The following is a 60,948-nucleotide window of genomic DNA, read 5'->3' on the forward strand; positions in this document are numbered from 1 at the left end:
GAGTTGGAGTTTGGTGCAGCCCCGTTGGGTTCTGCAGGCGGCGCCAGGGGGTGCTGCAGCAGGAGCTGCTTGCCACTTTTGGGCACTGGTTTCACCACAGCCAGAGGTGCAGCTGGATGTTGGCAATCAAGCACCTGGAGCTCTTCTGGGTGCCTAATAAAAGGAGCCAGCAACCACCATTAATTGGCCAGAGTCAGGAGGAGGAAGACATAACGCTTGGAGGAGTGGTGGTGGTGGAAGAGAAAGGAGAAGAAAGTGTGTGGTGTGTTGGTGGTGCTTGCACACTTGGTGACTGTGTTGTGCCTGTGGGGATTACAGGGAAGACATGCCCCACAGGTGAAGAAAAATCAAAGTATTTATTTTATGCATGCCTCCAGTGTGAATCTGTGTCGGGTCGGGCACTTATATAGCGCCTCTATTACAGTATATATATATATATATATATATATATATATATATATATATTTGTAGCTAGAGATCCACAACTTAAAATAGTTTTTTATTCCTCAGCTTTCGACAACTTGCCAGGTGTCCTCATCAGAGGAGAGTGATTAGACAAACAGGAATCAAAGTCAGTATGTAGCATGTGAAGGGTGGGGATGGATGGGGGAGGCTGTATGGGGGGGTTCAGAAGGTGTTGGTCATAAAGTCTTTTTCATTATTTAGATGTTCTTCTTTTTAAGTCTGTATATAAGCTGAGTTCAAGTCCAAGTGTGTGTTGATGGTGTTTTCATTAGAGAGACATGATTCAGTGGATTCAGAAAGTTTTCAGGCCCCTTCACTTTCTTGCCAACTTTACTGTGTTTTCGATGTAATGTTAAATATGTACCTTTGCCATTTTTGCCCATCATCCTACTCTCAATAACCCATAATGTCCAAGTGAAAACAAATGTTCACAAACAGTTGAAAGTTTATTAAAGCTCAAAAGCTGAATTCTCCCATTCAAGAACACATTCTGACCTTTAATTCAGTACTTATGGAAGCTCCTCCAGTCTTCTTTAAGTCTCTACAAGCTTTGCACACCTGAACTTGGGCAGTTGATCTCATTCTACCTGGAAAATCCTCTCATGCTTCATTAGGTTGAATCAGAAGTGTCTTTAAACTGCTATCTCCAGGTCTTTCCACAGGCGTTCTATGGGGTTTAAGTCTCGGCTTTGGCTGGGCCAGTCAAGGACACTTGCAGACTTGTCCTGAAGCCACTCCAGCATTGTTCTGGCCGTATGCTTCAGGTCATTGATGTGCTGAAAGGTGAACCATCATGCCAGTCTGAGGTGGTGCACACTCTGAAGCAGGTTTTCAATATTTGGCTGCATTCTTTCGTCTTGCAGTTCTGACCCATCTCACTGTTCCTTCACTCCCTTAGCATGATGCTGCCTCCATCATGCTTCATGGCAAGGATGGTACTAGGCAGGTGATGAGCAGCACATGGTCTTCTCCAGACATAGCACATGGAGTTTTGCCCAAAGTTTTCAGTTTTTGCCTCATCAGACCATAAGAGTCTTTTTCCTTAATCTGTCAGAGTCCTGCCAAGAGAGGCTTCCATCTAAACACTCTACAATAAATGCCTGATTGATGGAGTTCTGCTGAGATGGTCATCCTTGCGAAAGGTTCTCCCATCTCATCAGAGGTTCTCCTGAAGCTCCGTTAGAGTAACCATTTGGTTTTTGGTTACCTCCCTGTGTAGGGTCTGCATGTTCTCCTCATGTCTGCATGGGTTTCTTCCCACAGTTCAAAACCATGCAGGTTAGGTGGATTGGCCCCTTATGTGTGTGTCCACCCAGTGATGGGCCAGCACCCTGTCCAGGTGTTGTTCCTGCCTTGTGCCTTTTGCTTTCTGGGATGGAAGATGGATGGATGGGTACACACGACAATAAACCTGAACTGTTATGACTTGTAGAATACAATAGAATAGAAGAGAATGCCTGTTATTGTCACTATGCACATGTACAATGAAATTAAAAGCAGCTCCTTCAGTGCAGACATATGTGTAGAACGCAACAAGTAAATAAACAAATAAACAAATGGTGCAAAAAGTTGCAAAAAAGTTCTGTGACACTATATACATATGGAAAGAATAAATAACTATTGCACTGTTGGGTTATTACACATAATTTAAATATTGCACAATAGTGATGATCATGTGCAGTGAGTAGTGGATGTTGGACCCTGAGAGTAATGATATTGTACAGTATACAGACATTGCACAGTTATTATCAGTACCATTTAGATATTGGATATTGCACAGTTGATGGACAGAAGGAAGTCCAGGGGTTGGGGGGTTAGACTGTGTAGTCAGTGCACGTGTGAGTTTAGAATGGTTATGGCTTTTGGGAAAAAACTGTTCTTGAGTCTGTTTGTCCTTGTTGTGATGCACCTGTAGCGCCTCCCTGAGGGCAACAGGTCAAACAGATCAGAGCCAGGGTGGCAGCTGTCCTTGATGATGTTTTTTGCTCTGCTGAGGTGTAAATGTCCATCAAGGACGGGAGACGGCCGCCGATGATCTTCTATGCTGCCTTTACTACTCTCTGAAGCCTCTCCCTGTCTGCCATGGTGCAGCTGCCGTACCATACTGTGATACAATATGTCAGCAGGCTCTCGATGGACGAGCGGTAGAAGGTCAGTAGCAGGTTGGAGTCCAGGTTGTGCTTTCTGAGGACCCTCAGGAAGTGTAACTGCTGCTGAGCCTTCTTGATGACTGCTGTGATGTTGTCTGTCCAGGAGATGTCAGCAGAGATAAGGACGCAGAGAAACCGGAAGGTATGGACCCTCTCCACACACTCACCGTTGATGTAAAGGGGGGGCTAAGTGCTGTCCTTCGTGAAGTCAACCATGATCTCCTTGGTTTTCCTGGTGTTCAGAGCCAGATTGTTCTTTGAACACCAGGCAGCCAACTTCAGGACCTCCTCTCTGTAAGCTGCCTCGTCTCCCTTTGAGATGAGTCCGACCACTGTGGTGTCGTCAGCAAACTTGACGATGAGGTTGTTGTTGTGGGCCGGACTGCAGTCGTGGGTGTAGAGACAGTACAGGAGGGGGCTCAGCACGCAGCCTTGTGGGGTACCGGTGTTCAGTGTGCGAATGGAGGAGTTGTGGGGGCCGAGTCTCACAGTCTGGAGCTGGTTGGTAAGAAAGTCATTTATCCAGACACATGTGGGTTGGGGGGCCAAGAGTGACCAGTTAGGTGATGAGAATGTCAGGAATGATTGTATTAAAAGCGGAGCTTTAATCCACAAAGAGCGTCCGGACGTAGCTCTGCTGCTGCTCTAGATGGCTCAGCACAGAGTGGAGAGCTACGGCGATGGTGTCTTCTGTGGAGCTGTTCGTGCGATATGCAAATTGGTAGGGATCACAGTCTTGGGGGAGATAGTCCTTGATGTGCTGGAGAACCAGTCTGTCCCAAAGCAACTTCCAAGAGATATTATGCCTCCCAACCCTTCACAGGTATTTCTTTATAGCCGGAGCACAGGTGGGTTACATGGCTCATTCAGGGTCATACATTGAGTCGGAGGCAGGAACTGAGCCAGCAGTCTGTGGTTCAAAGACCTTAGCCACTTCACCACACTGTAGGTTGGAAGATTTCAGAGATGCAGGTAGGACTTTGTTATTTTGCAACAAAAACAGTTCATTATTTCCTATTTGTCTATCTGTCCATCTGTCCATCCATCCATGTGCTTTACCTTGTGCTCCAATTCAAGGCGACAGGGACAGGAGCTGTGGGTTCATCAAGGGCCTCTTTTCTCACTGAATTAACCGAGGGGTGCCGGCCGAGCAGGCAGCCCATCTCCGCACAGTTTCTGGTCAACCGTAGCCCATGGCTGACTCAGGGTTAGGCTTAGGGTGAAGACTTGGCTTGGCATTAACAATGGAATCTTACTTATAACTGCTTCTTCTTCTTCTTCTTCTAAGTGTATGTAGAGCTCATCCTGCCCATATTATGTATATTCATCTTGGGTGCCAGGGTGGGCTCCCCTATTGCTCTTGCCCAAATTATGGCATTAATGAGGGTCAACAAGGGTGGGCAGGGAGACCGAGTACTTTCTTCACATCTTCATTCACCCCGAAATGGTTGTGCTGGTCTAGAATGAGATGACTGCATACACCCGCTTTGACATTTTTTTATTACATATTATGAGAAAGCTGGCAAGCTGCTGGGCGACAGCCCTTTATGAAGGAAATCATTGAAATGCATCTGGCAGAAAGTGCTTAGCGCTTTGTTGCTGGATAAACAGCGCGGGTCCAGATCCGTTGCAGTAATAAAGTCGGCCTCTCTGGGGTAATGCCTTGCTTCCACATTAAAGAGACAGCTACACCGAGCCCTGCATATACTAATGGCTGCAAACAGCCTCGTCTCAAGACGTGCAGATGAGACCCTCCACAAATAATGCAAAATAAACGGAAACACGAATTAACAGGGCCGACATTTTTTTTTTACATCAGAGCTCAGGATTTGCCTACAGCTGAAGTCTGAGGTGCGGCACGGTGGCACAGTGGCAGCCTCGCAGTATGGAGACCTGGCTTCGCTTCCCGGGTCCTCCCTGCGTGGAGTCTGCATGTTCTCCCCGTGTCTGCGTGGATTTCCTCCCACAGTCCAAAGACATGCAGGTTAGGTGCATTGGCAGTCCGAAATTGGCCCTAGTGTGGGCTTGGTGTGTGGGTGGGTGTGTTTGTGTGTGTCCTGCGGTGGGTTGGCACCCTGCCCAGGATTTGTTCCTGCCTTGTGCCCTGTGTTGGCTGGGATTGGCTCCAGCAGACCCCCGTGACCCTGTGTTCGGATTCAGTGGGTTGGAAAATGGATGGATGGATGGTTACAAATATTTTTTGCCCTGCTCTGCCTACGATTTATAATTTTTATTCTGGTCACAGGTTTATTTTTATTTTTTGGTTACCAAACCAATTCTTGAAACACACCCTGAGCTTATCTGCTAAACTATAAGTTTTTTGTATATATTCAAAAAGTTTTTTTAAGTTGGGTCTTAAAACCTTAAAAATCGATCATAAAATAAGACCCTGACTTATACACCCGTTCAAAAACACGACACTTACATTTTTTTTTATTATCTTCTTGCCTCCTCCAATCTTGCGCCAGTTTCTCAGACACAACGAACTTTGTTGCAGCAGCACAGTTACCAATTTCTTTTGCCACTTGAATGACGTTTAATTTAAAACCACCTTCATATTTTCTTCTGATTGAACGCTCCATCATAGATAAGGGATGCTCTTACGATAAAGATGTATGAGGGTGTGAGATACAAAAAACACAAAGCAGTGCAAACGTCGCTTTGGAATAGTTTGGGTATTACTGTGTGATCACGTGGGCACAATAGAGAGAGAGAGAGTGAGAGGTTAGGAGCACCCGCTGGCACAGCGCATTGCCGCACCCACATAGAAAAAAAGGCTGTGTGCTCCATGGTTACTCTCTCAGGTGGGCGTTAGCATATCATAATCCCTTGGACCAATAGCGTGAGTTTTCCGCATTTGATTTATACAAACAACTCTATAAGATACCAGAAATCATACAGTAAAATCAAGTCCTGACTTATCCGTGAGTATATACGGTATCTGACTTAGCAACATCTCCTGATTCCTCTTCCTCTCAATGCTGCAGTCAATACAGGAGGTGACCAGGTCAGAAAAAATGTCAGAAAATCAAGCCAAATAATTTGTTAACTGGTGGTTCGTCATCCATCTTTTTTTTCATTCCGTCTATTGTTGGATTTATGGTCTGCTTCCACCTCACATTGTTCTTCCTCTTTCTGACTCTTTACTTTTCTTAATGGTGATCACATTTAATGAAAAATGGAAGATGAGATGTCAGAGACAAAAACTCCACCACTTTGAAACCTGGCTATCAAAATGACCATTTAATGATAATTAGGAGCGTCGTTCACATGACAGTCTTTTTTGTTATTATTAATTTTGGCACTTTTGAATTGAAGACATGACTTTTGACCAATGAATGAGAGAGAAGCAGGTTTTCACTTCAAAAGTGTGACCCCCCTTGTGAATGGACTTCCAGATTGTGGATTACTTTCATTTTCTGGAGGTACTTGTTTAGCACAATTTCACCAAAAAAATGCATGCGTATTACAAGTTGTAAGCCTGCGACTGGATGACTTGTCAAGTGGATTATGTGACACGAGGAGCACGTGATTATTTCATGGACGTTTTGATACCACTTGCTGTTGTCAAGTGTTGGTCACCATTGGGTCACATTCTTTCAGAAAGTTTGTTATATCTGATCTCGAAGAAAATACGAGATTAAACATTTTTTTTGACCATCATCACTACAAACCACATGGGGTAAGTAATATATAAAAAAATATTTTTAGATGGAGTGTTCCTTTAATTTCATGTGCATTATATGTGTAAAATACTTTTTAAAAAAATGTTGTTTCTTTATTAACGTATATATGTGTCTAGGAAGCGGACATCGTGCTGAGAATGTGCCGTGTCTGTCCAGTCTGAATGTCCTTAGCAACTCCTTCAGCGTCTTTTCTGCACACCATACTACACTGGAACTTTCTGCTGCCATCTACTGACCACTGTGGGTATTACAGGCTTGTAGCATTTTGTAGACATTTACTTTTTGTGACTGATCTTGGATGTTATTTAATATACTTTTTCTGTTTAAGACAACACACTAATAAAATTTTAACTTCAAAAGGCCATTCAAACAAATCCTCCATTTGAACATGTCCAGCAATTCAATAACTCATTCAAGCTCTGGTCTACATCATCTGTCTCATTAAGGATTAGGATCCGTTACCACCTTCACACCAGACTGACACACACAGTGTGGATGAGGGCGCAGTGTTCATTTGCCAGGCCTCTACTGTGCCCACCTGTCGTGATGTTGCCTCTCACTCCCCACGGCCATCTACCTGCACTCAGCACCACTGTAGCCACAGAACCTCACAGGTCACTCCAGTCATCACCTTAAGACAGGGTGATGTAGCCCACTACAGACTCACAAGATATCAAAGGCCTTGAGCGACTGTTTCAACAGATCATCCTTGATGGAGTTGAACACATGGGTGATGTTCTCAGTGTCGGTGGCACAGGTGAAGTGGGAGTAAATGTCTTTTTTGCTGATATCCACCTCTTCTTCCTCCTTCACCTGTCTGTGTCTCGCAGTCTGGTTGGCTTCCACTCTTCTGGGCTTCAGACGCAGGAGGTCCTTGTACATATTGCAGATAAAGTGTTTGGCTTCTTCTGCATTTTGCTTTTCACCTTAGGAAGGAAAAAGAAAATGCAAAAGATGGTTTTGTGGCGTGAAATGTTGCATATAAGTTGATAAATATTTTGCATGTCTTTATTTGTATGGTTAAGTACCCCTACCCCCCTTTTAGGACTTTTAGTCTCTTTGTAATTTTACGACGGGGTTGGGGGAAGTGCCTCAAACAAGTTTGGCAAGTGATTCTCTGCTGGACTCTCTCAGTCAACCCTCGCATGGAGGCCAGCTATTCAGCTGGCAAGCTTAACCTTAACACCTGGTTTTGGGGGCAGGTGTGAAGGTCTTCTGTGCCCCATTTTTCTGAAGTATGGCTGTTTGGAATTGGCTGTAGCATGTGGACAGAGAATCTGTAAATTTCCTTGCTTTACCCCTCTATCTCTCTCTTACCAACTGATGAAGGAACATCTCACACACCATGAACTGAAAAGGACAACACAATGAAGAGCACAGCTCGGCAGCCATATTGAGATAGGCAGGCGGCCTGTTCTGAAGAAAGCTGACCACAAAATGAGGACTTAACTGGAGACATTTTAAATAACTAACAAGCCTATGTGCTGCCTGAAACTACACATCAGCATTTATCAGGTCATATGGCTGCCAATATTCACATGTTCTTTGCATATTGTTATTATTTATGAATATTATTAATAATACATTATTTAAATTGTAACTTAAATCCTGCTTGTCTTTTACTACACATAATTGCCTGAGGTTATAAATGTACAAGGCAAGGTGGGGAGAAGTTATATGGTACAATACCTTATAAACAGTGGTAAGTCTGGGAGATTTGAGGCATTCTGACAAAGACTACATATTAATAATACAAAAGGAGACAGTAGAGTAATATATTACTCTACCAAGACAAAACAGATGGGCTTAAGTTAGGGAGATGGGTGAGGGAGAGATCAGAAAGAGGAAGAGCAGTGTTGGGTGGTAGCAGACCATAAAGCCTACAATAGACGGAATGAAAAAAAAGATGGATGAAGAACCACTAGAGAGGCAATGGGAAGTGAAAAGGGACAAACTGAGGAAACGTAGCAAAAAGATAGGAGGCAATCGATGGAGGAAGAGCAGGATGAGAGGGGAGAAACTACAGTTAGATTTAAGATGAAGTAAGAGAAACGATGTGGGGAAGTTCATCCAATAATTTCAGAAACATGTTTTTACAATTGCATTGTCATGAAGGACGGAGACATTCCTCCGCTGAATGGCACTTATGATGGTTTATGCTTGGTTCACTGCCTGTGCTCCTGATTTAAAATCTGTTCTGGCCATCACATGCATAGGTTCTGGTGAAGACAGATGTCGATAAATTCTTGCAGCTTATGGCCCATCTCTACATTCAACTTCCACATAGCAGTATGGACTCTATATTGGTGGTAGCTAAGATTCTTGTTTGACCGTACTGAATTCAGGAGTGTGAAGGTTTGTCCCGATTGGGTGATTCTGATCAACACATCTTTGTCTGTCCCTCTTGTTTTGCTCTCTCTACTGCCAAGTTAGGTGAAACATCCGACATCTTCTACGAGTTCTCTGTCAAAAGTAATGAGAGATTGTCTGGGAGGCTTTAAAGTGTAAGATCTTTGTCTTGAAGACATGGATCTCTGGCCCCATAGTCCTAACAATTCTGTGGAGCATGTACCTCTTCTTTCAGGTGGCATACCCCTTAGTTGGTCTATAGCCGCCTTCACCTCCCAGTGGGTTACTAGTGAGAAGACAATTGGCAACAGCAGACCTCCTTCTCTGACTCCAATATTAATGGAGAATGACACTCACAGGTTTGTGTTGCGGATCACTCTTCAGATATATGCTCTGGATTACATTTACAGTCTTTTTGGAATAATGTAGTGCCTCAGAAGTTTCCATATTGTTCTTCAGTCCACCATGTCAAACACCTTCTTGAAGTCAACAAAGCAGACTTACAATGGGGAATTACCACTCCAATGACTCCATGATGATGTGGAGCATCTCTGTCTGATCAGACTGTGATCTTTCTATGCCCTTTAGATTTGCCTTGGGTACTGCCATTCTGGGATAGTTTTGTCAACAGTTGTTCTGCTGTAGCGAGGCTCGATGACTGGAAGTGTGTGACACGTAACATCGTTACTGCAATGGTATGAAAGTCAGTGTCTTACACTTCCTAGTTATCCAAGATTAGGATGGATGAAAAATAATGTCTGTCTATCTATCTATCTATCTATCTATCTATCTATCTATCTATCTATCTATCTATCTATCTATCTATCTATCTATCTATCTATCTATCTATCTATCTATCTATCTATCTGTAACACTTCCAAGTTATGACTCCTGCTTGAATTCTGACCTTTCTGTGCCATCTCCTCACTCCATTCTCTCTCGCAAAATTGCTGTCACCCTGCACAAGCAGGGCAAGATAAAAGCGCTGCTCCACTAACCAGTGTGACACCAAGTCACACCAAGTGAGAAGGTGATGCAGGAAAAAAAATAGGAAAAAGATTAATAGAGGAAAAGACTGAGTATAAGACCAAGAAAAGTGTAGAGTGATGGTGGATCTGGTGCCAGTTTCATACCATATCAGCCTGGATGGTGATGCCAGATCAGACAATAATCCCTTCCTTACCTTTGAAATTTGGGAAATAGGAACATAAATGGGAAGTGTGAATCTTCTCCTGAAGAATGTCCTCCTTGTTGAGGAAGAGGATTATAGAAGCACGGATGAACCATGTAGAATGTATGACACTGTAAAACAATGCAAGACTCTCCTTCATTCGATTCTGTGAAAAGCAATGTGAAAAAATAGAAAGCATTCAGAATACTTGTGTCAAGTCAAATATCCTCCCACCCAGCTCAAGGTCATAGGGGTGTGACGGTGCAGGTTGGCTCCATGTGCCCACTTCTGTCTGGGGAGCCTGTTGAACTCAATACCATCGATAGTAGTCATGACCGGGACGAGCTACGTAGATGAGGACACTCATAAAGCACAAGGTGGGTGTAACAGGTGTTCAGTGCTTTTATTAAGTGACAGCCAAAATGAAACCATGCTCAAATTAATAATAATAATAATAATAATTCTTTGCATTTATATAGCGCTTTTCTCACTACTCAAAGCGCTCAATTAAATTAAAGTGCAGTGCTCTCTTCAAGAAGTAAATTATCCTAAAATACCGCGTCAGTATGTGAAGTTGAAATCCACACTAAAACGAGAGTAAAACGCAACACCCTCTTCATCACCCAGCTCACCCATTGCTCGCTCAGCTGGCGGAGACACTTGCAGCCGCAGTCTCACCTCCCGACACCCATCTTAGCTGCTTCGAGCGGCTAAGTCAGAGTGCTCGGGGTCAGTTGTCCTCCAGTTTTCTTTCTTATTTCCTCAGCATACCTCAGATCCCTGGGGAGGATGACACCTCGATCGCACCCACTTCTCCTCAACAAATCAGTGGGAATGTTACACCCCATAGGGCACCAATCCTTCCCTCCATCGCCGGGACATCTGCCATGCTGTCTTTCCCACACTCGCTGGCTGGCTGGCTGGCTGGCTATCTCCTTCCTCGCTACCCCAATGCTGTTTTTATGGCTTGATTTCTGTTCTCTCTCTTTTTTCCTCTCTCCCTTTCTAACACTCACTCTTTCCTTTTAAAGTGGTGGTGAGGCACAGCTGCAGAACCCACAGCCCCAGCACTAACTGTGGTCACGGGCGGTCCTGCACATGTACACAAAACGCAGGGCCATACTGCTCCCACATCCCATGCTGGTTCCCAAAGATGCAAGTGTAAATGATTACTTATTTAAAATGGGCTCCTGATTCTTAAGCCATGGACCTGCCCATCCACAAGGGGTTGGAGGTGACCCCAGAGGCACTGAGAACTTGGCAGGAACCGACCCTGGAGAGGCTGCTGGTCCACTGCAAGACACAATTACACACACGCCACACCAACTTGGAGTCAACGGGAGCAGAACATCTATGGGAAATCTGAGGTACCCAGAGGAAAAAAAAATCAATACGGACTCGGGGTGATGTGTAAACTCCACACACTCTTGACTAATTACTTTAAGATGTACATCTTCGAAATTACAAGCAGAAACAAGATTACAGGAATGAATTTGATTAACATATGGGGAGAACACCAAAAGGCTAACGGAACTACTTCAAACTCAGTCTCCTGGAGAGATGTGGCAGCCACTCACAACTCAAATCTATAAAGCGTAAAAGTCAGATAAATGCACACCCACTTCTACATAAGAAGATAGCCAGTGAACAAAACAACACCTTCTGAGTGAGAAGAGAAACCAGGCCATCCCCAATCCCTGATAAATAAGAGTGAAACTAGAAAGTCCTATAAATTGTAACACTCCACCATACTCCACATTCCTGTGACCTCTCATTGCTAGAGATACTCAGTGGACACAACCTCTTTATAATCTCTTCCATCCAGAGCTCACTCCACAGTACCATCTACATAAAGCAGTAGACCATCAAGCACTATACTGCTTGGACCTGAGAGATGTAGAAACATTAAAATAGACATGCTGCTTTGCTTCCAGATCACTGTGCTGTAGGTCCACCTACCTCCCGATTGTTTTCCTCGAGGACTTGGTCATACTCGCTTAGTGAGGCAAGAAAAATGAGGGACGTTACATTCTCAAAGCAGTGGATCCACTTCTTTCGTTCAGACTTTTGACCACCGACGTCAACAATCCTGTAGAAAATAAAAGAAAATATTTATTATAGACTTTCACTAGGGGCTACGGTCAACACACTCACCATTGCACCACCATACTGGCCATCAACTCACTCCAGTCCTGTTGAAGGTAACAGTGGCACCATACTTAGAGAAAGACAAGACCATCCCATGCTTAGCAAGAGATTACCAAACTCAGAAACTGAATCCCTCCAGTGCTCCCTGGACCTTCCACTGTGTCCCCTCCAATTTAGCCATGTGTCGTGTGAAAGGCACAGGACAGAGTCTTCTGATGGTTCTACCCTGAGGTCCACGTGTGAGCTCCACATACAACCATTGAGCAACAAATGATCAGCGAAACAATTTATTTGAAATTGAATTTACAGTGAAACACAAAGCAGCGCTGAATTTGTAGTAAAACTCAGTGCTTCACTTCACAAAAATAATTTGTTTAATACAAATGCCGTTTCATTCCTAGTGACATTTGTGACATTAATACATGAGGAAAAAGTGTTTATTTCCTATCTGGAAACATTTTCATAGACTAGTTCTGCATGTGTCCGTCTGTCATTTACTATTTAAATAAAGATCTCTAGTAAATAAATAAATAAATAAAAATCACCGGACTCACATCCACTTGGCCAATTATGAGGGGAATCTTGGCGATTACAATAATAAAGATGCATTAGAGATGGAAATGAAACTTTGGGCCCCATGGCGCATGGACAACTGCAGGGGTCAAGAAACAGGAAAAGGGTGGTTGCTAGGCAACAGGAGAGGGGGTGTCTTTCCATGCAGTGAGTTTTCCCATGGAGAAAAATCAGTAATGCACACCACCATTTTGAGGTGCTTTCATGAGGAAAATAGGTAGCATGCACCATCTTTAAAAAGTGCAATTCACCTGTGCAGTGAACTGAACGAGAGGCTTAAATAGAAATGATTTGACTGGTACGCCTTGGTGGAAAAAAACATAAACACATAAGTGTAAGTGAAGCTTTAAAGAGTGTTACTTCCTATCTTCCACACCAAAAAAACTTTAAATCATCCTAAAAACTCCTTTTACTGAGCTTTGCATTTCTCAATTGCAAAAACCCAAGCAAATGAATTCGATAGTCAGTTTCACAAAACTGTATGTGAATCGAAACTGCCCTGCTGCACCTGTCACTACCATCAACCCTGCACAGGAAGTTCATTTCATTCATCAAGTTGAGCCTGTGATCATAGGCAAGGATGAGGATGTAGTCTGGCCAGGAAATTCAAACTTTTGTCCTAGAGCTAGGCTTCAGCTAAATCCACTTTGTTCAAAAAGACATTCCTAAAGGTGTTCCTTGGTTAATGCCACAATCTGTTCTAATCTCACTAGTGAACAAGACCCCAATGTGCTTGAACCCTTCCACTTGATGTACCTTCAAGTAATTGATCTGGCCTCTGATTTGTAGACATTGATTCTCATCTTTGCTTGCACACCTGTCCAGTGCATGATTGAGATCACAGTCGAAGGGATCCAAGAGGATATCATCATCATCATCATCTGTAAAACCACAGACCTGCAACCATTTTTTGCCCTCACCTGGTGGTAGCAGCAATGTCATCTCTGCACACTGAGTGTCTGATTTACATACACACATGTATTCAGGTAAAGATGAATAACCCAGTTAAGGCAGAAACCTGGCTTCTTAATAATCCACGTTTACATGCACAAGTACACTTCTGGGGCCTCATGTATAGATGGTGTGTACACACAAAAATGTTGCGTACGCCTGTTTCCAAGCTCACATCGCGATGTATAAAAACTAAACTTGGCATAAAGCCACGCACATTTCCACGCCAGCTCAATCCCTGGCATATGCAAGTTCTCCACTCAGTTTTGCAAACTGGCGGCACCCAGCGTCAAAGCAGTGCTACTGTTCCAGTGTGGTTTCCCTTTCTTTTTTAGATCCACATCCCTGACGTGGCTTTATCAAATACACTGAAATTAACCGCATTTTGTTTATTAGTTTAAGGCATCTGATTGTAATTAACCCGTAACAATATAATGGTCCACAGAATGGCCAAACTATTCCAAATACCATAACTACTTTAGCATTGTTACTCTCACTGCACCACTCAGAGTATTTATCTCACTGTATCTGAGTCTGGAATCACAGCTCTACAGCAGCTGATCAGAAAGAGAATTATCAGGATACAGCATCAAGCACACACTGCCTCAGCCATGCGCACAGTCTATTTGAACTTTGCCCATACAGCAAACACTTCAGAGCCTTTCCTGCACGAACCTCGAGGTTCACAAACAGTTTCATCCCAAGAACTATAAACATCTGCGGTGGGTTGGCACCCTGCCCGGGATTGGTTCCTGCCTTGTACCCTGTGTTGGCTGGGATTGGCTCCAGCAGACCCCTGTGACCCTGTGTTCGGATTCAGCGGGTTGGAAAATGGATGGATGGATGGAACTATAAACATACTCAATCAGTCCATCAATTGTTCCTGGTAGAACTGTTTGTACGTATAAGTACAATTATCTTACTGTATACTTGTGATACAGTTATAATATTGCACAACCTGAGCCACTTTATAAAGCATGTCTTTACATATGATGACGACTGGCTTCTAAGTCGATTTAGATTTCCATGTGTTATCTTCTTGGAGCTGTTGATATCATTTTTAAGATGAAATGCAGTAAAGTATGTTTATTACATTATACAGATAAAATTTTAACATCATTTAAATAATCTATATTGTTAATAATTAAACATGTGCGAACACAGTGGACAGCGGAAGTGACAAGCAGGTGCCCATTCAGGGATTATTGCTGCCTCGTGCTGTATGCTTGCTGGGACTGGCGCGACCCTGGATGGATAGATGGATAGAATACATGTACTATGAAGATATTTCAATGTTACTTAAAAGTTCTGAAGAATCGGCGTTCTCAGCTTACAGATGGCTTAACAACTATTACAGAGCTGATCGTGTGGCAATTGGTTACTTGGAGAAAGAAAAGGAAGGACAGGAATTGGGGGTTAGTATGTTTAAGAGAGACAGTACTGCTGCAGTATATTATTTAATCGAAGGTGGAGCATGGTACAGCAAGCATCTTGCGGGAGGCAGGAACAATCTGTGGACGGGGCTCCAGCTCATCGCTAATACTGTGCCACTGTGTCCCCTATGTTTAATACATGCTTTAACTCCTATCATCATGAAAATGATATACAGTATACATCTTAGTATTTAAATTGTTCAGCAAACTGTGATGTCATCAATGTAATGGATTCTGTGTCCTGTCATCAGAAGAGAAAGCCCGTTTAAGAAGCACGTAGTGATTCAAGCACATAGAGCACATAGAAGAACATAGAAGAATACAAAGTATTTAACGTGTAACTTTAGTTACAATGGTATTTGAGAAACAAGTAAATTAAACAATTTTAAGATGAAGTTTATGATGTTCAACTTTAATGAAAAAATAAACTACGTGATTAAAATGGAAATTTCAAGATTAAAGTTGACATTTCGAGCTTTTCTTCCCACTGTGTCCCTATTTTTTTTCTTTTCTCTGTACCCTAATAAGCTTTCATATGACACTCAGACGGTGGGCTATGACTCGCATTTTCATGGCGACTTTGACATCCGACAATTTCTTTTTTAATTTGGGCACTTTGCAACTTTCTGAACTTGAACTTTCGAGTTTCTCAGCCACTGTGTTACTCAATCAACTTCCTTTTGTTGATTATACCACTGTTTAAAACAACAAATAGTACGTTTTTCCTTGCCTCCACTTGGTATTCACTGAAATTCTTCTATTTCCCCCATGCTTTTGCCACTGTCTTTTCACAGAACACTGAACTTAAGGGCTATTTATATTTATTTGCATATTCAAAGAGGCGTAATTCTGGGAGGATACGGGGTGGGATGGCAGGCGTGTGCATGTGTGTTGCTTTCACGCTGACCAGGATTTATGGAGCGGAAGAACGTAGAAGTTGGCGTTTGCACAGATTTATGCATCTGGATTTTTTTGTGTATACACCATGTTTTAGTGTGAATTCCATGCACAGCGTTATGCATGAGGCCCCTGGAGTTCTCCTTTGTCAAAACGCTGCGACATCACTAAACTGCAAACACAAAAAAAAAATGAGTTAAACGTCATCATTGGACTCTAAATCCAAAAATAAGCACAAGGTCTGTGATAATTTTCTTGTGTTTTTTTAAATATGTTTAGTCAAATTGATGGCTTATTTGTAGGTTTCTGTTACCGGACTGCACCAGCACACTCCTTTCTACTTGGCTATGTGACTGAGACCCGCAAAGGACCAGCGTACCCGTGTGCTTCTCTTCTTAACACTCCGTGCTGCTGGAGTAATAACACACATATTTTAACTTCAATAAGATATGTGTTAACTTCTCTGCTCTGCTCTGCTCTTCTCTGTAACTGCTTCTACTCGTAACTGATGAAAGCAAGTGCAACGGACATGTGTAGACTGTAAAATCCTTAACAGTAACCTGGTTATGACTACAGGCTTGCTGTCTGTCTTTCCAGGTTAACAAGCATGCTATTACTTTTTGCTGTTTAAAACTCCACCCCTACTCAGAGCTCCGCCTCTGTGCAGAGTTGGATGGCTCAGAAATTTTCAAACTGATTAAACAGCCTAAGGGCCAGTTTATACTTCACACTCAGAATGTGTGCGTGTATGCATCATGGCTTCCACGCTTTCCCAGCATTCATATGACGCATCCTCTGAGCACATCCACAGAAATTAACACAACGCGTATGTGGGTATACCACCAAAAACTCGGGGGGGGTGGGGGGGGGGCACAGTGTGATCGAGTCAGAATGTGACGTCAGAGTCTCTGTTTACTATCAACGTGTGACAGAAAGCCACTTTGTGGATCCTACAGGATTAATGTGCCTGCTTCGATGTTTGATGAATGATTCAATGTGGTGAAGCAAAATGCCAACATACATTTGTAGTGCTTTTATATTCAAGCATTGCATATTCCCCAACATAATGGCGCGATACATTTTAAAGGTCTCACATACCATCTTCTGTGCCTTCTTTTTTTTTTTGCACCTTCACAACAGCATCAGAATGTACGGCGACACAGTGAAAAGGTGTATTTTGTGATTAAAGTCGAAATTTCAGCTTTAATGTCAAAATGTCCACTTTAATCTCATAGTTTACTTTATCATTAAAAGTAAATGACCGTTGTAAATGTCATCTTAAAACCAACCCAGTTGTTAATTGTTACCTGCTTCTGGTACTTCCTCCTGAATGGACAGCAGCAATCGCCACACAGAACACATCACATTTATGATATTCCAGCTCTCTGCACATTTAGAATCCTTAGATTTATACTTGATATCACTTTCATGATGAAATGCATTAAAGTATGTATGTTACATTTCACAGCTAAATAGTTAACTTCATTTAAATAATGAACACTGTTAATAATTACACATGTAGGGGTGGCATGGTGGCAGAGCGGTAGCACTGCTGTCTCACAGGGACTCACGTCTCTGGTGTTCCCTGCCTGGAGTTTGCATGTTTCCCTGGAGGATTTCCACCGTGTGCTCCTGTTTCCTTCCAAAGACACGAAGGTTTAGGGATCTGATGACGCTAAAATGACGGCAACGTATGTGTGTGCTTGTGCTCACCCTGTGATGAGCTGATGCCCTGTCCAGGGATTGTTTCCGCCTCGTGCCCAGTGTTAGCTGGAATGGGCACATCCCTGGAGTGATGGATGTAATCATTAAACATCCTTTTCAGAGATATTGTGGCAAGGTGTCCTCAGAATTTAATGGATGTTTCAGGTAATTCACAACACAGCAAAGCTGAACGTTTTCTCACCGTGATGATATCTCGCACTGCCACTTGGTGAAATATTCCAGATTTATGTAAAGTACGAGCACAAGTATGAACAGTACAACGCTTGAGTAGCAGTAGCATCCGCCGGAGCACATGTCACGTCGCGTGAAGTATAAACCCAGCCTAATCGTTCCCACCCAATTTTAGGCCAAATCCACTCTTGGTTGCCCCCAGATGTATGTTTTATATGTCTGGCTCTGTGAGACTAGCTAAGAAACAGATGCCTGTCAGCAGGTAAGGAGGGCGATGGAACAGGAACTTGTACATTTCTGGGACATACATATTGCTTGAAACAGGAGGAAGATAAAATTCCATTTTTGATATTCCAGCACTCTGCACATTTGGAATTGTTAGATTTATACTTGATATCACTTTCATGATGAAATGCATTAAAGTATGTATATTACATTTTATAGATAAATCGTTAACTTCATTTACATAATGAATACTGTTAATAATTATACATTGTGACAGATAGAGGCACTCTCGTCCCCTTGAACCCTCGGACAATATGCCAGACACCAGGTAAAAGTCCAATAGTTGACTTTATTATTAATAAACAGTGCACAAAGCACCCTCCTCTCCACAATACTCATAAACCAATTAATAATAATACACAATCAAAAAACAATCCTCCACACTCCCAGACGCGTTGTCACCCTTCCACCCAGCTCAGCTCAACGTCTGGGATCTCCCACAGTCCTTTTATAGTCCTTGACCCGGAAGTGTTTCTCTCTCTGTCCATGTGACTGTTAACACTTCCGGGTCAGATAAAAACTCCTTTTCTTCATCAGCCCGGATGCACTTTATTTCTTCCAACCATGTGACTGGGATCTACTTCCGGGCTGTATGGAAAATAAACGTCTCTGCGTCTCCCTGCAGCGGCCCCTGGCGGCCCCGACGCTATCCAGCAGGGCTGTGTATTAAAACTCCATAGTCCATGATGCCCTGCCGGAATTCGGGGCATCTCCGCGTTGCAAGGAGGGCTCCATCTAGCGGCCTGGGGGTATTGGCCAGGATGAACGGCCAGCCATATTCCACAACATGTAGGGGTGGCACGGTGGCAGAGTGGTAGCACTGCTGTCTCACAGGGAGTCACGTCTCTGGTGTTCCCTACCTGGAGTTTGCATGTTTCCCTGGAGGATTCTTGGTGAAGCACATACTGATAAATGAGATGTACAATGGGAGAGGTGATCTTCTTTGTTAGACAAAGAGCTTCGCCTGGAAACTAACTAAAATCACTCATGAAAATGCACCAATTATCATGTTTCATCACTACAGTAGATTTTATAAAAACACAAACTATCCATTGCAAGCGTGAAGCTCTGTTAAACTTTGAATGTCTCGTCTTCAGGAGTTAAGCATTGCAGTGGTCTGACTTTGAGCGTCAATGTCAATGCCACATAACCCATTCCCCCCCCCCCCATGCCCCCCTGCCCCCCCCCCACCGAAACGCAATGACAGCAAACTGTGGTGCCAGAATTGCAGGCTATTCCTGTGTCTGACTGAGTGGCATAACAAGCTATTTGCCAGTGGAGCAGAGTAGAAGCAGTAGCAGCAGGCAACAGTGTGAGAAAGGATGACAGGAATGTCCCCCGAAACACAAAACGCAGTCAAACAGCTGCTGCACAGAAGCACCAGGGGCTGAGGTTTCCTCAACAGCAGACGGAAAAAGGCTCCTGATGGAATATAAGTGATTGTTTGCTGCCTAAAATGAAACTTACATGATTTAACACTCCATTGAAATGAACAGCGGTCACTTTAACCCGACGTGAAGGGAGCTGCCGCAGAAAGAAAAGCTAAATGAAATGGCAGCTGCTGAAATGATTGAGACATCCAACAGTTCTTTGTTAGTCGCGTGAAGACAAAAACATGGTGTTGAACAAGATCTTGAATGATTTGATCTAAAAGTACTGAAATTCCTGTCCTTGAAACTGACGACATGCTCTATCTGCTACATATCCAGGGTGCACTCAGCCTTTGCCAGTCCTAAAATAGCATGCTAGGTAATCTATTTTGTTGCAAAGCCATTTGAATTGAGCAACGCTCCTGCCACATTCAGCTCATGATGTGTTTCCTGGCCATGAACCACCATGCTAGTTGTCGCATATTCAGACCATCTTCTTTGGCATTTATGTTTAAGTCCTTTTTGGAGTTTTTGGTGGTGCTGTAATGAATCTAACAAGCTCACCCCCAGCTGCGACAACTGCAGTCCATCCCATGTCCTCTGCAGACCATTCCCCCTCTACAATGTTTGACTGGTCGTGTTCTGATGTGAGGTCAAAATGGCAGAGAAAAATATTTAGATGGGCCAGGAGATGGGAGAGACAAACAAAAAAATCAAAATCAAAAGTCAGGAGATCAAAATGAAAGTGAAATGGACAAACCCAAAACAGTAACAGAATCAAATGTGCGTGCAAGGATTCAGCTTCCCTAAAAGCCATTCATTAATCACACTCCTAACACTGGAAATAGGACAACGTGCAATTTCCTGGATTGATGGCATTTGCAAATGAAATTCTCACTGCAAAGAATACGAGATGCTGAAAAGGATGTAAAAGGTCTGCATTAGAAAGCCTGTGCTGTGTACGTTCTGTTAATTTATTTGAATTACAAAGACGTTTTAGATGCATAAACTGTGTAATTCATGGGGAGCTGAAAATCAGTACAACAAGAAATGAATGTTACTGCATTCCTAGCACTGCCAAGTATTCCCCTGCTTTGTGATGGTCAGCCACAGCCATTATCCAGGCAGGATGTCAGCAGGATAGAAGGACCGGGGGATGAGAGCATCTACAAGACAATAACTCATCCAGCAAGGGTGGCCCTCCTGGGTGGCTCTAGCACCATGGATTCCTGCAAGGCATGCTGGGAGTTGGAGTTTGGCACATCTCATGGAACCCAACAGGCCTGTGACAAATTCCAACTCCAAACGTGCCCTGCAGGACTCTATGGTGCTATAGCCGACCAGGAGGGCTTCCCTCTAGTGTCCCAGGGGAGGTAGTGTCTTATAGATGCTCTCTCCCATGGTACTTTCATCCAGTTAGCATCCCAGTTGGATAATGGCCGTGGCCACCCGTCACAGCTTCAATGCTGCATGATCATGCCGCTGCTTTGGCCAATGGAAAAGCAGACAGCGCATGGCTACGTCTACTGGTAATCTGACTCTACGATTATCTCCTTGGCTTGGATGGAGATAAACTTCTATAGTATAGAATCCATCCAAATTCATAAAACCTTTCAAATGGTATCTTGTCTAATGACTTTTCAAATCACTTTAGAATATAAATCAACTTCTATGGAATAATCTAGGTAGCCATTTTAGTATCTTACAATTGGTTTCTTCACATATAGTATCCTCTATAAAGTTTGGGACAAATACACATTTTTCCTTGATGTACACCTCTGCTGCACAGTTTAAATTACAAATCAAAACAATTCATTCACGACTAAGGTGCACACTGCAGACTTTCATTTAAGGGTACTTTTATACATTTCAGACACACCACACTTTTTCTACATGGCTACCCATTTCTGGGCACCATAATGTTTGGATACAGCAATGGCAGGTCTATTAAAGCAGTTGTCATCTTTATATATACTACGCTACCGTGGCTGTTCGTTTGTCTGTCCAGGATTTTAAATCACTTGTACCTCACAAACCGTTTGAACTATTGACCTGAAATTTGGTTCACATATACTACGTGACATCTACTATCCACTCTGGTGATGATTGACCTCCAAGGTTATTCCTCTTTTTATTTTTACTTTATTTTATTGTACAATCAACTCTAGGCAGCGGCCAGCAGGGTGGGCGTGCGGTGCATGCATACGGGTGCCATTCTCATTCCCTAGCACCTTCGCCACCACTTCCCCTACCTCTTTATATCTTAAATCATTCTTGAGGCAGATTGAAGACTTAAGTGCCAGCTTAAGTGAAATATTAAAGAAAACGTATTAAGTAATTGCAACACAAACATTGACTTAATCAGTTTTAACATGAAAAGATGCCGACGAAAGAAGAGAAGAAGCAGGCCACTAGGGTGGAGAAAAGGAGAGCTACTCAGGAAGCAGCAAGCACATCAACCTCTGAGCCAACAAATGATAAACGTACAGAGAAAGAGGATGAAAACTAGGAATGCTCAAGTCAAGTGTATTCACTGCACGTTATCGTGCAGTGCGCTGTTACTGGTATTTAATATTTTGTCACATATCCCTTGAATGCAATGACTGCCTGAAGTTTGCAATTCACAGACATCATCAGATGCTGAGGGTTTTCTCTGGTGATGCTCTGCCAAGCCTCCAATGCAGCCATCTTCAGCTCCTGCTTGTTTCAGGGGCTTGTCCCCTTAAGTCTTCTCTTAGGCATATAGACGTCCTGCTGAATTGGATTTAAATCGGGTGACTGGCTTGGCATTCAAGAATTTTCCATTTTTTGGATTTGATAAACTCCTGTGTCACCTCAGCAGTATGTTTGGATGAAGTGCCAATGAGTTTGGAGGCATTTACTGGACTTTGAGCAGATCAGATGTTTCTCAGAATTCCCTGTGCCACAGCTGTCAGCAGTTCCATCATCAATGAAGAGAAGTGTACCAGGACCTGTGCCAGCCAGACATGCCCAAGCCATAATACCCCCAGCACCATGTGTAACAGATGAGATGGTCTGCTTTGGATCTCAAACAGGTCCTTTTGGTCTCCACACTTTGCTCTTGCCGTCACTCTGATCAGGTTCATCTTTGTCTCGTCTCTCCACAAGACATTTTCCCGAAATTCTACAGGTTCTTTTAAGTCCCTTTTCTTAAATTGTAATCTGACCCTCCTGTTTTTGTGGTGTGCATCTTGCAGTGTGGCCTCCTCTGTGTTTCTGTTCATGAAGTCTTCTGCAGACAGTCGTCTCTGACACACACACTTCTGCCCCCTGAAGTCTGTTTCTGATCTGTGAGACAGGCATTGGGGGCTTTTTCTTTACCTTAATGAGGATTCTTCTGTCCTCACCAGAGGTGGTCTTCCTTGGCCTACCAGCCCCTTTGTGATTACTGAGCCCACTAGTGTGTTCTTTCTTCTTAATGATACTCCAGACAGTTCATTTTGGTCAATCTAAGGCTTGACTGATGTCTCTAAATTATTTATTCTTGTTTTTCAGCCTCATTATGGCTTCTTTAACTTTCATGATCACAGCTCTTGTCCTCATGTTGAACAAAGGCAACTGCAGACCCCAAAGGGTAGACGCCAGCTGAGGTATCTTATGATGCAACGAAACCCACCTGAAACGCCAACTGTCCCAAACTGTATGGTGCTCTGAAATGGGGGGACCATTTTAGAAAAAGTGCTGCCATTTCTACATGGTGTGATCTAAATGTCTCTAAATCCTCTTAAATGAAAGTCGGCAATGTGCCCTTTAATCACAATATCTGAATTGTTTGATTTGTAATTTTAAATTGTGGAGCAGAGGGGGAAATCATTTAAAAATGTTATGGAGGTCACTGTATGTGTCACTGTGTTGTACATATGGACACCATGACATTTCATGGTTTATCTGGTAGTTTACTGGCCATGCTCACATAAACACTGACCTGAGAAAATGCTGGGAATTATAAGATGTCCTGGCCTAGGAAATGGATGTCTCAAATTCCCCAGAATTCAGGCTCAAGGACTGTGCCTGTAATGTGCAAGTGAGCAGCACTGGATATCCACAAAGAACAGTGCTGTCCCCTTTCCTGTACACCTTGGACTGTATAAATAACAAAATCAAGTCGAAATTCTCAGATGACTCTGCACTAATGGGGTTTATGGATGAGCCAGAGGATAGAAGTCAGGTGGAGAATTTAGAGAATTGTCTGGAACTCAGCAACAGCAAAACCCACAAACCGCTTACTGACTTTAACCACCCCAATAAGCCTCTATAGTCGTTCACCCTTCAAGAAGTTGACATGGACTTGGGGATCCACATCACTGACAGACTGGATGGGTTTAGTGACACCCCAAGATAACAACATTTAAACAGTGGCATTTCTCCAGATTTCTCAGCTCCTGAGCCATTGCAGTTTTTCTTTGTTCAGTTGATTCCCTCTCCATGCAGGTATCACAACTGCTTGGCACTTTGAGGTTTTCGGTGATATAGTTTATATACAGTACTAGATTAAGTAGGACATCTTTAAAAAGAAAAGCCATGCAACTTTGTAGATTTCAACCTCACCTGAGATTTGTCTTCTTTATTGTGAAGGAGTATTCCTGGATCCCAGTTGTGTGCACTCTGACCCTCAAAACATCGTCCGGGGTGGGGATGTAGTTCGGCTGCCCGATCCGATCCAGATGAGTCAAGTAGCTGCAATAGGAAGATGCAAGAGGTTTGACTGGGCTAGTAGAGTGCAGCAGAAACCCTGAAGGGCTTACTTTGCATACTTCAGAGCAATTTGATCAAATGATACAATCTCTGTAGCCCACGGTCTGTCCCAGCAGCATCACTATATCTGGAAACTTGAAGTCTTGTTAATGTCTGTTGCCCACATACTGTAACCCCCTCAGTCAAGTCTGCATTTTTCAGTATCTGGTGGCCCCTTGTGGTGGCTTTGTCAAATACATTTTATAAAGGAGAAAACTTTACAGTTGAAATAGCTATGTGGATTTTACTGTAAACAATAAAAGTGATGAAAAGAAATATTCTTAAAATTTCTTTTAATATAGTTACACTTATATGTACTATTTTTACAAAAATTATTTTATTTGGCGTAAATTGCACACAGGATGGCCCAGTGGCATAGTAGTTACTGGTGCTGCCACACAGGACTTGGCCCACTCTGTTGAATTTGCATGTTCTACTCTTGACCAAGTGGCTTTACTTCATTTACTACCAGACCCCAGAGGTAGATGTGTTCATCAGTTTCTAGCACTAAATTTCCCAGTTACAAGTGTGAGTGTGTCCTGTAGAGCAGGGGTAGCCATTTCCGGTCCTGGAGGACCACCGTGGCTGCAGGTTTTCATTCTAACCCTTTTCTTAATGAGTGACCTGTTTTTGCTGATAATTAACTTCTTTTGAACTAATTTGAATTGACTTGCTCTTGAAGACTCAGGCCCCTCAATTGTTTCTTTTTCCTTAATTATCAGGCAAACAATAATGAGATACTGTACAAAATGAGCCAAAACAACTGGTGTCCATCATACAATATCTGAAAATAAAGAACGATGAAGGTCTCAGGAATGCTGATCTGCTCAGGTCCTCAAAACATTTTAACAGTGCTGCTCTTAGAAAAGAGAAAATCAACAACTTCAGAAATGTCTGCCATTGCACCACGAGAGCACCAACCAGCCACAGAATTAAAGAACGGGATTAATTAACAACAAGAATCAGCAACTAATTAAGCAACTGGTTAGAGTTGAAGGCCCTGACTTAGTTGGTCTTCTGTTGACTCACTTGCTTCACATTTCATTTCTGTTTGGGTGCCATTTAAGGAAAGAAATGAAGAAATTCAGAGGAACGATGAAGAAATTCAAAGGAACAAATCTTAAAAAAACAATTCAATTAAAATTAATTCACAAGAAGTTAATTAGCAGCACAAACCCAACACTCATTTAAAAAACGGGTTAGAATGAAAACCTGCAGTCACGGTGGTCCTCCAGGACCAGACTACTTGGCGACCCCTACTGTAGTGGAATGGCATCCCACCGACAGCTGGTTTATGTGTTGCACCAGCTTTCTGTAACTCTGTAACTGAAAAACATAAGAACTAATGCAAATTTGTGGTAGAGAGTAGTTGTGTGTACTTAGCTGCACTCTCTCGTGTTTTCAATCTTCCTTTAAATTTTTACATTTTCTACTCCAAGACAACAGCACTGTGCTCTTCTTCTTAACATGAACACCTGCTCTGGACATATGTGGTGTAACTCACTACTTTGTTGAGTCCAGCAAATGGTATTCCTGCCGTCTTCTATAGCACCACTTAATGCCTGGATCTTTCCACAGCCTCCGAATGGCATCCACATCCTGGGGCTCAAAGGTCTGTACTTGAGGGACATCAACCTGCAGCAGACGCCTGGCGTTTTCCTATCAGGACAGAATGATTCAGACATTGACAGACCTTCTTTTCCCCCTTGCTTTCTCTTACATACTGAAATTCTAGCAGCCTAATTAAATAAACCACGTTATTAATTAGAGAATGTCTTCCATACTCTAATGCCACCCCAGATTATTGAAGAATAGCCTACAATAAGGTGGGCACACTTTACTTGAGTGCATGAATAAAGCCCCTGCAAAATAGGTGTGCTACTTAATCAGAGGAGACTCAATTCTAAAAAACATCAAGTTATGGCTGATTAGAAACAGGCTCTCTTTTCTGCTAATTAGATATAAAAGAAGACAAGATGCACGACCAACAAGAACACCTCTTATAAGAAAGGTTATCAACATTAAGTTACAGCCAAGGTTTATTCCCTGGTAAATGTTTATTTTATATTTTATTGTTATTTTTATTGTTTATGAGATAATTGTTTTGATGTGTTTTTAGTATTTATGTACATTTTGTTCATATTATGGTTTGTTCCTGCATTTTGTCCAGTGTTTGACAAGATTAGTTGCAGCTGCCTTATTACCCTGCTCAGCATAAGTGGGTTTAGAAGATGGATGAATGCTATGTTTATTTATTATTAAGTTATCATGTATTGTCACACATGTGCGAGTAGGAGGGAGCTGTATGGACCAAGTGAAGGTAATTCCACGCCAGGCCAGGGTGCACTAAACCTTCTTCTGTTATCTCTACAGACCAAAAATGTGAAAACCTACCAGATTCATCCCTAAAGATGACACTTCCAATTCCGGCGCCTAGAAGAACGTCACTTCTGGTTACGATGTCAGAAGGTGGTCATTTCTGGTTCCCCTACATCACTTCCAGTCTTGGCATTTAAAGCCGCCATCTTAACCACTAATCATCAGTTCTTGTTTGGAATCCTTCAAAGACTACTGTCTTTTTCTCAAAGCCCATTGCAGCCAGGGATAATATACGGGTGGCTGCCCCAAACCTTTTTAAATGTGTCGAGTCTGATCTTTTCACAGTATCTAAAGTGTCTTCTTATTTTTCATGTGTTCTGTAGGTGGAACCTCATGAGGCAGAGCCACTTTTTTACGTCATTACTGAAGGACCATGAGAAATGGACAGCAAGTCCCACGGTGTGCAGTTCTTTCTTGTGAGCATTGCTTTTACTTCTTTAGGGTTTTTGGAGTTTTGCTTCTGTTTTTTTGGATGCTGATATTTGGATTACAATATGTACATATTAGCTTTACATTACCTTTTTAGGTAAATCCCTTTTGCCTTATCTATGTTATTTTTCCCTAGTTTGCCATTTTTTGTGATACTTTTGCTTAATTCTGGCCAAAGTGCCCAGCATTTTCCATATAAATAAATAGGGAAAAACTTTCTTCTGGAAATTCATCATGGCTTAACGCAACCCACAATGAGACAAAAAGATGTACTCAAAAAGCTGTAATTCAGCAAGACACTGAAACTGTTAACCATGTCAAAAGAAAAGAAAATGGCATACATAATTTTAGTCATTAAGATCGCACTTTAGTCAGTAGAAAACTTTATGCGTGCTAACGATGATGTCCTCCATCAGCCATAGCGTGACTGATGGGAATTGTAGTCCTCACATTGGGGCTGGTTTTTGGGTTGTCCTTGTCTCTTTATATCCCCTCTCCCTCATATGACATATACCCTATATTTTAAATCGGACCAATGGTAAGGCACATGCAAAATTTCACGAAAATCGTCTCACTGTTTTTTTTGCACGATTAGTGAACAAATGGTTTAAATAGACTTAATAAATCCTATACTAGCCATGTCCTTATGGCAGAGTTTTTTATGGTTTACCTTCTGTGTTGAAGGGCATTCGTGTGCATTTTCAAACATTTAAAGTATTTCTTTTTACATTAAAGGCCACTTTCCCCAATTTTGGGTCTGTGTTCCCCCACGTTGTTAGAGTATATTTTAGCCAGTGTTCCTCCCCTTTCTTGTGTCATTTTTTTGTCTGTTTTTGAGACTTTGATTTAAGTTAATTTTACTTTTGTTTATTATTTGCTGTCTTCCTGATGCCTGTGTTATGTGCCTTGTGTTTTGGGGGTGGTTCTCCAAGAGGCGGGACTGTCTGCCCATCATCACAATGGACTGCCCTCAGCCCTATAAAGGCAGGGGAAACCAACAGTCCCTTGCAGTTCATTTTGAATGTGCTTGGGAGTAGGTGAGTGTTTCTTATGGTTCTTTCTGTGTTTTGTGATTCATTGGATTTTTTGAACTTTTTTGGTGTTTTTGAACATTCTTTAGATTTCACCTTGGTGCTTTATTTACCTTGAGTTGCCTTTCCTTTTTCGGCCAATTCTTTTTCTTCTTTGTGCTCCACAGAGCTTCCTGTTATTAAACAGCATTTTTGTGAAGAATAAATCTTTTTATTTAAAAAAAGATTCTGTGTTTGCTCTTGTTACTGGCTGTGCTTGGTGTTTTCTCCTCTAGTAGGCATGTTTGGGTTATTTTTTGACCTTGTGCTTATAAACTCTCAAGATTCAGAACAGACGTGCCTGCAAAGCTTGGAGTCAGGCTGCCTGGAATGAGGCCTATCTCTAGGTAGACCAGTGAAGGTATGGGTCTATTTGGAGGCAAAGACATAGATAGATAGATAGATAGATAGATAGATAGATAGATAGATAGATAGATAGATAGATAGATAGATAGATAGATAGATAGATAGATAGATAGATAGATAGATAGATAGATAGATAGATAGATAGATAGATAGATAGATAGATAGATATGGCATATGCCATGTTTAACCCAGGGTTCCCTTCCTGGATTATGTTTAAATTCCTTTTGTGTTTTTTTTCATTTGTGATGTTTTAGGTACTTTGGTTTTATAAATATTGTTGTGATTTGTATTATTTGTCTTGTTATGTTTTCTATATCCATATTTTTTATTTTGTGATTATTTAGTTTCTATGTGTATATATTTTGTTCTGCCATGTTCTGGTGTGACTACTCTGGCTACTCTGACCTCATTGTTAGGGGTCTGCCCCAACCTTTATATTCAGGCTGACACCATAGGCAAGTCTCTGTGGTTCTTTCCCGTCAGTTCTTTGGAGATTATTGGGAGTATTTTTCTTATATTTTCTTGTTCTTCTGTCTTTTTGCTCTGTATATTGGATTCTTCCCTTGGATTGTGTTTTTGAGACTTGTTTGCCTTAGGACTGCCTTGTGATCTGTTTCTTGTATTTGTGGACAAATATTCTCTTTATAAAAATTCTTGAAGGATTTGTCTCTTTACAAGCCAGAGACTTCAAGGTTCTCCCTCTTGTGAGACATATTTTGAGAATTCTGATACTCTCATGAAACTTTAAAACTCTGTTCTCTGTTTTGGGGCCTAGTCTGGTGTGAAGGGTGCCAGTCATCTAGAGTCAGGCTTGCCTGGGTGAGGCCTATAATACAGCCAGCCAGTAAAGCTTCTGTGCTGTTTTATGTGGGTCTTTTTGAGGGCCTCATCTGTTTTTGTTGTTGCAGAATCACCACAATATACACCCAAAAAGAAAAAAGATAAGCCAAAAAATGTCCTTATGATTGTAACAGTTTTGTTAATAGTGAAGGCTGCAAACTGCCAGCTGTCTGACTGAAATAAAATCAAACCGTGGGAAGACAGCAGTGACCCTCTCAAAAAGAAAACCAGCATGAATACCACTCTGTGGAATTAACACAACAAATGGGTCAGGACTCCACCCTGAGGGTCTTTACTTCAATGTTGCAGTATTCTGAAAGAATTTAACTAGGTTGTCTCTTAAAAATATATTAATAGAAATATATATTTTTTATGATGGCTTATGCTGCATTCAAGTACTATGGGAAGGAAACTTCATGTGGATGTTCTTTAGAGTGGTACCTCTAATCATTTAAAGGTAAAGCCAAGACATTACTAGTGTTGCAAATGGCTTATTTACTGCTTAAATAACTGATCTATAGTTTGTTATTCATATAAGACTACAAAGCCTAAACTTCAATGGGCCTTTCTCCAAATGTTTTCTGGTGGTCAATTCCATTCACTCATCCTTAATTAGTAATATTTAAATACTAATTGGTTATTAGAGAAACCTTTGTACTTGCATTACCACAGCTGAAAGCTGTTATTCTGTTCAGAAAAGCAAGCAAATTGGATTTCTTTGGACTGCAAGGTGCTGACATTCCTAAAGTTCACTTGTGGGTAGAGAAACAGGCAAAAATGAAATGGCTTTCTTCACAAACAAGTCAGTCTACTGTTGTTTTGTGAAATGAAGGTTATTTCATGTGACAGACTGCCATCTATCTCCAACACTACTAATGTCCTGCCTTTATTTTCAAACTAAGTCAATAGTACCTTCATAAAAAAATCTATTTCTAAAACAACCTGAAAGTTTCTTTTAGATTCCAACATGTATATGTGTGTATGTGTATACATAGGAACATATATTGAATTTCCCATCCATATTACTAACCGAGAATGCTAAACCGGATGATGGACGCAGGCACATCCGGCAATGGGCCGTAGCTGCAAAAAGACGTACTGCGCAGGCGCAAAAAGAGTCCGTGAGGGTCGGCTGAGGAGCCGAGAAAGGCGGATAGAAGAGGGCGAGAGAGGCGGATGAGGGTCCGCGAGAGGCGGACAAGACCACAGAAAAAAGGAGCGAGCACAGGAAAAATTGAGAAATGAGGCGCAAAGAGCACCGAAAAAAGGAAACGGCACATAAAAAAGTATTCAAACACAAGCAAAGCACGAAACACATTGCACACGAAACTAGACCCAAAAAAAAAAAAAAAAAAAAAAAAAAAGAGGCTCGCGCACAACAGCAAGGCACCCCCCCCCCCCCCCCCCCCCTACAAGCAAGGGACGGGACACACACAAAGAGGGGGATTCAACAAGACACAGGAACACAAAAAGAAAGAAGACGCTCGCGCAACAACAATCCTCAACCCCCCCAACACATACACACACACATCCATAAGAAGTGACACCCAAAGCCACATATTCTAAAGTGAACATCGACACCTTCACACTAGACAGCATAGGTGTCAGCATTGGTGGATCTCCTTACAATAAAGCACTATTAACCGTTCAACTGCAGAAAAAGAAACATATTAACAGTGACTGCGATCCTTCTTATTACTTATCCATATTTCGCATGCTGAGAAAGAAACAAGTCATGAATACACGGTCACGGGTACAAAACGAAAAGGAAAGGATAACAGGAACAAACACACGAAAACGAAAGAAACAACAAAATAGACGGCTATGCAGCATAGGTGGATCTCATTACAATAAGGCACTATTAACCGTTCAACCGCAGAAAAGGCTCCATATTAACAGTGAGTGCAATACTCCTTATTACTTATCCATATTTCTAAAAGAAAAAATGTCTCGACTCCAAAAACGCAAAGCTCAACTAAAGCTTCTAACTAACGATGTACCTAAAAGTAAAAACTTTATGAACTGCATTAGATCCTACAATAGTTCATTTGCTTTTGCATATACCGGAGTAAATATCAGGCCACCAAAAGGCAATGGCCCATACTGCTTTCGCATATGTGCACAAATACTGCATCGCATTGGAACAGTGCACCCTGAAACAAATCAACAACGCAAATATGCACAAATCTACATCCTAGATCCACATCACGCAAACTATCAATCAAAGTGCTGCATCGCAACAGGCACGGATTCAAAACGAAACACCTCCCGTCTCAGACATACGTTAATGGCAGCGAAGGCTACAACGGGCTTCTCACACAGCACAGGCAAATCGATTACAGCTCCAAAACAACACGTCCCAAATACTACACATGCAACAACGCGCCTCTCAAACGGCACAAGCAAAACATACACCAGGAAAATTCATTCGGATTAATGAATGTTATTTGCAATCATTGTCATTTAGTTCACTTCCCTGAAGAAACAACTGGCAATACAAGTTATACATTTACACGTTGTTGTCAAAAGGGTCAAATTAGACTGCCTTCTTTACATTCATATACTGAATATCTACTGAAGCTTATAACTGACGATGTACCTGAAAGTGAAATCTTTATCAACTACATTAGATCCTACAAATCGGAATCCACTGTGAACATTAACGGTGGCACTGCACGTGACATCCGTCTTGAAAAAATGTTGTTTATTGATGAATGTTCAATGGCATTAACAAACGTTTATGAATAATAATATTCGATTTGGAGGAAAGGTACTTTTATGAGGAGGAGATTTTAGACAGTGATTAGCTATTCTTCCAGATGCCATTCACTCAGCTATTGTTCAGTGCACCTTAAAATACGCAGACAATTGCCATTGCTTTCAAAAGATACAGTTAGTAAAAAAGATACGATGTCCAGAACCAGATCATAACAATTGCTTATTACAACTGAGAGATGGTACACTCACCGATACAGATGGACTTCACCCACATATTATTACAATTCCTCAAGCCTTTATCTGCGACGACTTAGTTACAGAGAGATTTGGAACAGCAATCTCATTAGACCAAATGCCCCTTTTAACACAACGCACTATATTATGTCCAAAAAATATTAATGTGGAAAACATAAATACCCAAGTCATTCCATTACTTCCTGGAGAGACACAACTCTTTCTAAGCTCTGACAAACTTGACTCTGATCACAACAGTAACCATCTTAAATGACCTTACAAGTTCTGAGCTGGAATTACCTTTTACACTTAAACGGCGTGTACAAAGAAATTTTCAAATAAACCTTTACACTGTGCCACACACTTTATTGGGTGCTTTCTATTTGCATCATCTACACCGTCACACTATTCTATATCTCATTCATACATCACGCTCTTTGTCATTCCCAACACCAGGGGTTGGCGAGCGAAGCAAGCAGGGGGCGGAGCCCCCTAGTTTGTTTAGAAAGTAAGACTTCTTTTTATCAAGGTACCATTAAATGAGATGAAGGCCATAGGGTGTCTTTGACTTTCTTTCATTTTCAGCATGGAAATAACCTTTAACCATACATTGCCATGTGTGTGTGCTTAGGGCACAGATGTCCAACTCCAGGCCTGGAGGGCTGCAGTGGCTGCAGGTTTTCATTCTCACCCTTTTCTTAATCAGTGATTGGTTTTCACTGCTAGTTAACTCCTTTACCCTTCATTTTAATATCCCTGTTTTTAAGGATTCAGTCCTCTGAATTGGTTATTTTCTTCATTAAATGGCAGCCAAACAGAAATGAGACATGAAATGAGCTGACAAATGACCAGCTAAACTGGGGCTTCAAATTCCAACCACTCTCTTAATGAGAAGCTGATTCTTGCTGTTAATTAAACCCATTATTTAATTCTACTGCTTGTTGCTGCTCTTATTCTGCCACAGCAGACATTTCCAAAACTGTTGGTTTTCTGTTTTTGATCTTCTGATTTTCTGACACCAATATCAAAATGTTTAGGTGACCTGAGAGATCAACCTTACTGAGACCTTCACCATTCTTTCATTCTTTATTTCCAAATATTGTGTTACAGGCACAGGTGAGATGGTCATGTGGTGGCTTCTTTTGTTCAGCTGCTAATTAAGGAAAAAGAAATGACAAAGGGGCCTGAGTCGAGCAAATTAAAATTAAGGCAAAAGAAGTTAATTAGCAGTAAAAATTGGTCACTAATGAAGAAGATAGAATGAAAACCTGCAGCCACTGCGGCTCACCAGGACTGGAGTTCAACACCCCTGTCTAAGGGGACGGCTGAAGGGCTCTAGTGATGGTAATAACCCACCACTCCTGGGGTTGGCGCTGTGGACTGATGTCTCTTCTCTTCCTCCCACTTAAGACTGGAAGATTGACAGCTATAACACCACTAACGTCACTTCCTGTGTCTGCCTGCATGGTCTCATCTCATCCTGCCAAAAGCCCTCAAAGCTTCAAGAGCTGCCATCTTAGGGCAGTCAAGATTTAGTTACACGTCTGAAAGTAATTTTTTATCAACGCCACTTGTTTAACATGTTTATTTTCATTTCAGTTATATGGGATTTGCCTTCAGGTGCCCCATACTTTTATACTGTCTTGTCTTTTCTCTTACAGTAGATAGATAGATAGATAGATAGATAGATAGATAGATAGATAGATAGATAGATAGATAGATAGATAGATAGATAGATAGATAGATAGATAGATAGATATCTAAGGGGAAAGTAAAATTTTACAGAAACTCCAAAATACATACATATAATAAAAACAGACAATAATATACACTGTCACACACGTGTGCATGGGAGGCAGCTAAAGGGCTCAAATGAGGGTAATTCCATGCCAGACCAGGGGTGGCAGAGTACACTAACCCTTTCTCTTTCCTCTGCAGACCTGTTATGGGACATTCCGCCTGACCCTGATGACCTCACTTCCAGTTCTGACTCTGCTGACATCACTTCTTCTGCCCAACCCTAAAGCCGCCATTTTGTATCCTGCAAATCAGTTCTGTCTTGAACTCAGTGTGACCACAATCTCTCAAATCTTTTCTTTTTGAAACCAACTTACATTATAGGGGGTGGCTACCCCAAACCTTTTTGTGGTGTATGTCTATTCTTGTGACAACACACATACTACAACTTCTGTCTTGGATGTCAGTGAGCTGCTGCTGTCACTAAGAGGCTTGCAGGTGGCAGACAGATGAGGTCAGACCTGCTCAGGTTGCACCACAGGAGCAGCGCCAGGCGTAATGTCCATTTGCGGAACAAGCCGTGTAGAGACCTGATTATACACACGTACACACTCATACATGAACACACACTCAGTGTACACAGTGTGAGAGAATGCAGACAGAACCGAGTGCCATTATGAACAGTGCTGCATACCCTCTCTGTGACACACCAGCATTGAGGACTTATAGGAAACAAATCATTCTGCAGAAGTGTGTGAGGCTCTACAGACAAATAAAGTGTAATACAAAAATAAAATACAATGTGTCAATAACTGTGGCTATATGTCTTACTACAGCTCACTGTGATGTCCCACTTATCTTTATCCCAGTCAGAAGTTTTCTTTTTTTTGTAATTCATATGTGTATTTGACGGGGTCATTGTTGTTATAATATTTCTTGAGCTTCGGTAAAAAGCTAAACTTCTCTCCCGGGACAAATAAAGTACTACCTATCTATTTATGTATACGGGTCTTATTTAAATGTCTTATTAATGAAGATTTAAAAAAAAAAAAAAAACCGATTGAAGAGTTTATAATTGTTTGTAACTTTTTTGTTTTTCAGTCCTTCCAATGTATTAATACAATATTTAATTTCTGCTTTTGAAGGTCTCTTCTTGGATTGTTTACATTTGTGAATGCAGAATTTTCCATTAGTAATAAATAAATTAAAGACATACCAAGTTTTTATATTCCAGATTCATTAAAAAGCAAAATGTTTCTGTTGTGTTTTAAGAATATATCAATACCAGCAGTCCTCTGAAAAAACGAGAAACCAAACCATTTTGCATAAACACGTTCAAAAACTAAGCGCACAAAGGTTATAAAACGGAAATTTGCAAAGAGCTGGTGTTACAAGGTAACTATGAAGAATAATTGTAGATGGAAGCTGTCTACTGTAGTGTTATTGATAACTATTTTCTTGTAATATTACATGTTTCCTATCAAAATGTCTTGAAACTGTGAGACCCGTACGCCTTTTGCTTAAGGTGTTTCGTTTTTCTGGCAGATTTCCCTCAGCTGACCGTTATTATCAGCGGCGTCTCCACGTCAGGCCAACTGAGGCAGCGCCAGCCTCCACCATTTCCAGCAGATGGCGCTATGGTGCAAACATTAAGTCCTGTTTGACTCCCGTCTCTTAACACAGGCAAACTCAGCTTAGTCATCACAATCAGTTTTGTTTTCAATTTTCACGACATGTGCAATGAAATTTCTTACCTAGAAAAATATTTCTTTATGGAATCTGAGAAAAGTTCTTTCTGCCTGACTCCCTTTGCCTGTTTCCAGTTTTCTTGGCCAGGTCTTTCAGTGCTTTGGGCATAACTTTGAACTTTTAAATTCCAGCTTAGTTCTTGAAAATAAAAAGTGAAGTTTTCATGACGCAGTATAAAAGCTACATGGACTTGTACACCTCACTACATTAGAACAGTCATCATCAGCATCGCCACTAATAAATTCGACTCACACACACACTGCCCTTTGAGAAGATACTGAAAAACAGATGTTTGGGACCACATCAGCCAGAAGACTTGCTGAGGTTTTTCATTTCACTGAGCACAGAGCCAGCCCTAGACTGTTTCGGGCCCGAAGCAAACTGATACCGAGGGCCTTTAAGGGGCCCGACCCCTGCAGCTAGGGGGTCCGGGGCAGAGCTCCGGCCGCAAAGCGACTTCCTGTATTCTGGGCTGCAGAAATGCGTATTCCCGGCATCTACAACCATCACTTTTTGACGATTTCCATTTGACACTGACAACCGTAACACACTGACAGGAGCCAAATTTGCAGGCTGTCGTACAAGGCCCTGAGTGAAGGGTATGAGTGATGGAGGTCGGATTGGGCCCGCATAAATGTCTTTAGTGACGATACATTAACAGATAAAGCTACATTTTAGCCAGCTTTAGCTGTTTCCACCAGGCAGCACGTGGAGGTAAATAGCTAGGCCAAGCACTTTTTTTTTTGCTTTTTATATTTTTTATATATTTTTTTTATTTTATGACGATAAGATCCACATTATTTTATTTTTACATTTTTATTCGGTTTTAAAGCTTGTTTTCATACTTTCGAGATATTCAGATTTCCATATAAAATAACTTACCAGCAGATATTGAAATCTATTTCACTCAAAAGACACTTTTTGAACCTTGGCACTGGCAAACTCATGAATAAGTTCAGAATAATCAAGAGATTCAACTATCTCTTGCTCAATTGAAATCAATGCCAGAATATTCAGACGTAAAAAAACCTTGGCCGCAGTGGGCCCCCTCCAGCTGTGGGCCCGAAGCGGTCGCTTCATTTGCTTCGCCCTAAGGCCGGCTCGGGTGACCGTCACGTTTGTGCCACATCACGCACCATTTACTGAATGAGTGTTCATTGGTGTTTCTGCTTTTAGTGCCGAGTATCTCATGTATGTGGAAGTATCTTTGAATCCTGTTCTTTGGTGGTTGTACTGTCTGACAGAATAAGAGGTGGACAGACGAACGTTTTCTGTGATTTTTTATGGTTGTGTTTGGCTGACATTTGTATCATGACTAATGTTGGCTGAGTAAAACATTGTGCTCTCTGTCACTCACACACGCACATCCGATTGCATGCTTTCTTTCAAGGCTGGCTTCTCAGGATGGCACTGCGTCTTCTAACAGTTTTCACACACTAAGGCTGTGTCCACATAAAAAAACTGCGCTTTTAAATAAAAACAATCTCCGTCCACACCAGCGTTGTCACATTATTAATTACGAAAATGTATCTGTCTGCACTAAAACAACCTAAAACGCATTTCATGTAGAAGTTCGCCAACACTGGGCATGTGCACATCGGCGGAAAAAATCCTTTAAAGGAATGGTAACGACAGCGGCCATTTATCGTAAAAATGTACTGACTGGTAAATTATTTGTAATCAAAGTGTACAAAATGCAATTTAGATGCATACAGGTAAGCATCCAAACAAGCGCTATTGAGAGCAAATCCTCTGTGTCCGTTGTGTTGGAATGTGTTTGTTTGAGAATGAGACATGTCATGTGCAGGGTCCAATCAGGGCAGAGTAATCCAGTTTATCTAATCTAATCTAAACCACTCAGACCGCGATTGGAGTCTGTGTTTTTAAACTGTACTGCAGCGCTGAGCTGGCGTTTTCAGAACTGTACGACTCAGGTGAGTGTGCTCATTATATTAAGATTTAATCTTTGAATTAATTTACACAAAACAATGCTACCCCGAGTGAGCAAAGGTGTCACCTCATATTGACCTCTCACTTATATTAAATAATATTGACCACGGCAGGCAGAAATGGAATTTTTGCAGTCAAATTGCAATTGAAGAGTTGTGATACACACATAATACATTGAGTTTGATTTTTATTTTCACTAAAATAAAAACAAACAAGTGTATCTTTAATTTCAACACCTCTTTGTGTTTTTTTCCTCAAAATGAAGATGAGAAATTCACATAATTACAACAAAGTGAGAAGGCGAGATGTCACAAGTGATAATTCTAGAGTAGTTCAGCTGCAGATCTCCTGTGCTGGACCCTCTTGGGTAAATGGAAGGTCACCACAGGACGAGAGCACACGGCCTTCAGTAAATGCACTTCGACAATTTAAACTAGCTGTCCTAGTCTACAAGCCCTTAATGTTTCTAGAATGTGCTTTTCAAAAGTGCTGCTACTGCTGTGTTGTCTCAAGACATCCAAAATGGTGATTAACGTCTGTGTAGAGGACTTCATCTTCAAAGATGCACATACTCATGTACAGTGGTATAATATATAGGTCATACTATATATACTGCTGTGTGGGTACATTATGTATACATATATATATATATATATATATATATACTGTATATACTGTATATACAAATTAATACATACACACATATTTACATATTAATATTGACACACACATACACACAGACATATATATATATATATATTAATACACACACACACGCACACACACACATATATACATATTAATACACACACATACACATATATATACAAATGAATACATACACACATATTTACATATTAATATTGACACACACATACACACATATGTATATATTAATACACACACATATATATATTAATACACACACACACATATACATATTAATACACACAAGTACACATATATATATACAAATTAATACATACACACATATATACATATTAATATACACACACATACACACGCATATATATGCATATTAATATACACACACATATTAATACACACCCCCACAAACGAGCACATACAGTGCATCCGGAAAGTATTCACAGCGCATCACTTTTTCCACATTTTGTTATGTTACATCCTTATTCCAAAATGGATTAAATTCATTTTTTTCCTCAGAATTCTACACACAACACCCCATAATGACAACATGAAAAAAGTTTACTTGAGGTTTTTGCAAATTTATCAAAAATAAAAAAAACTGAGAAATCACATGTACATAAGTATTCACAGCCTTTGCTCAATACTTTGTCGATGCACCTTTGGCAGCAATTACAGCCTCAAGTCTTTTTGAATATGATGCCACAAGCTTGGCACACCTATCCTTGGCCAGTTTCGCCCATTCCTCTTTGCAGCACCTCTCAAGCTCCATCAGGTTGGATGGGAAGCGTCGGTGCACAGCCATTTTAAGATCTCTCCAGAGATGTTCAATCGGATTCAAGTCTGGGCTCTGGCTGGGACACTCAAGGACATTCACAGAGTTGTCCTGAAGCCACTCCTTTGATATCTTGGCTGCGTGCTTAGGGTCGTTGTCCTGCTGAAAGATGAACCGTCGCCCCAGTCTGAGGTCAAGAGCGCTCTGGAGCAGGTTTTCATCCAGGATGTCTCTGTACATTGCTGCAGTCATCTTTCCCTTTATCCTGACTAGTCTCCCAGTCCCTGCCACTGAAAAACATCCCCACAGCATGATGCTGCCACCACCATGCTTCACTGTAGGGATGGTATTGGCCTGGTGATGAGCAGTGCCTGGTTTCCTCCAAACGTGACTCCTGGCATTCACACCAAAGAGTTCAATCTTTGCCTCATCAGACCAGAGAATTTTCTTTCTCATGGTCTGAGAGTCCTTCAGGTGCCTTTTGGCAAACTCCAGGCAGGCTGCCATGTGCCTTTTACTAAGGAGTGGCTTCCGTCTGGCCACTCTTCCATACAGGCCTGATTGGTGGATTGCTGCAGTTATGGTTGTCCTTCTGGAAGGTTCTCCTCTCTCCACAGAGGACCTCTGGAGCTCTGACAGAGTGACCATCGGGTTCTTGATCACCTCCCTGACTAAGGCCCTTCTCCCCCAATCGGTCAGTTTAGATAGCTGGCCAGCTCTAGGAAGAGTCCTGGTGGTTTCGAACTTCTTCCACTTATGGATGATGGAGGCCACTGTGCTCATTGGGACCTTCAAAGCAGCAGAAATTTTTCTGTAACCTTCCCCAGATTTGTGTCTCAAGACAATCCTGTCTCGGAGGTCTACAGACAATTCCTTTGACTTCATGCTTGGTTTGTGCTCTGACATGAACTGTCAACTGTGGGACCTTATATAGACAGGTGTGTGCCTTTCCAAATCATGTCCAATCAACTGAATTTACCACAGGTGGACTCCAATTAAGCTGCAGAAACATCTCAAGGTTGATCAGGGGAAACAGGATGCACCTGAGCTCAATTTTAAGCTTCATGGCAAAGGCTGTGAATACTTATGTACATGTGCTTTCTCAATTTTTTTATTTTTAATAAATTTGCAAAAACCTTAAGTAAACTTTTTTCACGTTGTCATTATGGGGTGTTGTGTGTAGAATTCTGAGGAAAAAAATGAATTTAATCCATTTTGGAATAAGGCTGTAATATAACAAAATGTGGAAAAAGTGATGCGCTGTGAATACTTCCAGATGCACTGTATATATATTAATACACACATACACATATATATATAATAATACACACACATATATTTACATATTAATACACACACACATATATATACATATATATTAATACACACACATATATTTTCATATTAATACAGACACACATATATATTAATACGCACACACACTTATACTATATATATATATATATATTAATACACACACACATATATTTACACATTAATACACACACAGATATGTATATTAATACACACACACATGCATATATACATATATATTAATACACACACACTGTACATACAGTATATACAGTTTATAGATATATAAATACTGTGAGGGACGGCCGCCATCTTTACCTGGCTGGGAAGCTCTCAAGATGGAAGGACAGGACAGGGGAAGACAGCATGCACGGGGCATTGTCTCCCCTGGGCTGCTAGATGGCAGCCCTCCTGGGTTGCAGCAGTGACACAGTTTCCCACAGGGCATCATGGGAGTTGGAATTTGTCGGCTCAGCCCTATTGGGTTCTGTGGGTGGTACCAGGGGGTGCTGCAGGGACTGGTGAGCCCTAGTTTATCAGGCTCTCACCTCACCCAGAACTGCTTCCGAATTACAGCTTCAGAACACTGGAAGAGCTTCCAGGTGGGACATCAAAGGAGCTGCCTGCCCCTGTTCTTGGAGCCAGAGTCGGAACGAAGGAAGACAAAGCTTGTGAGGAGGAGTGGAGGCAGCAGTGACAGAGAGAGACAAAGAGAGAGGAGAAGAAGACAAGAATATTGCTGAGTGCTGAATACTGTGCGCTTGGCTGTACTTGTGGTAGTGGCATGGGAAATGCTTAAGAGTTTCCCACAAATAACGAGTCTTTGTGCTTCTATATTTATGTCTGAGCCTTTGTGTCAGGTGTTTGAGGAGCTGGAGTGCCTCCTGGTGGCCACAATATGTTTATATATACATACACTAGCTTTGCTACCCGGTTCCTACAGGGTAATATCATAAGACAATGGGTGTCTGTTATGGTGCCATCGGTTAATCAGGGGTATCAGAAGTGCTATGTAACTAACTGTATACGTTTCTGTTTATAATACTTGAAGTTTTTTTTTTTTTTTTTGCCAAAAGCTAATGTTATTGACTGGTAGTGAAGAGTAGAGGTTAAGGTTTTGGACTTCAAACCCTGAGGTTGTGCTTTCACATCCCACTACTGACACTGTGTGACCCTGAGCAAGTGACTTAACCTGTCTGTGCTCCAATTAGAAAAAACAAAAGAAGCAGGACCAGTTGTATCTCAGATGTTGTAAGTCACCTTGGGTAAAGGCATCAATTAAATGATAATAATTATATTATCAGGTCGCTGCAGCTGCTTGTTCTTGAATATGCAACACACATTTGTCCGTGAGTAAAACATTCCTGCATTAGATAAATTTCTCCTTTTCCTAGAAACTTAGCTTTTGGTCATTGCAGAACACAATTTTACAGGAAAGTGTATTCTTTTGAATCGAAACCGGTAATCAGTGCAAACAAAGTAAAATCTGAGTGTATATTATTATCAGTTTTGGATGTTTATGATTTTCATTTGTTTATGTCATTCACTCAAGTTTATCCTTTAAAGTTATTTTGTCCATTGTATGTATTTCTCCTTTAAAGTCCACAAAGGTGAATTTATATACATACAAAAGTTTGGAGGGCAGGGGGTTGTGGCACCCCTGTTCAAGGTAAGCAGACTCACATATGAAGGATGGGATGGGGGGGCTCCCTTTTAAAATTCTATAGATGCAAATTTATATTACAATAGGCCCAAAAGTATTTTTTGGTGGCAGTGTTATTACAGCTGAAGCACTCTGGGGGTCCAGGCTAAAAAAGGGGCTTGTCCACCTCAGCCAGAGAGTCGGGAGTGGAGTTGAACAAAACCCACCTGGGAGGAGTGGAAGAGAAAGAGAAAGAATTAATAAAGAAAAAGAAGAATTAAGTGAAGAGCCTGTGAAAAAGTATTTTGTAAAATAAAAATAGTTTGAAACCAAGATTGTGTATTTGTAGTTGTGGCACAGGTTTGGGGCTTTGAGATGCACCCCCATAATGGTCCCAATATATTAATAAAATCACAGTGGCAAAATAAGCTGAGAAAAAAAAATATAATTAAGAAATCTTACTATTGCTACAAGCTGAAGGGATGAATTGTATTTGTACCTCATTACCAGGGAGGATGTAGGAAAGTTTGAGCGTGTCCATTGCCTGGACCATGGATTTCATGGCAGTGTATATGTTCTGGTAGATAAGCTTCTTGAAGGCCTGGCATTGTTCACTGGAGTACCCATCTCCATGGATGATGCGCATCTGTTTAATGAAAGTGGTCTTCCCGCTCTCACCAGTTCCTGGACAGGGACCACAAAATGCAGAAAATCAATCAGAATGGCTAATAAGCAAAACCCCCTTAGGAGTGTAATAAAAGCACCAGGAACAACTTTCATATGTTGATGCATTAGCTACTCATGCAGTTATGATTAACCACTGGGACAAGTCAAGCAAAATGACTCCTTTTATTGGCTAACGAAAAAGTTTACAATATGCAAGCTTTTGAGGCAACTCAGGCTCTGTGCTCAAGATCTTCCCTGAAGAAGGGGCCCGAGTTGTTGAAAGCTTACATATTGTAATCCGTTCAGTTAGCCAATAAAAGGCGTCAGTTTGCTTGACTTCTTACTACATCCATAATGGCTAACACAGTACAACACCCTAGTAGCACTGGCACAAATAATATAACCTCCTACCATCCAACCATTAGCTAAACCTGCTTCAACCTGAGCAGGGTCACAGGGAAGCTGGAGCCCACCCAGCAAACTCTGGGAGCAGAACAGCACCTGGGCAGGATGCCAGTACATCTCTGTAAGACAAGGCATGATTATAAAGTCTCTGAAGAATGGCTACTTAAACTTTAACAGCCAAGGGCAATGTGGAGCCTTGCTTGTTAGTGACTGCTAACGACAACTACTTAAAGTGCCTTCTTTAATGTTTGATTTTACCCCTCTGCTCCACAATTTAAAATTACAAATCAAACAATTCAGACATTGTGATTAAAGTGCACATCGCAGACTTTCATTGAAGGGGATTTGCACACATTTCAGTCACACCTCACTTTTTTTACATGGCCCCCCATTTCATGGCACCATAATGCTTGGGATAATTGGCATAACAGGTGTTTGTGATTCCTCCTGTGGGTTTCATGGCTTCATAAGATACTTCAGCTTGTTTCTATCCTTTGGGGTCTTTAATTGACATTGTTCAATATGAGAACAAGAGCTGTATCAACAGAGAATCAAATAAGCCATTATAAGGCTGAAATACGAGAATAAAACCATCTGATACATCGGTAAAACCTCAGGATGACCAACATCAACTGTCTGGAATATCATTAAGAAGAAAGAGTACACTGATGAGCTCAGTAATCACAAAGGGGCTGGTAGGCCAAGAAAGACCTCCACTGCTGATGACAGAAGAATCCTCACTATAGTAAAGAAAAAGAATCGAACGCCTGTGTGACAGATCAGAAACAGTCATCGGGAGGCAGATGTGGATGTGTCAGAGCCGACTATCAGTAGAAAACTTCATGAGCAGAAACACAGAGGACGCCGCACTGCAAGATACAGACCATAAAAACAGCAAGGCCAGACTGCAGTTTGAGAAAAAGAACTTCAAAGAGCCTGCAGAATCCTAGGAAAAGGTTTTGTGGACAGTGTAATATTTATGTGTCAACAAAATATGAATATATATATATGCGCAGTTTTGTTTTAAGATATTTCATTGAAATGTATTATTGTTATCAGGCATTTTGTAGGCATCTATGTCATTTCCCATTGGGATTAATAAAGTATCTATCTATCTATCTATCTATCTATAAGGAAAGCACCGGAAAAAGGGACATCAACTTTGTGTTTTGTTTATAGAGTTTCAGATAGAGCATGGATGCCGTGGATGTAAGACCTGTGTTAAATAAAGTTCCCCTGCGTACTTAAAAAATCATCTCACCATCACCTCATTTTGTACAAGGCATGAAAACAAGACCTAGAGAAAAGACATAGATGAACCTGATCAGAGTGATGGCAAGAGCAAAGTGTGGAGACGAAAAGGAACTGCTTGAGATCCAGAGCAGACCACCTCATCTGTTACAAATGGAGCTGGTGGTCTTATGGCTTGGGCATGTACGGCTGCCACGGGTCCTGGCACACTTCTGTTCATTAATGATGGAACTGCTGACAGCAGTGGCATAATGAATTCTGAGAAACATCTGATCTGCTCAAGGTCCAGTAAATGCCTCCAAACTTATTGGAAGGCACTTCATCCTACAACAAGCAGCACAGGAGGTTTTCAAAGCTAAAAAATGGAAAATTCTTGAATGGCCAAGTCAGTCACCTGATTTAAATCCAATTGAGCAGGACGTCCATATGCCTAAGAGAAGACTTAAGGAGACAAGCAGGAGCTGAAGATGGCCACATTAGAGGCCTGGCAGAGAAGACCCTCAGTACCTGGAGATGTCACAGACTTCAAGAAGTCATCACATACAAGTGATAAGTGACCAAGAACTAAATATGACAACAGCTTTAATAGACCTGCCATTGCTGTGTCCAAACATTATGGTGCCCTGTAATGGGGGGGACCACATAGAAAAAAGTGCTGTCATTTCTACATGGGGTGACCGAAATGTCTGCAAATCCCCTTAAATGAAAGACTGCAATGTGCACTTTAATCACAATGTCTGAATTGTTTAATTTGTAATTTTAAACTGTGGAGCAGAGGGGGAAATGAAGGAAAAAAATGTGTCTTTGTCCCAAACATTATGGAGGGCACTGTACTGTACATAGCACCATCCATAAGCACGGTGCACAGCTTTTCACCATATTTGTAAGTGTTATGACCTACTAAAAAGGCCCAGGGGCATATAAATATGCCACACAAGTGAGAGAGAGAGGGAGGGAGACAAAACAGAGAAAAAAATAACCAGCTACCTAAAAGGAGTCCATTTATGGTCAAAAAGAAAAACCTCACAGAATATGGAGAAAATTTCACACAAAACAGAAACAAGGCAGGAGGACAACACTAACATAGCTGTCTAGCTAAACAAAGTTTACACAGCTAGACACACACTATCCACGTTTATCACATAGATGGCTAGCTTCTTTTTCTTCTTTCGGCTGCTCCTGTTAGAGTTTGCCACAGCAGATCATCTTTTTCCATATCTTCCTGTCCTCTCCATCTTGTTCTGTTACCTCCATCACCTCAATGTCCTCTCTCACCACATCCATAAACCTTCTCTTAGGCCATCCTCTGATCCTCTTACCTGACAGCTCTATCCTTAGCACCCTTCTCCCAATATACCTAGCATCTCTCCTCTGCACATGTCCAAACCAACGCAATCTCACCTCTCTGACTTTGTCCGACTGTCCAACTTGAGCTGACCCTCTAAGGTACTCATTTCTAATCCTATCCATCCTTGGCTTACAACAAGCAATAAGAAGAAAAAATAACCAAAGCCAGGCTATCCAACCCTAACTCTCCATAACTTGCTCTGTGAAACCCAAATCCATTCATCTCTCTCTCTCTCTCTCTCTCTCTCTCTTTTTCCACTAGAGATGGGAAAATGATACCAAAGCATTGAAGCTTGTGTCAGTCAATCTGAAGCGTAGTGAGTCGAATCACTGTGTCAGAGCTTCTGTCAAAATTCCACTGTCACGTAACCCGTAACGTTTGAAGCTTTGAACGTCATCAGTGCTTCACAGCCCGCTTCATTGGTTTGACAGCATTTAATCGGTTTCACAGCTTTGGCGCTAAATTAACAGGTAACCTATATAAAATGCATTATTCTCTTTCAACAATGTTGGGTTGTGAGGAGAGAGAGATTTGGAGAGCTTTGGTGACAGATTGCGACTAACAGCAGAAAACGGCGTTCAAAAGTTAAATAGTACAAATGGACAAGGACCTTAGCAGAATAAAATGAACATAGACTTTTCTGACCTTTTGCTGGTGACATGAGACTGAAACAGTGAGTGCTGCTTCACTTGCACTCTTGAGAGCTTGCCTTGACCTCAATTAACCACCAGATGTCACTGTTCATACTGGGGCTGGGGCTTCAAAGCTTCGAATCTTTTCTGGCACAAATAGAAAGGAAGCCTCAAAGATTCACAAGGCTTCATTTTCCCATCACTACTCTCCACCCTAAAACCCAAACAAGCTTCCTTTTAAAACCTACACCCACCCCAGAACCCAAGTGATTTAATAACGGTGGGCAGCTCAACAGGTGGGTAATTAGGGCAGGATTCGATTAAGTCATCTGCACCAAATTGAAGAAGACAAGCCGAGTTTAACAAACAGATCTAGAGTGAGTCGTAACAGTAAGATGGGGCAGTAGTGGGCTAAGCGGTGGTGGACACTGAAAGGCGAACCTTGGGCTCCCCCTCCTAGTGTGTAGTCACTATGGTGGGGGTGTTACACTCGGACCCCAGAGAGCTGCAGGTCTTTGTTTCAGCCACTTTCTTAATTAGTAGCCAGCTACTACTGCTAATGCCACACAGACTCCTCTCTCCTTCATTTTAAAGATTGGCTTTTACGATTCAAAACATTTAGTCGTATCATTGTATTAAGCAGCAGCCATCCAATACAAAGAAGTAAAGTGAGGCACTAGAGCTACGTTGGAGGTCTCAAGCTCAGTTTCTGGAGAGCCAATATTTTTTTTGAACTGATCTCTTAATTAGACCCCCTGATTCAGTTGTTAGTGAAACACATTAGTTAAGGGGTCTGGCTGCTTGGTGCACTCATGCTGCCACATCACACATTTCCAAAACTTTTTTTTTCTTTTATGAGAAAGAGCATCATCAGAATGTTTTGAGAATCACAGCAGACCAAATTTTCACTTTTTCTTTCAAAAAAAAAATCAAGGTTGCTCTATCCTTAAAAAGTGAGTCAATTAAAATGAAAAAGAGAAGTCATGTCTATTAAATGCAGTAATGGCCATCATGATTGACAGCCAGCAGCTCAAAGATTGGAAGGATGGGGAATGGCAGCTAATTTGGGACACTGCCTCCCCCAGGATGCTAGATGGCGGTTTCCCTGCAGCTTAGCGGTGCCCCTGATTCCCGCATGGCACCATGGGATCTGGAGTTCAGCCCTGCTGGGTACTGTGGGTGCAGCCAGGAGATGCTGCAGGGAGACCAGGGGATTTTTACTTTCTGTATAACCTGGAAGTACTCCCAAGTCATGGGGATGGAAGCCCTCCTGGCAAGTCACGTGGGAGGAAGAACGGAAGCACTTCTGGGTCAAGGACTATATCAAGGACTGTTGGGAACCCAGCAAGTGAGCCGGAGTTGGGAGGTAGTTGACAGAGCTTGCTGGGAGGTGAAGAGGAAAGAATTGAGAATAATTATTGTATTTATTAATATTATTGTTTGCCTCTGTATGGTGGTTGGGGGTGCTTAGAGGCACTGTTACAGGAAAAGAAAGAATTAAAGCATCTTTTTGTTCTTTTACCTGGTGTTCGGGACATTTGTCTGTCAGGTTAGAGGAGCGACAGTGCCCTCTAAACTTGCCTGAATGTTGTGGGAGTGAGAGAAACAGTGCTCTGTCATGAACTGGCACCAGGATGAATTAGGGTTCCCTCTGACCATGTATTTGATCAAACAATGTCAGAAAATGGATGGATGGAAGCATGGGATCTTACACATTATCTTCATTACATTATGATATAAGGAGGAAAACAAATGAAGCAGACCCAGTTACTCCAATCCAGAGCCCTGGGTGAGGTGCCAGGTTGTTGCAGGACCCATTCAGACACCCAGACACACACAACACTAGTTATCCTAACCAGCATGTCTTTGGAGATGTGGAAGGAAAACTCAAGTGCCTGGATCAAAGCCCACACAGACACAGGGAGAACATATAAACTGCACACCGACAGACAGTAACCAAGTGCAGGATTCAGACTTAAGCCATTAGATTCAGGAGGACAGCAGCGCTTACCAGGGTGCCAACCCACCAATGAAAAAGCCAGCCAAGTCCCCACCACAGATAGACCTGAGCTGTCAATATACCCAGGGGACGTAACTGGCACATGTGAGTTATACCCACTGCCCATTTTCAAACCCTCAGGAAGCCCAATCATTTATCCCAGCTGGAAACCATAACAGGTTACCTAATAACAGAATTTTAATGCCATGACTCTCTTGTTTCTTCTGCTCCTTCAGCATCCTGTTGATATTCCGGTTAATCTCGATGACGCTTTTCTCCTCAGGCGAAAGCCAAAAGGAACATTTCCGAAAGCACCAGAGGGAACATGACCAGCAGCAGCCTCCCATGATCTCCGCTGAAGCAGACGGGTGGCGTCCACAAAGCAACGAAAAAGGTCAAGCCAAGGACACGGACGAATGCTTCTGAGTCTCAGCTTTCTTGAAGAAATGTGCTTTATAGATTATTATCTAGTTACTGTGAAGCTAATTACCATTCAGAAGATATTACCCAAAGCACCACTCATTTTGGAATAGAGGTGGTCCAGTCTTCAAAGTAAACATCCATAAAGGTAGTAAAAACAGAAAAAAATCCTGAGGGTGGTGTGTCACACAGTGGATGTTGTCACAGGGTCCGTGTGTCAACTTACTTGGTTGAGGTGTCCCCTTATCACTGTGAGACCCCTCACGCCATGAAAGGTGGAGATCGAATCCAGAAAGCTTCCCAGCTGCTGGGTTAAGTTGTCCTTTTCTCTGTGACACTCCTCAGTTAAGACGCCCATTTCAGTGTCCACTTATGGATAGGACTTTTCTTTTAGCTGATGTTGCCTGTGAACTGATCATTATGGGAAATCTCTTGCTAATATGCTATCCAGTCGAGGCTCCTGCCCCAGTTAGGTTAATGAAGTGACACATGAGACAGTAGGTGAAGTCCTCTCATTTATAACAGTCTCAGGAGACAACACACTCATCCATGATGTGTTACTCCCTTTAGGATCCAAGAATACTTACAGTGAGTTTAAAGAGAAAAAGTGCTGCTCATCAGCGTTTTGAGGTAACAGCTTAAACACTTCCTTCGCTAATCCACTTGTGAGGCCCAGTCCTCGATGATCTGTATCCCAGATGAGACGAAATCCTCACACTTGTGGTAACGAGCCAACAGATAAGACTCCTTTCTCAGATCATGAGCTAGTCAGTTGATGGGTGGCACATTCACCTCAGTGAGATAAACCACATGAGGCACTGCTGCTACTCTCGTGTCACGGGGTTAACTGATGTCCTCCACTCCTTGATGATGTGCTGGTCAGGGGACTCAAAAATGGGTTACTTAGATAAGCGTGTCTCCTCACTGATGTTTTGTTCAATTTACACCCTCTTAGGTGAATGAATTGTCCAGATGAGACAAACACACTTTGCTTCTGTATTAATAATACTCACTCCTAGATGATATGCTGGCCCATTGACTCAATAATGCATTACTTAGATGAGCTTGTCTTCCCACCTCCTAGGTGGAAGAATTGTCCGGATGAGACAAACTCTTTGCTTGTGTCTTAATGAGTTACCAGATGGCACTCAATCCTAGATGATGCACTGGGTAGTTGACTGGCACACTTTCTTCAGTGAGACTTCTTTCATCATGGGCTGGACAGCTTTCTCTCTCTGCTTTAATGTGTTACTCAAATGAGACACAATATAACAGATGACATTTACTGCTAGGTGATGCGTCTGTGAGGTGACAGGGGAGCCCCCTTTTCTCTCACTGATGTAGTACCAGGCGAGACCCTCTTATTGCTGATGTGCTTCCCACTGGGTGCTGTGTTAATGACTCACTCCAAGATGCTAACCTGAGTTATTCGATGTCTTTGTTGTCACCCAGTGAAGTGTTCTTGATGTCTCTCCTTGCTGGTGTCCCAGTGAGATAATCCGGGCAGTCTTTCTGCAGTTTGCTGTATTAAGCAAGTCTTGTTTTTCGTAATATAGTCTGGTAACAGGGGGCTACTTCTTCACTTTGGTTTCCTGACAGGTCTGTTCACCATGTCCAGCTGAGGTCTTGTATAAAGGTGAGCTCCTCAAAGTGGCTTGAACGAGACCGGCTGCATGTTTCAGCTCCGCGACTGAGGTGAGCTGTTGAGGTGAAGCGATTCTTAAACACTTCAGTGTAATTATCCATGGAGGCGGGGCTGCAGGAAACCCTTAAGAGCATCGCTTCACAATGTCGATTAGATAGCTTAAGCCTTAAAAAGTTAAACAAAACAAGAGAAGAGTTCACTCCAATTATCTGAAGTGGAATAGAATTGAATCATGCAGATTAACATCCTCTTTTCAGTTTTTTTTTTATTATTATTAAGCAAAGGTAAGACATACCTGCAGCACCAACCTGTCCATTGTAAGTGGAGTAAAGCAGAAACCTGAGTGCGGTGTAAATCACAAACAATAAGCAGACAGGTCTCATGCACTTTTCGGCATTTCAGAAATTCACAGCACCTGGTCTGATCAGATGCTTCGGATGCTTTTCTTTATTATTTCGCACCATTGCCTCATACGGGCACCTGGCCACACTTCCATTTTTGCTCGAGGAGCAGCTGACTGGTAATAACTATGGAGCCGCTCAGTAAACACAAACTCACTTTACTTACTAGGTTTGGCTAAAGGGACCAAGAAATCAACTTGGGCTCCTGGTTGTTATATGTTGAGTCCCCTGTTCTTCTTTTCACAACTCCACAAATTTTGTAAATCTTAAATAATTACCTAAATCATTGGGTGGAATACCAATATAATCAACGTTGCAATATTTTAATAAGTTGTTTTAACAAAATGTGCAATTACCACTTCCTACAGTAAGAGCCAAGACTGTAGCAGCCGATCGCTGGCCCGGTTGAGTGGCTTAGGCCAGGTTTAAACCCTGTGCCTGACCATTATTCCTGTGCAGTTTGCACGTTTTTTTCATGACTGCAGAGCCAGTCAATCCATTAGGCGACACAGGAGGTTACCTATAGGGTGCCATTTATAAAAGTTAAGGGGCATGCCCTCCCGACTAAACTCTAGTTGTGGACCTCTAGAGCTCAGGGATGTCTTAATGTATGGGCACTGGCCAGGCGCCCATGATGTTTCTGATGCCTGTGTATGTTTCTGTTTTGCTGTCAAAACAGGGTCCCCAGCACACTTCCATGCCCGGGGTACTATGATGCTGTTAAGATGGCCCTGCCAGAGCTTCACTCCATTGAGGAGCTTGTCGCTTTATATGATAAGTCAATGATGACGCCTGGTTACACTATGATTAAGATCAGAGTTTGGGGACGGTTATCTGATTCAACTCAATTAAAACCAGTAACAAAAACCTGCAATCTATCTGGATGTCCAGCAGAGCTACTTAATCATGGAGTTGCAACCAATTGGTGATACTAAGTAGGTGTTTTTACCTGCTGGACACCTTTTATGGAAGTTGCATGGCTCCGTACACCAAGGGGCACCTGCTCCTTAAACTAAACTTACTTTATGTATACTTTAAATTAAAGTATACATAAAGGGGCGCTATTTGTGCTACTGAAAGGGCACGTGCTACGCTATCCACTGCCTACAGCTCCCAATGTGCTGTCAAGTCTTAAGTGTGTCTGACTTCAGAACATGACACCAATCCATACACCCTAAACTTTAGTGAGAGCTGTGCTATTATACTGTTAATTAGCACTTCTGTAGTGTACAGTCTCTGTCTGTGGACATGTTGCTATGGTGTTTAAATTCACAGAATATTGCGTAATGCATTGTTCAGTACTTGTCTGTATTCCGAAAGAGCAAGCAGATCAAAGGTTTTCCTGAAGTCATCCATATTGTTTTTCTAAATATTTTACTGGAACGTGGTCACCTCAGGTATAACGTCATTCCTAACTCCAGCATTCGGCTTTGATGGTTAGCCCACCCTTTGCTGCTAGTCATGAGTGAGGGTGGTGTAGCATTGAGTTTTGGGCAGTCGAAGAGCAAGGTTAGGTCTCTCGTGGCATTTCACGCAAGTTGTGCATACATGTCAGAATAATTAAAGGGAGGAATGTTGTTGGGGGGAGGGCATTAAGGTCTCAGAGATAAGGGGCTGGACACCAGACCATGAGATGGGGTGGTGTTTCTTTTGAAAATCAGGGGCTAAAGCCTAATGACACCACTGCTTGGGAAATATTTCATTTGGGAATTGTAAAGACAGAAGTACAGCTTAGATTAAATAGGCTGAAATCTAACAAATCATGAGGATCAGATAACATGTATCCTCGAGTGCTTAAGGAAGTTAGTGAGTACACAGAGAAACGATTGACACGTGTTTTTTGAAAATCTCTACACTCTGCAAGGGAAATTCCTAAGGACTGGAAAATAGCAAATAGTAACCTGTTATAAAAAAAGGTGATTGAGCAGATCAAAGTAACTATAGGGTAGTAAACGTAATGTGGACTACTGGTAAATTGATGGAAGTAATTATTAAGGAAAAGGTCGAGCAGCACATGCCTGGAACCAAAATATTAGTGAGTAGCTGGCCTGGGTTAAGACATGGAAGGTTGTGTTTTACTAATATGTTGGGACTCTATGAGGAAACAACAAAAGGATACAATCAGTGTGGTGGAGATGATGTTATTTACCAGGACTTTCACAAGGTGCCACGTGTGCGGTTGGGCATCAGACTAAAACAAGTGGGAGTTCAGGGTGCAGGACTCAAACACAGGACGCAAAGAGTTATGGTGAGGGGGACATTTTCAGAATTATGTGACATTAAAAGTGGCGTTAATCAGGGGGTCAGTGCTGCTGGGACCACTGCTGCTTTTATTATACATAAATAATCTGGAGAAGAATATAATCAGTAAGCTGGTTAAGTTTGCAAATAATGCAGAATTAAGTAAATTGTTATGCAGGGACCTGGTCAGAATACAAGGGGAAATGACATGTATTTTAAGTAAACATAATACCATGTATTTGTACCAGACCTGTGCAAAAGATATATTGATGATGGTGTTGGTGTGGCATCTTACTCCAGAAGCCAACTGGTTTTGCCAGTTTTATTAGTTTCCATCCATCTCTCAGGTTTACAGTTGACCGCAGTTCTGCCACTTTTAGATAGTCTTTCTATCTTCTCTTAGGGGCATTAAGCCGCTGTCAGTTACAGGCACACTGACTCACACAGTTACCTTCTCTACAGCTCCTTCCAAACCTGGCTGCCACTCCCACAGTTCCTTAGACTCCTCCAAAATCTGCAGTGAGGAGGTGGACAACTGAGTCTCTTCATTGCTAGAGGATAACCTCTCATGCTGTGGGCAATCAAGTCAGGTGTAGACCTCCCCACATCCACTCTAAGAGGAACTTCAATAATGAATCCCACATCCCGCTGGACCTCCTATTCCACCCTTACTCTCTTTGTCTTTCTCAAAGGCAGTTAATCAAAATGTCCCCATTTTACAGACTGATCCTTCCACAGGGGCCTTTTTCTAACCCTCCCTTGATCTCCTTCTATCTATGGCTCAAAAGTATTTGGACAATTGACTGATAAGCTGTTCTATATCTAGGTGTGAGCAGACCCCTTATTATTTTATTAACCATTAAACAGGTAGAAAGTTTGGAGTTGATTCCAAGTCTGGAATTTGCATTTGGAAGCCGTCATTGTAAATTCTCAATATGAGGTCCAAGGAGTTGCCCATGTGAATAAAAAGAGGCCATCATTAGGCAGTGTGGGAAACAGGCCGGACACAGACAGGCAGACATTGTTAAAGCACCACAACACGTTTTATTTACAGATAATATTTACAATAAAGTAAACATGCACAAACCACTTCACCCCAAAGTCCAGGCCTTCTTCCTCAATGCCCTGTCAGGTGCGCCTCCACTCCTCTCCACCAAGACTTTGTCCTTCTTCCACCCAACTCCAGCCATCGAATGGAGGGAGGCAGCCCCTTTTATAATCACCTGGATGTGTTCCAGGTGTCTTCCGATAAGCTTCCTCCGGCACTCCCCAGTGTGGCAGAAGTACCAGCTCTGCACCCGGAAGCACTCCAGGTGTCCCTGGTCCTCTTCCCCCCAGCACTTCCGGGTGTGGCGGAAGTACTGAGGTCCAGGGCTCCGTAGGCGTTGGGGCGCCCCCTGGCAGTGACCACGGGCCCCTATAGGGTTGAGCTTCCAAGCTCAGTTCCCATGGTCCCCAAAGCAACCAGGGCGGTCGCCCCCTCGTGGTCTGGAGGAGGTGCAAGCCCTCCTCTGGTCCTCCCAGGCATCCCGGCTGGGTACCACCCCCAGCCGCTTGCCACAGCAGAGAAAACAAAACAAACCCATCAGAGAGAAACAGCAGAAACACCAGGAGATGTCAAATCAACCATCTGGTACATTCTTAAAGACGAGGAATAGACTGATGAGCTCAGCAAACACCAGAAGGTCTGGACAACCGTGGAGGATAACTGTGCTGAATTCTGTCCTTTGCAGAATTCTGTCCTTGGTGAAGAAGAACGCCTTTAGCCAAACCAAGAACACTCTCCAAGAGGTAGGCCAATCATTGCCAAAGTCTACAATCAAAAGAAGACTTCATGAAAGTAAAGACAGAGGGTTTACTACAATCTGCAAACCAACTGGTAAACCTCAAGCATAGGAAGGACAGATTAGACTTTGCCAGAAAATATTTAAATAAAAACAGTCCAGGTTTGGAACAGATTTCTTTGGACAAAAGATGGAGTATGGAGAAGAGAAGGAACGACTCATGATCTGTAGCACACCACATCATTTGAGAAACATGCTGGAGGCCGTTTTATGGTATGATCATGCCTGACTGCCAATGGGAGTGGGTCACTGGTGTTTATCGATACTATAACTGCTGACAGAAGTCTCAGGATGACGTCTGAAGTGTCCAGGGCTCTACTGTTTACTCATATTCAAACAAATCTTTGCACAACTGATAGGGCGACACTTCACAGTGCAGATGGACAATGAGCCAAAACCTACTGTGACAGCAAACTAAGTGCTTTTCAACACAAAGTAGAGGAATATTCTTCAATGGCCAAGTCCGTCAACTGACCTCAACGCAACTGGCCATGCATTTCACTTGCTGAAGATAAAACTGAAGGCAGAAAGTCCAGTGAACAAACAGCACCTGAAGACCACTGCAGTAAAGGCCTGGCAAAGCATCACTGGAGTGGAAAGCCAGCACTTGGAGAGGGCCAGGGGTTCAGAATTCAGGCAATCATTGACTGTAAAGGATTTTCAACTAAGTATTGAAAATGATCATTATATTTATGATTATGTTAATTTGTCCAAATACATTTGAGCCCTTGAAAATGGGGGGACCATGTCTGAAAATGGCAGTCTTTTCTAAACAGCTGGTACAAAGTTTTTGTTAAACACTTCAAATTAAAACTGCATGACTACACTTCAATCACATCTTGTGTGGAGGACGGACGGACCAACAGAGGCCCACGGGTCATAAGCATGGGAGCTCAACCCTGTTGTGGCCTGTCGCCACCGCCAGGGGGTGCATGGATGTTTTCAGTGCCCTATTTGGCCACACTTCCGCCACAACCAGAAGTGTGGCCAGAACAACCTTGTTGGGCACCTGGAGTCCTTCTGGGTGCCCTATAAAGGGAGCCAGTCACCACAACTCAGTGGCCAGAGTTGGGAGGAAGAGGACAAAGCCTGAAGAGGAGTGGAGGTGGAAGGAGTGGTGGCAAAGAAGGGACTATGTCATACTGCGTTGGTGACTTGTGCAATGTGTGCTGAACTGAAAATAAACCGGGTGTTATGTGCTTAACCTGTGCTCTGCCTGTCTATGTCGGGGTTAGGTCTTCACACTTGATTGCTTCATTTCAAATTCACTGTGGTGACGTACAGAGTCAGAATTATGAAAATTGCATTGCTGTCCAAGTACTTACGGACCTAACTGTAACCTTTGCAAACTTCTCATTCGCAGTTATTGCAACATAATTGCACATTTTGCTTTGGTGTTATATTAACAAATTATAAGTATGTATCATTTAAAATTAAAGATGCCCACAGGAAAATTTCATTTCTCAAAGGTTGATATTTGATGGCTAGTGAATCTTATAAGAGCTTCTCATTTGTGTTTCATTTAAGAATCAGCTCCTCCAACCTGCAGGGAAAAACCTGGGGGTTGGTGGCAGAATTTGCACTCCAGCCATCATAAAAAAACTCACACTGTTCCATTCCATCTGAACTAGTGTGGTACTGAGGTGTCACCCATTGCATGGCTGCACTTGGGTCCTAATCTGGGGATCCTGAGTTGATTTGCCATGTGGTGGGTGCGGCAATGCACTGTATTAGCACGTCCTCCTAACCTAACCTTTGTCAGTGATGTTTCCCCTAAAATTCCTTACAAGAAAGCGTTTTAGTCAACAAGGAGACATGAGCTACAACTGAGGGAAAAGGAGTCAAAATTGGGAATTGCATTTGAAAAAGCAGGTTATATTTTGTGAGATCTCTTTTTAGTCTTGTTTTAATCTGTTTTGAGACTTTGTATTCATGAAGTAGTTTACAACACTTGAGATATGATTGGTTGCATTTCTTTTGCTAATTGTAGCACAAGGAGATGACACCCATTGGTGTCAGAGTGGGATTAGATCCCACAAGCTCAGGTTTTGAAGCCCAAAGTCTTAACCACTAAGCCACATTGCCTGCAGAATGATGATCTAATTGGAGCACAACAATATAAATTAGAGCCACTAATATTATTCAGAAGCAAGGGCTACTACTTTGTAATCATAGTAAAGTGTTTCATTACTGCTGTCCATACATTTCACTGTATGTCAGTGGTTCTCAACCTGTGGGACGGGCCCCCCAGTGGGGCACAAAGATGTGAAAATAAGAAAACAAGAATCGAAAATATGAAAAATGCATCTATTAAAACCAAAACAACTTAACTTAAACTACATTCTGATACTAGAAAAATAAATATAGAGTTAGATAAACGTCGATAAAAGTTAAGTAGGTATAATATAATATGCATCTATGATATATCATTATTTAAAAAAGAACAAATTGGTATTAGAGGGCTCATTTCAAAAAAACGTTAGGGGGGCGCGATTAAAACTGTTATGAAAATTCGGGTTGCAAATACTTAAAGGCTGAGAAACGCTGCTGTATGTTACTTAGTGCTCAATGCAAATACTTTCACATTGCAAAAAAAAAAATGTCAAGACAGTGCTTGAAAGATCTGAGCTCGTTGTGTGACTGTGCTGAGATGAACACTGAAACTCAACAGGAGACCCTTGGCGGATGTTTTCCTCAGGAGATAAACTTGAAAAGAAGGAGACAAAACACAATGCCACCATTTTACTTCTTTGTGATCTCAATGTTGTTGAGGAAAAACCACAAGTATATTAAGGAGATTTCTTGTTACTTTCTTGTATACACAGTATACAGAAAGTATAGGAATCATGTTCCTGGTAATACATTTAATTCTATATAGCTTTTTTTATTTCCGCCATCATTATCATAATTAAATGTAGCTAAATGCAATTTTACCCATAGCAATTTATTGCAACAAATATTATATAATACTAAAATACTTTTTCTATGTTTTTAGGTGACTATAACTCTTTTTACTCTGCATGTAATCTACTGTAGGTAATGCATATGTAATCATGAAAAAATTCCACCACCGTTTTCAACCTCCCTAGATGTGAAAATATCATTTTAATATAAAGTTTGATTATAAATAGAGATAAATGATTGTGTATCGATATTATCACTTAGCTATGAGGTGCAAAGAGATATGATATTTGAGAAATATTTTGCAACTGGAAGTGGTTCTCATGCCCTTTTTCTCTATCTCAGTATACGAGAAAATCGAGGGGAGCGCACTCCGGATTTTTTGATTCCTATATGCATGATTGGCTTTTGATTTTAACTCCATTCATTTTTGGTGAGTAAAGCATTAATGATGGCCATCCTCTTTACAGTGTGAGTGATTACGAAGTGTTTATTTTCCAGTAGGATACTCTCCAGTCATTACTGGTATGTTCCTGTATAATTTCTTACTGTAATGTGCTGAAATGAGTTTTCCTCACTGGGTGGCTGGGCTCTCCCTTAGAGACATCCGGGAGAGGCCCAGGGTAGAGCTGCTGACCCTCTGCATCGAGAGGAGCCAATTGAGGTGATTCAGGCAACCGATACAGATGCCTCCTGGAGAGGAGACCCCAGTGAAGATCCAAAGCTCACTGGGAGGATGGCCTGGAAACATCCTAGGATCCCACAGTATGAGCTGGCAAGTGTGGCCAGGGAAAGAATAGAATAGAATAGAACAGAACAGAACAGAATAGAATAGAACAGAACAGACAGTCTTCATTGTAATTGTAAAAAATTACAATGAAATTACAGAAGGGACGTATGGGCCTCTCCGCCAAGACTGTTGCCTCCGCGACCGGAATTGGAAAATGAATGAATGAATGAATGCGTTTCTTATTGTAATATTTATTTGCTGACAGTAATTTACTGTAAAATATTCCATCAGTTTTTCTTAGTGAGTTGCGACCAAACCACATTTGCTGGTGGTCAGACGTGGTTAGTGACCACGAGTAACACAACTGTAAATGCAGATTCGCTTCCCGTCACACACGCACGTCTTTGCTTCCTTCCAGCAAGGTCTTGGTTTTAAACTTCATCTCAGGTGATTGTCGCTGTGGACAACCCACCAGGTTGACAAGTCAGTCAATTCATTCATTTTCACTTGTAAAAAAATGCTGCATTACCATTTGTAATGAATACTCTTTTTTTTTTGTGAAAGTAGCCTGGGGTAAAGGTACAATGGTGATACCGCTGTGATTTATGAGACAATGCACAAAAGAAGCCAGGCAGTGCTGAGCCTTTTACATTCATGGGTAAAAAGAATTTGATCCGATGGCGAGAAAAAAGAATGACGGCAGAAGGGCAGAAGGGCCAGAGCTCGTTCTACTGGTTTGAGCAGTGCATGCAAAGTGAAATCCAAACCTTCAGCTTCCTCTTAATCCTTTTTCTCGAAAGAAGGTGGGTGTCTCAGCTGGAGGGCTTTATCCTGTGAAAATCCATCCTGCCACACACACACACACACACACACACACGCACACACATACACACACACACTAGCTTTCAGTGCTTTAAATGGAGAGGGGGTGGGCTGGATCCCCCCTGAGCAAAGCTGTGCAAACACAACCAGAGCTCTGCTTATGTGTTGGATCTCTTGATTATTTCACCCATGCAGTTAAGCCTGCCTAAAACAGTAAAGTGGCTCCATGTTATTTTTTTTGTGCTGACTACTGTTCCAGACATATTTTTCACATATTTCTAGGCTCCTGTGCGTCAATGTTTCCATTTTATTATTAAGACTGCTTAACACAGAGAGCAGGACTGCCCTCCATAAACCCAGCGTCCAGTCCTGTGCCTGGCTAATGTCTATGAGGTGATTGTGCATTCTCGTCGTCTCTGTGTGGCCTTTTCTCCTAATACTTCAGTATCCACCCCCAAAACATGATGTGCATCTTAAGCCAGCATCACATCACACAACTTGGTGTCTAACTCGCTGACTGCAATTGCTAATCTCATCGCCTGAAGATGTCACATTAAATGACTGAAAATCCCAGGGGATGACACATTACACGACTCGGTGGTGACTTTTATCTGCATAGTTTCAGATCTCCAAAGTCCTGCCAACTCGCTGCATGTTGACGGCTAATTAAAGCATTACCTGTACAGAAGCTTTCCAAGTATGGCGAGATCAGCTGCAATCTCTGCCATTTTATTTTCCTCTTTTTTTCCATTCTGTCGTGGGATGACAAACACCCTCTCCTCGGGGCCGAGTCGTACACATTGTACCTACAGGTGAGCTCTCCTTGGTTGTCTGCTCTTGTGCACACACGAGGCTGCCCCTACAGTTTAAGCCACCATCACATTACATGACTTCTAATCGGAGGACGTGTTCAACTTCACGACTGCACTTGCTGATCTCATTGATTGAAGATATTTTTTATTATTTTGGGATTCCTTTTTTTTTAAAAAAAAATAAAGTTAGTTATAGTCCTTCCAGAGCTATTAGCAGTACATTAATCAATGCCATTCTGGATAGGAATATAAATGACAAGCTGGTTAAGTTTGCAGATGATACCAAGATAGCAGGTCATTTGGAATAGGTTAAATCATCACAAAAGGACTTGGATAGCAGACAGACTTTGGGCAGATTTGTGGCAGATGAAGTTTAATGTCATTAAATATAAAGTTTTACATGTAGAAATTAAAAATGTTAGGTTGAATACACAATGGGAGGTCTGAAAATCAAGAGTCCACCTTATGAGAAGGAGCTGTAGTGGACTAGAGTGTGAGGTGGCAGAATTAAAGATGCTAAGATTTCCAGTGATTACACCTGATTAGGATGTGCATGGAGTAAAGGGAAGGTCTACAGGATGGTAGTGAGACTACCTATGTTATATGGGTTGGAGATGGTGGCACTGACCAGAAAGCAGGAGACAGAGCTGGAGGTGGCAGAGTTAAAGATGCTAAGATTTGCATTGGGTGTGACGAGGATGGACAGGATTAGAAATGAGGACATTAGAGGGTCAGCTCAGGACGTACATTCGGGAGACAAAGTCAGAGAGGTGAGATTGCGTTGGTTTGGACATGTGCAGAGGAGAGATGCTGGGTATATTGGGAGAAAGATG

General features: G+C 41.9%; 1 protein-coding gene and 1 long non-coding RNA gene across 3 annotated transcripts; one reads left to right on the forward strand and one right to left on the reverse strand.

Annotated features, from left to right (window-relative positions):
- The first annotated feature begins 5,889 nt into the window (after window positions 1-5,889).
- On the forward strand, window positions 5,890-6,238 carry LOC127529938 (uncharacterized). The gene is made up of 2 exons (XR_007936538.1): window positions 5,890-5,985; window positions 6,138-6,238. It is a non-coding gene; the product is annotated as an uncharacterized LOC127529938 (long non-coding RNA).
- Window positions 6,239-6,415: 177 nt separating this feature from the next.
- Window positions 6,416-49,698, reverse strand: LOC114662751 (guanine nucleotide-binding protein subunit alpha-11-like). 2 transcript variants are annotated; one of them, XM_028816400.2, is made up of 7 exons: window positions 48,484-49,698; window positions 42,498-42,682; window positions 25,634-25,788; window positions 23,944-24,072; window positions 11,781-11,910; window positions 9,834-9,987; window positions 6,416-7,227 (listed from the first exon to the last, which is right to left on the reverse strand). In XM_028816400.2, the coding sequence occupies exons 1-7, from the start codon at window positions 48,644-48,646 to the stop codon at window positions 6,965-6,967; spliced, it is 1,179 nt and encodes a 392-aa protein (XP_028672233.1). In that variant the 5' UTR covers window positions 48,647-49,698; the 3' UTR covers window positions 6,416-6,964. The 2 variants fall into 2 exon arrangements, with proteins under 2 accessions (XP_028672233.1, XP_051791264.1); XM_051935304.1 differs by having other exon boundaries at window positions 49,307-49,694.
- Window positions 49,699-60,948: the final 11,250 nt, after the last annotated feature.

This window comes from Erpetoichthys calabaricus, chromosome 12 (genome assembly GCF_900747795.2).
Source record: "Erpetoichthys calabaricus chromosome 12, fErpCal1.3, whole genome shotgun sequence".
NCBI classification, from domain to species: Eukaryota; Metazoa; Chordata; class Cladistia; order Polypteriformes; family Polypteridae; genus Erpetoichthys; species Erpetoichthys calabaricus.

Bases quoted from the DNA above. Each gene is read 5' to 3' on its own strand.
- LOC114662751 (XM_028816400.2), bottom strand. From the start codon at position 48,646: ATGGGAGGCTGCTGCTGGTCATGTTCCCTCTGGTGCTTTCGGAAATGT. The intron at 25,789-42,497 runs GTACAAATACAA...CTGTCCTGATAG, and splicing joins ACATCCTCCCTGGTAATGAG to GAAAACGCCAGGCGTCTGCT. The intron at 11,911-23,943 runs GTGAGGTTGAAA...TATTTTCTACAG, and splicing joins ATAAAGAAGACAAATCTCAG to GATTGTTGACGTCGGTGGTC.